This window comes from Argentina silus (assembly GCF_951799395.1).
Source record: "Argentina silus genome assembly, chromosome: 12".
NCBI classification, from domain to species: Eukaryota; Metazoa; Chordata; class Actinopteri; order Argentiniformes; family Argentinidae; genus Argentina; species Argentina silus.
The window spans coordinates 2528152-2600240 of NC_139666.1; the positions used below are offsets into that span (position 1 = coordinate 2528152).

The window sequence follows — 72089 nt, forward strand, 5'->3', positions numbered from 1 at the left end:
TAAATTTGACCAAACAGAAGTTGCGACTCATTCGTAATTAATCACAACAAACAATGTGATTAACTTGACAGCCCTAATTTTGGCTTCAGCAGTTGAAATCAGCATCACCCAAACATGTAAAAAAATAGGTTTGTGTCATTTCTTCGTAAATTCAGCCCTCTCTACTCTCACACACTGTTTCAGTTTCGATGGGTGTGATCAAATAGGGTTTAGGTTTCTTCACAGAGACCTGCTCAATGTAATAGTCCAATAAGATGCTTGCTCGGGTTATACTCTGGGTAGTACAACTCAATCAAATACAACAAATAATATAATTGGTTTACGTTTTACATCCCTCCCTTCGAGCCGGCACTAGCAGTGCACACAGTGGCAGTCCCCGCCCGGTACAGACGACGGCTCAGACTAGATGAAACTGGCCATTTAGAATGTTGTGATACATTCATATATCTTATAAGATTTGGAACCCTATGCGTGAATTGGACAAATATGTTTAGGGTTAGTTAGTTAGTTAGTTACAATGTGTGTATCACGAGAAACTTCATTTTATTATATGAAGAGAATTACATGACTGAGGCTTGTGACCCAATGCTGATATAAAAGGAATGTTATAAATGACCTCCATATGATTTAAACTGTAGGGCTGTGCTCTCTCATACTCAAGGCATTGAGATACCAACTACTGGATGCAATAACTGAACTTAACATATAAGCAAGCACCTTTATTAGTTTAACAGGTATATAGAGTCGCTATTGTACAGTTATCTTCCTAGTTTGTGGTCTTATACATTTACCAACAGTGGTTTAGAAAGCCTAATGAAAACAATGGCATACGTATACAATACAAATTAGCAAACATATAAAAATCAGTTTTTTACAACTTTTGTAGCAACCAATTCTTTCTATTGGTTTGCCATAGTGCAAACTGTGGTGTTTGTTGACATTAGCGTGATTTTAACATTCATACGTATCTATATAGATTTCTCTGTCTCAAACACATCTACGTGTGTAGACTGCATTCATTGTGCCTCCAGTTCAAGTCGTCCTGTCCAGTCATGTTGATTTACGATAGGAATAATTCAAGTGTGCAGGCAGTTCAGGCAGTTGAACGGTGGTAAAGCTATGATTAAGAGTTGAATAAGGATGCTTTGCAGTTGTGTGTATATGGGCCGTATGGCACTGCAGTGGAGGCCAGGTCAGAGTCCTCAGCTAGAGAGTTTTACGTTTTTCGCGCCCTTTTAAAAGTCCGTGAGGATTCCTGGTTTTACTCTGAAACATTGCTGATTGTGATTTTCACACTGACTGTTAAGCATAAGCTGTAAGAAAGAAAGAAAAATAAAGTAAGTGTGTGTGTGTCCGTGTATGTGGGGGTGGTTATTGCAAAACATGAATATGTCTGTGTCTGTGTATATGTGTATATTCTGTCTGTATGTTTGCATAAGTGATGGGAGCGCAAAGGTTTGTAGGAGAATGTCGTAATTGTGGCTCCGTCCACCAGCCAAGTCCAACATGAGTTGTCTTCCTACATCCTTCCGACCTTTAGGCCTCTGTGGCGAGAATGTGATTGGAGTAAAGAATAAAATAACAGACATGTCCGTTGACGAGCGCTGCTTTCTGTTGCCTCTATCCTGGCTCTATTGCACTGTGTTATGCAGAAAGCTCTGGTAATGGTGGATGGGTCTGTCATAAGTCCGGGGTTGGAGACTGGGCCACGCCCCCCCCTCCCCCCCCCTCCCAGGGCTCATGCTCACGAGCAGCCACATCGGTCCACCACCATGGAGGGGATTTTGCCATAGATGATTTGCTCCTTGCGGTTGAAGTAGAGCATGTTGATGGGGGACATCTTGGTGGGGGTGCAGCAGGGGCCTGCAGTGCCTCGAGGGTTGGCCTTGTTCACCAGGTGGGTGTGTGGGTACTTCTGCAGGTGCATGTACTCACACTCTCCAGAGCAGTAGTTGGCCTTGTAGCGTTTGGGGGCAATAATCCAGTCCCATCCAAAATCCTCAAAATCCACTGTGAGAGGATAACGACAGCACCGGGACTCTGGGGAGTTCTCGTCACAGTCCAGGCCTGAGTCCCTCCTGGAGCGCTTAGGGCCCTCTGAGATCTTCACCTCCATGAACGGGAGCTAGAAGTGTACCAATGCAGAATGTGTGAGTGCATGAAACAGTTAATGGTCAGTACAAAAAGATTGGAAAACAGAAATATGTGTTTAAACTCCAATCTAACATTCCTGACCCCGTACCAACTAATGTGGGTACCAAACGTGGTACTGTGGAGTTTTTAAGACATTAGATAATTTAATGCTTGATTAAGTACAGCCCTTAATGTATTCTAATTGCAGCAGAAACGGGTGCCAGCTGCAGCGTGTGATGATACTAACAGAGGGTGGAGGCAATTACTCTGATTTGCACAGTCACACAGAAGACGTTCTGGAATTTGGGGTTGTGTGAATAAGGTGAACTTTTATGTAATCACGTAATAGTCTGTGAAATGGTTGATGGACAGGGGGAAATGTGTAGCACAGGTGAACTGTAATCAAGATGTTTAACAGTACAAATCTTGATTGATGTTCTCTAAACAAAAACACATTATATCAAAACCACTGGGCGATTCTTCCAAATGACTACAATAAATTCATTATAGTCAGCCAACAATGTGTGTTTTGGAGCAAGGATTGTAAAATCAGTCTGGCCAGACCATTATAGTACGTTCTATTTAAAATTACACGGAATAATTTGCCACAGGTGGTGTTCTTAAAAGGGTCCCTTAAAAAGTCTGAAATAATGTCCAGAAGGTACCTCATTGGACAGAAAGAGGCACACACGTCTATGAGCATCATCTTATTTTGCCAAAATGTGTTAGCCTAAAACTAAGGGTTGTCTGGTTATAGATGAATTCCAAATATAAAGGTCCTTGTCTGAGACAACAGGATTAGGGACTGATTCTGATGCGATACACTGTAAAACTCAACTCACCAGTCCCTCTTCTCCCGCTTCTGCAGAGGTAACGGCCAGATCATTTCCTTTCGAGTCGAACGCGTTTATTTCGGTCCCCCAGTTGGTCTCCGGCTGCCGCAGCCACACCGTCAACACTTGTTTCACATCTATGCTTTGCCATGAGCTGACTCCTGCATTCACATCAATCTTTAGAGAGCGGATCCGTATGTGTCTGTTCCCGTCAGTGACGGGCATCAGGCGGGAGATCTGGAGGAACACGGTGGTGACGTCGTCCGCCGGCCGGAGGTGCACCCAGAGCTGCGCGCGGACCACGCGGCTCGCTTGGATCTTCGGACTGAAGGAGAAAAAGCAACACTTGGGTTTCCGTTCTACTTGGACGATGGATTCAGCTGGAGAGAAAAAGAGAGTTTTGATAGAAATCTGCCGGAAATGGATTCTTTGTAATGGCAATGTAGCCTAGAGTTCTTAATTCGTGAACCATATAAATCAGTAGCCTAATATAAACACAACTCAAGATTGACAGTTTGTGGCAAGCGTTTCAGAATATTTTTTTCAAGACTGTAGCAATTATTGAACAATGACAACATATTAAAACATATATCTATATAGGTAACAGGCTTACATAGTTGTACACAGTTTGGCATTGCTTTTAGATCCTCAAAATCTGTCGCAGAACCTATGCTTGGTCGTGCGTAATGACCCAACAACTGCTGCGTAAAATTCGACAGCTGTTTAATTTCAATTTGACACGACATGTTTTCGAGGTATATTGTTTATTTGATAAACCTAGAGTTTTAGGGGTGCACGGTATACGGGAACAGATTGAGGCGAGCTGTCCTATGCGTACCAACTTTGCTGGCGACCGATGCGCTACTGAAGCCTGCCTTTTCATCATTCAATTACGGATATTGAAGCGACACATATTGTGCTGAGTGTAAAACTGTAAAACTTACGTTCAGTGGCCATCGTCATGATAGTTTCTGTGATGGCATGTTCATCATCTTCTTCCATATTATTGTCCTTATTGTCATCTCCAAGCACATCGTACTGGTCAAGAAGTTGCTGCAACGGCGGTGCCTTGGGCAGGAGCTGCTTGACAACGTCTCGGCTGATGTTGGGTGCTTGCTTGAGTCGCAGTTTGCTAAGAATTTGGGACTTGATAGCGTGTAATCTCATATTTTTGATCTGCTGTCGGACCTCGCACGTCGAGCACTGTTCGCCGTCTTCCGTAACCGAGGGTTGATGGTGCGTCGTTTGATCACCAAGACCCACTGGACCGAAAGCAACCATACAACTCAGATAAATCAGAATCTGCGTCAGATGCATGATCTATAGTGCGAGGATTGCTAAAAAGGCTCCTTAAGTATGTCAAGATACAGTCTGCGGCGGACAACAGAATGACCTGTTTGAATTCAGGGTCCACACTGATAGCTGTCATACTTTAATTCCGCAGCCCTTTTTATACTGCAACTTCAGCCTCTCTGTTGTGTCGTCAAATTCTATGATTGGTTGGGCTGGCAACAATGAATTAAACGGACAGACGTGAACTGCATTTTTCTTTCAAACCTTAAAGAGGTATGGCGAGGATAGAAATATTTTGGAGACAACGACACTATCAATCAAAGACAAGACAGTTCTGCAAATGGCCAAATTATAATTTCGGGTAATTGCATAAATAAGGCCAAGTCCACTGTCTGCCACTGTAGAAATGCCAGCAAAAGAGGGAAACTTGATTTATAGGTTATTCCGTCCGTTTTCTTCCACACTACAGGAATTACATTAATCGGGGTTATGGCTTCGCTTCATCATGTTCATCTGATCATTCAACCCACACGTTCTCCCTGCCTCTTCCCTGCCTCTTCCCTTGCTAATCGGCGGTGTATTCATTTAGACGTTGGCAGGATGACTTGAATCACTTTTCATATTAAATGAATCAAGTGCCTTATTCTTTAATCAACATTCCATCAATATTAAACAACAGCTATGTTAAAAACAAGCAACAATTTCAATAATCCAAATGACGCCGTATACCGTTTACCGTACCTTGTTATGTCACAGGAACTATTCATTAAGTGTTTACTACCGTTAGCACTTTGTCGAGTGAAGAAAACTTTAGGGTGTCTTCGACTACTTAACACGACGAGGATGCCAAAGATCCACAGTTTGACAGTTGTGGAATGAAGATACCTTATACATAAGGAAAAGTTTCTGCACATGATATTAGTCTACTCATATAGCCAATCATAAAACACAATAGGCAATACACGAGATTATTTCTAATTTTCCAAATGCATAGGCTACGAAATTTCCTGAAAAGGAATGCAAACTACAATTGCATTAGAATACACGGATATACATATACATACAGTATATAGTACTGTGTTGTACAGTAGGGTTTTAGTCCAGATATTGTTTTGGTGCCATCTTGCGGTACATAAGTAATATTCTATACGCACAGGTGAAACGAAAGCTTTTTAGTCCAGACACATTTTTGTTTTATCTGCGACAAATCAATGATATTCGCAACATCTGTTATTTGTGCTTCCCTCCCTTCACACGCTCATAAACAGGTAACGAGATCAACATTTAACGAAGTCCAGTGCTCCCGATTCATGCCCCAAATAAAATAGCATAGTTCACACTGTATAGGTTTTACGCATCAATTAGATGGATGTTTTTTTTTAACACAACAGTTAGTCAGTTCTCATTGCTTTCACACAAAATGGCAAATGTTAAGTACCTTTCTACAAAACAGTTAACAGAACTACATAAGACACACAACTACATAAGACACGCAAATAAGAAACACAATTGAGTAGCCTAAGTGTTGACAAATAAAACACAATTATTTACAGCGTATAGCCATTTCTCCCATTATAGTGAATCTCTAGTCCATACATGTAAACTCACATTGCTCAACAGTTCAACTGACATCAGTAAAGCGATTTATATTCTCTGTAACAGAAGCAGAAACAAGGTAAATTCTTACTGTGATTTGTTCACCTTTGTTTTCAATTGAATGTTGTCCAACCTGCACAATGCATATTGATGGTTATATTTAGTGTCGAAATTAATGGTGGAATAATTTTTTCAGATGACAAACGATAGTGTTTTGATGCACTGATTTGCTTTTCAGACATGTATTCCAAGTTTTAAGAGTTGTAGTGCGTTTTGCAAAAGAAAGTGGGGTTTTAGCAAACATGTTTAGGGAAAGTGTTAACTGTTTTGAAAAGTTGAATGCTGTTTCAAGAAATGTGCTCAAGCAATCGAGAAAAACTGTGATATAAACTTTAGACTAATCCCTGTTTGAAAGGAAACAACAACAAGCATTTACATTTTGAAGACGGTATCTTGACCGAAACGTCAGTGATTATTAATACCGGTCATTTTTGCAAGTGTTGCAAGTGTTGCATGGAGTTGTCCTTTACAGTTTCATATTCATACTCCGTTTGCACCTGCAGTGACAATATCAGGTGTGCATCTGTTTTCTTTATTCAGAGGAAACAACTAAAAGAACTGAAGTAATATACAGGCAACAATTCAACGTTTTAGTCCAGACATTTGGTGCCATCGTGCGGTACAGTGTACGTCAATAATATTCGCAACATTACGCACAGGTTAAGTGACTTCCTGTACATACTCAAAAACAGACAGCTTCTAACATAATTAGAGAACAAGTAGGTGTTGGGTGCTCCCAAGAAACATAACCCCAATCAAATAGCATATAGTCCACATTATGTGTACAATGTCGTGCAAACGATTACAGCTCATGTTTATAGGCTAGTAACTTGACAAAACCCTCTCTGAAAAGAAACAAACTAAATTAACGCAAGTAATATGATACCACTTATGGGTTCGAACCTATAATGGGAGATACACTCACGTCATTTAGATAAAAAAAAAAAAAAAAAAATGCTACTTTTTCTTGATTGCTTGAACACATTTCTTCAAACAGTATTAGACTTTTCAAAACAGTTGCCACTTTGATCAAAACACCACAGTTCTTTTGCGAAATGCACTATAAGTCTCAGTAGGCCTATCCTTGGTCACCTCTCACTCCACCATTCATTTAATAATGACACACTAAATACTAGGCCTAACCGTAACCATCAATATGCATTGTAGGTTGGACAACTTTCATCTGAAAACAAAGGTGAAAAATACAGTATTAATTTCACTCAGCAGAAACACTTTGTACGATATAGTTTGGTAGTACTGCGCCTGTTACATTAAAAATGCCATGACTGTAGAACACAAAAGGTGCCAACAAAAACATTGACAGTAATATATTCTCTCCAGTCTGCCAGGAGACATATTACGTCACTGATGACCTTTTTCGTGATTTCAGACAGTTAGTTGAACTGGTGAGGGATGAGTTTTTATGTATGGAGTAGATTCACTATAATGGGAGCAATAGCTATATGCTTTAAGGAATAATTCAGTTTTGTTTGTCAACAAAATTCAATACTCAATAGATTTCGGGTATTATGTCACACGAGTCTCGTGTGAACTGTTACAGGTGCGTAACTGTTTTGCTGAAAATGTTACTGTTGTGCTCATGTATGTTATTGTTGTGGGCATGTGAACTTCAGTTTCATACAAATCGTGTAAGCAATCAAGAAAAACTGTAAATGTTATGTCACCCTGATTTGCGAGTAAATTCGAAATGTGCCAACGTGCTAAGTAAGCAAGTAATATGCTATCCTATTGCACTGATGTGAACGGCGATGAGTACTAAGCCTGCGTGACTTTCACAATATAGGCCAACCTATTCTATTTGAGTTTTATTTCCAGTTTCCTATGTCCTCTTTCTCTATCGCATATCTTACATTGTGTAATAAACTTTATGGCACAGGTGGCAACGTGCTCACCCGAAAAGCACACAGCTGCTGGTTCACACATTCAACTGTTATGACCAGAGCACACGTACACTTAAAAACTTGTAGCCTACATTTTGAAATATGTCAATCCTAACAACTCCAAAACAGTCTCTTTAGCCATGTATGTGGAAATTGACAGTAAGAGTATTGTTGAGTATTATATAGTTAATGTAGCGATAAATAATGTAGCGATTGAGGGTGTACAGCTGGAGCAGGTCTGTGTGATGACCGGTCAAGCACTCCTCATGTTCCAGAAAGACTCATACCTCTTCGCAGAGGTTCAACCCGTAACGCAAGCAGTAACGCAAACGGAGCCGTATTTCCAAATAGGGCCTAAGAGACTGCAAGACCACTACAGACTGTGGTAAGTGTGTGTGGGTCTGGGCTCTGTCAGTGCTACACTGCTGATGTCTGTAGGCCGACAGTCACAGTTTGTCAAGGGCCACACGGGGGTGATATTGTACTTCCAAGTAAAACGAGCCAGGGTGAATGCGCACAATTTACCTCCATAATCGTGTTTGCTGTCTATTGTCATTACTGTTTTACATGTCATTATTTTTGTACATGACTCGCACCGCTGCCAGAATACAGTGTAAAATAGGCAATCATTGCAGCGACTCATGTGGAATATTCTTTCTGAAGGAATGATGGCAAATGGCTTCTCAGCCCATGCATTCGTTGGGCACTTAAGGATCCAACTGCCTCTCTTCAAGAACTTGAATCGATTTGTGGATTTAGTGGAATGAGGCTAAAAGGATGTGTGGTACAGCCATGGCACACATTCGGATGCCCAGTTTGCTGCAGGAGCAACTTTGAGGTATTGTGACCGATGCCCTCGCTGCTATCCGAGCCAGCGATGAAAGACGGAATAACTGTCTGTCGAAACGTTTGGTGATAAGAGCGTTCACAAATCTGGTTCTTATGGATTAAAACCAGCGTTTGGGGGAAAGTATCGTTTAAGAGAAAACAACTATTTTCTCTCTGGATAATGTTGATATGGTAGCGTAGCCTATTAATGGAGGAAACGTTTGGTGATAAAAGGGTGCACAAACCGTGGATTTATGGATTAAAACCAACATTTGGGGAAAGTATCGTGTGTAACGAGTGTTTTCTCTCTGGATAATGTTGATATGGTAGCGTAGCCTATTCATGGAGGAGAAACTCAGTGTACCCGAGCAAAGCAGCTTTCTTGATGGTACGTATTAAACTTGAGCAAGTTCATGAAATGTATTATTTATGTTCATATTTAGTCGATCGTTTCTTCTCGCCTATAATCTTAGCTCTTTATGGTTTCTTCTCGCCTTTAATTTCAACGCAGACTATTCTATGTCGCTTATCATAACGTTTTTCATTGAGTTTTTCATATAAAATGTTTTGATAGTGAGACTATAATGTCCTTAATTTATCATTAGTCAAACGTCACCCTTCCCAATGTAATCAAATATGCGTGTGGGGATACACTGGCACCTTGACTAATTGCTTACAGATATTGTTTATTAATTTATGTTACAAATAACTTCCCATACGCACGTATATTAGGCCCTACACTTAATGATGGCATATTCATTCAGAATATTCAGAGTTACAGACACAATTCAAACACTGATAGCAGCCAAGGAAAAATGATCTTAAATGCAATGTAAGCATTTTACTGTAAAACATGATCCTCTTATGAGATGGAGGCATACACCACATTAATGACATCAGTCAACCTGGAGTAAGACAGTCTATTTATAAACATTCTGAGACACTGGCAGCAAGAATGACAAAAACAACACCCAGATCAAGGGTGACGCTTCACACTGATGAAGGAAAATAAGCACAAATCACTGCTGTCCTAGGACTAACTTCAAGGTCACTCTTGTAGCCTGCAATCTTGGCTTCCTATGCAGTGTGTGTTAGTAGATAGCTATACATGCAGAAACAGAGAGAAAGATACTGTGAAAATTGTTGCCTCTGCCATCTGGTATTTTTAAGGCTGGCTCTGAAGGAAAATAAATAACTGAAATCCTCTCTTTCTCCACAGCGCAAAGGAGGTATCAATGATGAGCTCAGGAGCGTGGCTGATCATCTGGACAATTTGAGCACCACTCGGTACAGACAAGCATCGGCCTCCTAGGCATCAGCCCCCCCCACCAGCTACTCTCTCCCACTGGCACTCTCTGAAATCCATGTTACATTATTTAGATATCATGGGATGCGTCAAATCCAAGAAAAGCAATCCGACCCACAATGCCAACTCAGTGGAGAAGGCGGACGGCAAGCCCAAGAAGCGTCAGGGTGAGAAGAACCTCCCGGTCCACCCAGAGACCAGGTCGGCAGAGGACCCGGCCCGGGTGGACCCGGCGCTGCTGGCGTACGCCCAGCGCCTGTCTGAGGAGATAGTGGCCCGGGCCGTGCAGCAGTGGATGGAGGTAGACAGCCGCTACAGTGACATCCCCTACATTGAGTGTGACGTGCCGTGAGAGCAGGTCGGGTGGGCCAACAGAAACACTCCCTGTGGTGCCTTTCCCCTTCCCTGCTCGTCTCGCCGCGGTGAGACAGCCGCCCAGCAGACTACCGGACGCACGGCAGACAGTTCTGTTTCAGGGTGATAACACAGCAAGCGTCTACCTGCTGGAAATGACGCACGTTGCCGTTCTATTGTCCATTGCCATTTTCCGCATATATTGATTGTCTGATTCAACTGGAGCATCTGTGTGTCTTAAGATCCAGTCTACACAACCAGTGACATTCCGACCTTGACTACTGAACAAACACGTTGGCCACTCTGATCTCATACTCACCTCCATCAGGATACGTCCGCCTACGGTTGTCCAAGCTGGTAGAATTGAATCCTGTATTTTACTGGTTCTGCCTTCCAGTGTCAGTCTACACTTTACATTGACACCGTCCTGGGGCCAAATTTCAGTTCCTATGTAGGAAGTTACTTAATAAACCCCTCATGTGGCAAAGGCTTTCACTTGAGATGTTTGCTGAAGTCAGCACATACACACACACCTCCCCTCTTCATTTTCCTTCTCCTCTCTACCCAAACAGAGGTTCCTGGGTCAGGGTTATTGGGTAATGGCGTCTCAAGGGGGCCTGTGGACGACTAACAGAGAGGGGTTCATTCTTCACACCACCCAGCTATCCATTAAGCAGGGTCGAAGAGCTACGTTCAACAGGGATCTCACGGTCACTTTGTGTAAACCATTCTTAGAGCATCATTTCAGTTTCAGCACCTACATGGGAATTGGAATATGAATAACATCCCTAAAGACATGCTTTGTCCTCATGCCTTGAGGCAATCAGGACACTAGGAAGGATTGACACACTTTTAACTGGACTTGGCTCTTGTACACAGAATGGATCCGCCAAAATATCTGCGCCCAAATACCATGGTTCCCTGTCATAGCATTAGGTTGGTTTCTCTTGTTTTAATGTGTTGTATTACACCCAAAAAACAAACTATTGCCATCTGACCAATGTAGTATACAGCACACAAATGCAACTCTCAAAACATGACTATTAAAAGTAGTTTGTAGTAGTAGCTATTTTAACAGTAGGCCATAGATGCACATTCACTATGGAGAGCTGAATTATATTGAATAGGGGACCACAATGAATGTGTATACTTAAGCACAATATGTTTTATGGGCTTGAACAACCTCTGTCATAAAAATTACGTTTTTATGACAGAGGGGAAGGCAATATCAGTTTGATCAGGTGAGGCGTATCAGTGTCTACTGTACCACAACTGATGTTCAGGGAGCATGAAAGGGATTGGAAACATTGTCAGTTTCGTGAAAATGTATCATGATAAGAATGTTATTGAAACAATTATTTCACAGGAAAAATAAAGAGGAACAACCATGAAATAAGGAGATTAGGAAAGTTCCAAACTCTCTCCAACTTGGTGGCAGACTGTCTCCCATTCAGCAGGAGCCATTAAACACAGATCAAAGGGGCTTTGTCACAAGTTACATTTACCTTCTCCCAACTGTAGTGCTACATGAGGCTTTGTAAAATATTGCAAACTGCGGATCAAAATTAAAGTTCTGTCACAGTGATCATAGCGATCACTTGTGACAACTATTTTGAAAACCCACTCAATTATGAGATGGATTACATACATTTTATTACGTGGTTTCACAATGTTTGCTTTTATGAGCTATGAGGAAACATTGAAGGCATGTGGGAAGGCAGAGTCACCCCAGTGCACAACTAAAGATTAGCTCTGATTCATCCATCCCTCTCTTTCACAACACATCAAACCATGGCAACAGTTAAAAGTCTGCCTATACTTTCTTATCCCTCTCCAATTTCCTACTGCATTCATCCATTTCCTAATCTTTGCGGCAGAGGTCAGAAAAGCTACAATTGTCAAACGATGACACTTTTTTTGCGATGTAAAATCCATCGAACATTTATGTTAATCCATGATTTACAACATTTCACAAAGCTTTATCTAGCACTGCAGTCAGGAGGGAGGACATGTCATATTGTGACGAAGACCCTTTGATCTGCGTTTTTCAGCTCTCACTGAAGGAGGGGCAAGATCAGAGGTTTTAAATGGACTTTGACCCTGCATCCAAATTCTCCACCCTTTTGTGACAGTGTCCATTCCCCAACATCTACTAAAAGCACAGGACTAGTGTAACAATGGGCTCTTACACCAATCCTATGCTATTAAGGGTGGTGATGGTGTGTATATGTTGTCCCAAAATTCATTACAGTTAAACACAAATAACATGACTTGCACTAATCTTGGTTGAGAAAGTAATTTCTCCGACCGTCCCAAATATTATGGAACAACCTAAAAAGCCAAGTAGTGACGAGTGTTTTCCCATGGTCTATTACTAGATCTAGAGGTCTAAATGATGATTAGGTGATAAAAGATTGGGTACAAGGAAGCAGCATGCCTACTGTATATCAACCTTCTATCCGATAGCCTGTCTTTCTTTATCCCACCAAAGAAGTGGTGTTAACAGTCAAGAACTTTGGAAGCTGTGGTCAGTTTGCATTTCATGTTTAGTATAAAAATTCTAGGATTCCATTCTAAATATGATGTCAGTAACATTGGCACAAAAAAGAAAAGGATATGGTATATCACCTTTTACAGTATGTATCATGAAAACAACTGCCTTCCAGTCAGCCCTTTATCTTTGTCATAGACTGAAGGGCATGGTGTTTTCCGTTGGAAGGTCCTCTTGATCATCAAGAAAATAACGAATAAAATGAATGAACATATATATTTCACCTGCAGCACTGTACAGCTCTGTAAATAAGTAAATGAATGATAAAACACTGTGACGCAAATAAATCTTAAATGTGTACTTCTACTGAAAAAGCTTACTTTTAATTGAGCCTGCAGACAACTTTTCAGCATTCAATCCAGATCAAAATGATCATATGTTGTATTAAATTCAGTTTAATTGCACATTTCTTGAGACCAACTACAGACAAGATCATGTTTATATTAATGAGTCCATGACATTTGTAATATTGCCATTCAGTTTGTTTAAAAAGAGGACAGTTAGGGTTGGGGTGGACAGACTGGAACAACACTGGATCCTTTAGATCTGAAACACTGGTCTTGGCTGTTACTGGGCATCATTGAAGTGTAGTAGTCTGCAGAACTACAACCTAGCCCTGCCTGAGGCTAGTCTGCAGAACTACAATCTAACCCTGCCTGAGGCTAGTCTGCAGAACTACAACCTAGCCCTGCCTGAGGCTAGTCTGCAGAACTACAATCTAACCCTGCCTGAGGCTAGTCTGCAGAACTACAACCTAGCCCTGCCTGAGGCTAGTCTGCAGAACTACAACCTAGCCCTGCCTGAGGCTAGTCTGCAGAACTACAACCTAGCCCTGCCTGAGGCTAGTCTGCAGAACTACAACCTAGCCCTGCCTGAGGCTAGTCTGCAGAACTACAACCTAGCCCTAACCCTATGAGGTCACTTTTACATTTGTAAACAACATTGAGGCAGTTCCAAAAGCTCCTTCTGCACCTGTCTAACGTCACATTAGATTAGCCGACAGACTTGCCTTATCTACTTACCTCAATAGATCAGTTAAACTAGCTTTGAAGAATCACATAACTGATGCAAAGAATTAGAAAGACACACGTGGAAAAGGCTGGCCCTTGCAGTGTACCATAGAGTTATTATTTTTTTCCCTTGGTGTTGTAGTTATTAGTAATATTAGGTAACAAGCAAACTGTTGCCTGGCTGGTGCCATTTTGAAAGGCGAATCATAACCATAAAAGCTTGTCTCTGACACCAAGAGAATGACTGAGCCTACATTCTTAAGGGGAGTGTTTATGGTGATTTTTGCTTACTGAGCAATCTTTGCCGTGGGTCATTTAGCCACTCTGGGCCCATTCCTCCGGGAGCTTGTAAGTGCTCTTCTAAATTGTGTGCACAGACTGGGTTTGAGTGCTGCAAATGGGCTATGATATAAGCAATGATCATTTGTGCTGGGTACATTTCAATCGAGAAGTCCATATTTAGTCAAACCCACACTACCAAAATGATTAGCTTATGCACTAATAATCCTCCATTTCACTTAACACTTCCCAAACAGAGGTTCACGGGTGCGCGTGACACCCATCTGATACCCGTGACTACCACAGCTGCCAACATCTCCATGCCACATCCTGAGATGCGATTAATACCTGGTCTAATGGTGGACTGAAACTGACCTTACAGTTATGAATGGCTTACTCATTTCCATAATGGAGATATCAGCAACATACACAGACAGACAATAACATATTATTGTTATTTGCATGATCAAAGCGATTACATGTGAATGCAGTTTTCTCTCAGTCTCTTTAAATCTTGTTTTCAATGAGCATCCTATGATATCTCCTCCCATGTGTGTATGTAGTATGTGGGTCTGCGTGGCCAGTGATGTTGATAACAATACCGAAAGTGGGTAGTCAATGCGTAATGATGGGGATAATGGACAACCATTGTGGAAAATCGACAAACAATTTTCTCTCCTGTGTGTGTGTCTGCTGTTTATGAAATGTACCTTGCAGTTGAATGAACGGCTTACCCATTTCAACTGTTAATGCGATATCAGCAACATACTGTAGACAGTCAGACAATAACTGTTATTTTCATGATCCTACAAAGCGATTACCTGTGAATAGAAGCCTGGCAGCATGCACCAAGCCTGTGAAGAACAGACACGTACCCTTCATCACACCCATATTTCGAAGAGTAGGCTTATTACATTTGTTTTACTCAAGCCATAGTTCGGCTCTGAGTATATTAGAACAGATTAGAGCCCATGCATGTCTGATTGATGAATTATTTATGTAAAATGTTTAAAACTATCATTTAAATATCATGCCAGTCCAGGACTGTATCTGAAATTGGTACCCTGAAATAGGGGGACTATGTATAAAAAGTGTTGTCATTTCTAAATTATGTACACAAACCAATATGTACTCAAATACCTTTAACCTCCTAAGTCACCTTTAACTAATGTCCGGTGTCCCACTTCAGCAATCTAAACCAGCACTAGAATTTGCCAAACATTGAAATGTTTAATGTGCAGCCCAACTTGTTTTCTAAAATGCTGAAAATGTCACTTTTTTTATCAGTCTGGTAAAAGCGTCCCTATCCAGCAGAAAGTCACAGTCCATTTTCATTCACCTTCACGACAAATTTGCGGTGCTAAGAATTTAATTTGTTCATGATCAAGGCACATAAAATAGATTTGATTTGTGTTGTCGTAAAGAACATCATTGTAGAAAGATACTGTATCCAAGTTTTTAATCCAATAATGCACTACGTGCATTATTTTTTCTCTCTGTCCCCACAATGCCAAAGCCCTGAGCCTCATTCAGTGGGATCTAACTACACAGGACATTCAGAATGGAAAAAGACAATAGGACAGACATGTTATCTCTGGCATGTCTAAACAAAATGTTTCTATCTGTAACATTTACAACTCTGCTGCTGCGAGTGTCAGAGTGGCTTGAACACTCTGACACTCACTGTCCAACACTCTAGAATAGGTTCCTTTCCTGGTCTCCTCTCCTTCATGGTCAGCGATAGGTCAAATCAGTGTCTTGTTTAAAGAGCTCCTACAGTAGCAATAACATCTAGCTGACCAGTGGCCATGAAGGAAAGGATACAGTAAAGGAGGCTTGTTTAGGCGATTGGGATGCTCTATTAGGCCTCTGGGGGGAAAGGCTGCTGAGGTCTGGAGCCATGTGTTCTTGGAGTGGTCCTCAGAGCTGAAGGTCCCTTTCCCCAAGGGAGGCAAAGCAGCTGTCCACACTCTCCTCAGAGACGTCCTCGAGCGTGGATGGGCTCCATTTGGGGCTCTGGTCTTTGTCTATCAACACTTGATATTGAAAGAAAAACAGAACAATCAATAACTATAATACTGCATTTCCACAGAAATTTGATTGGGATTTGGAGGAGTTTGTTCCAACTAATAGGTAATATAATTGTGCAGAACATGTGCATGTGTTTGTAAACCGTGGGGGTGGGTCCATGGCAAACATAACTGCCACCCAGGCGTTTGAATTCTGTGGTAACCGCCCATCATCGTCTTTGGTTTAAGGGACGGTTACAACAGAATTTATAGTACTCAGTCATTGTTACATTTACCAAGACCCACAATTGTGCCCATAAGCAGTAAAACTCAAAGGCATGTTAGAACTTTGTTTATGAGTCGAATATCTTACCAGCTCTCACACCCTCATAGAAGTCACAGCCTCGCTGTAAAGCAAGGACAAAAACCCGTCACACACATATCTGCTTTAAATCAATTAGACCAGGAGAAGGGCATCTGTTGAGAGGTGGTCCTATTCAAAACCGATTTAATGACTAAACAGCATTACCTTCCTATGAAAAATACTGTACATGAATAAGAAAAGTGTGATGGAGAAAGGAGGTATTTAGTGAAGAGGTTAGGGCTTTGGGCCTCTTGACACACACCATACAAGCCTGACTGAGTCTGTACTCCATCACCAGCACGTCCTGCAGACTCATAGTAGCTCCTTCCTGCAGCTGCTTGAAGGTGATCTTCAGTGATGTGGGAGACATCTGAGAAAGGGTCTGAGACATGGACAAATAAATAACCTGTAGCCAATACAATCTCTTGGCTCTGGTAGCTAAAACATGGTTCATGATAATGTTTTGAATGAAAGGATGAGCATTTTAGGATTAGCTAGTAATGCCTGTTTTTATCTAAAAAGTGACAACCTTGTGTTATCATCTGGAGAAATTGGATTAATGACTATAAAAACAGCAAAAACAATGGCAGTAGCAGGGCAAGAGTTTATAAACATCTGATATGCTGCTAACACTCAATATGCTGTGGTCATGTTCTCTTCTTGGTCCCCAGAGGACAGAGGTGATGACTAGCACTTCAGAAGAGGACTGTGCCGATGGCGAACCTTTCATCTGGGCGGACACCCAGAAATGGAGAGCAAGTTGCTAACTGTAGGAAGAGATTCTTTGTCCTCATCCTTCTATTTGAAGATGAGCAGGTACATTTTCATGTTTTACAGAACCAGTGTATTCGTATTCCTCCCAACCACACACACAGGATTCTGGTATGTTTACAGTCAGGCACAAAACCAAACAAAGCCCATGTCATTAGCACCACCATCTGTGCCAAATGATGAATAGACAGACAGTCTATATGTGATATATTTTCAATGTAGTGAATCGGTTAGTCAGATGATATCTGTTTCTTCACTTCATCTGTTCTTATGGCCACAGGGACAGTAATTATGCACAATGTATCCATAGCCTAAAATCCAGCACTTCAATTTATCTGTCTCTGACAGGCATTCACTTTACAGCTTTCAGTGCAAAAGCACTGCATGGCTTCCTACACTTCTGACAAGGTTCTTATCATTCAGGGTAAGTTTGGCAACAGTGTTGCCCAACAGAGGACTTTGCTCAGCCACTGTAAAATGCAGTAGTAAATTAATAAAATCAGGGTATGAAATTAACACCTGCCAAATGTGGCTACATTTTGACATTGGGGGGTAAATCTGTCAGTCTTAATAGTCGTGTTGGCGGGTAGCCAACAAGGGTGCGAGAATAATATCTTTAAATCAGTTGCACTGGTGCAAGCCGCAATTATGGTCACCATTGATTCAAAATATTTAGGACAACTCTCCTGCTGCTCATACAGTTCTGCCTGTCGCCTCCATCTGAATTTCACTGCTGCTAGGGGCAGTGGTGGCTGTTTTGAATGTATTTAAGTTTTGACCGCTGTAGTAGGACAGTGAGGTTTTACTTTCTCGTTGGTTTTGCTTAAACAGAGATAGTTTAGTTATAGCTCGCCTTTTAGGAGCTCTCTTTTGGTTATATTTGTTTGTTTGATTTGAACAGCACCCGCAGGCCCTTTTTCCTTTGTAGTTTTGCCTCTTGTATTGTTACCGTTTTACCTTAAAAGACTTTCTAAGTTCCTTGTGAATAAAATAATTTTAAATTGACCAAATCCATCAGGTTCTATGTTGCTTCCCTTTCCCCTAACGAGCTGGGTTGTAACACGTACTGATTACAGAATGAAGTTCATGCGAGACAGGAGTAGAAAAGTAGCCTACAATTGTTATGATTAAAACCATCATAATAGGGTGCAAACATCCACATTTTCATTCAATTTTCTCTTGTTGACACAATGTAATAATAATAATAATAATAATAATAATAATAATAATAATTATGCATTTATTTTGTATATAGCGCTTTTTGAGGAATCATTTGAAGGGGGAGAGCATGCTGGATAAATTCTCTCGCTTTTGTTTGTTAATCAGAAAAGATTTGAGCTTGTTGTAAGCAGAGCTCGGGCAAGCACACACAGACATTTAATTGCCCCATTTGTCCTTGATTACATTCCAGTTGATGGGAGAATAAATGACACAATGACACAAGGCCTCCAGCTTATTCACCCGAGTGCACCCGTCCAGACCCAATCAAGAGAGCGTTGCATATATTTGTCAGTATATCAATCCCAAATCATCCAAACCTGAACTACAATCTAGCAGGAGCCTATGCCAACGCGCATCACCACACAAAGTGATTGTATATAGGCTTTAGGAGTAGCCTAACCAGTGTGATATCTAGACTAGTGCAAGTGGGGGAAGGTGAGCGAATTTGTCAGCAAATGTGGGCTGATTTCATCTTCTGCTGTCCTATATATAGGTTGGTATTAGGGTTGGGAAGTATAACGGTAATACGGTAACACCGTAGGATTTGAAATCTGTTTCAAATACACCACAGTATGCAAATCTGCTCCATTATCTATCAAACTGCCAAATTAAGCGCTGTTTGTCAGTACACAATGTGTAACAGCGTGGTCGGAGAAAGTATTACAATATACTCCAGCTTCATTAAATAATGCTTATATTGTGTGTAATGATTTTGACTACCTCCGATTTGACAGCATTTTCCCCAAAACTAGTAATATATTCACTTGTACTCACTCACCTTTCGTTGCTGGGGATGGGGGTGTGGCTAGTGATGGGGGTGTGGCTAGTGAGAGCTTCATGTAATGGCCTAAGATAACTGTTGGTTCTGAACACACCTTGGCTTGCTTCTGAGTGAATGGCGAGCTGTCTGACCGGAGGTTCTGCAGGATCCCCTCCACACTGCTAGAGTTGAATAGCCTAAAGTCAGCATCAGGATAGAGACAAGACGTTTCAGCGTACAGTACACATATACTCAAATACACACATGTACACAATCAATGCACCACTTACACATGGAACTGCACCTCTTTATCAACAGATACATATTTTCTTGGAACAAGAGTTGTGTAGCTTTGCTTGCATATCAAAGGTTGATTTCAGGGCTTTTGTTTCACTCAATTTCAAATCAATTATTCATCGAGAAAACGTCAACACTTTCCTGTAAAAACAATAGCTGGCATTACGAAACACTGTTTTATAACAATGGCTGTGATAAGAACAACAAGTAAATGATAAAAGCTCAGTCGTGACTAGGCTCAATCTCAACGGGCCTCTTTCAACTTACTAGAACTGCCGCAACTTAACACGTTTATTACCCAGGCAGCGTATTGTTAAGTGTAAACTCAGTTGCAACATCAAATTGAATTGGTTTAAACTTTAATTGGATGCACCTGCTCAGCAGTGCTCACGTTTTAACCTCACCTGCTGCGTAGCATTAACTACTCCCTGTGGGAGGGCTGTCATGGTAACCATGAAACATAAACAAAAAATAAACAACCGTTATAACCGTTTTAATACGTCAATGATTCTGAACAACTTACACACGCTGTCTCCCTCAAAATGTGCTCCCATTCTAATCCTTCCAATCCTCTCTGACCTGGAATGTTAATTTCATGAGGAATCTTTTCTTAATTTGTAGTTATAATAATAGTAAAAAGTAATAATAAAAAGTATAATAGTAATTGTAAGATTCTTTATTCACTGTTTGTCCCTGTTCCCATTAGTCTGATAGTATAAGTAGCCGACTCATCATGGGTTACATACTACATTAGCCCAAAACAGACAAATCCACAGCTGTCCCTTTTGAATGATTTGACTGATAACCATTCCTGTCCTTGGTTCGACCATCAAGTTAAACTGAGAAGGAGTGTGTGGTGGTGGACGTACGACATTCAATGTTGTAGGAACGTTTTGCCACAGCGTCAGTGCGTGCAATGAGCTCGGCCGTGTGAACATTTGATTTTCAGATGAAGAGCCCAGCACGCTGTCATCAAGCCAATTCCTTGCTCTATCAAACATCTTTCTATCATATTTGGTGATACGATTAGATATTTGGGTGATATGAAATAAATGTATAGGCCTACCAACCAGTAACTGAATAACTATGAGAGATCATATGTCATTACTGACGTGTCTGTCAAAAAGCAGAGGTGCGTTTTCTACTAGGTCAACCATCAGCATGCTAATCAGTTAGGGTTTGTAATAAATTACATTGAGATACATTTTCTAACTAACTGTAGCTACCACACGTACTGACATGGAAAGAAACAGTAATGATCAAACAGTCCCAAATAACATGTTAATAGAGAGGCGGCATTTGCCATGATTTGTTAACATTATGAAACCATACAATTGGAAAACATGTTTTGTTCTAAAATAAGGTTTATCTAAGGACATCATCACCCCCCTCACAACATTTTAGTGAGCACCCCCTCATGAAATATACTTCCTACGTCCCTGGTAACAACTGTAGGCTACTTTTCTATCCAGTCTCAATCCCACTGAAACCCAAAATCCTTACTCCTGTCTCGCATGAAAATCCATAACTTCATTCTGTAATCAATACGTTGCATTATTAAACCGATTTGAGCTTATTCATGTCAGATTGCACTAAAACATTTCCCTCTGCTTCTCTGCACTGTGAGAGAAATGTGTGATGATGGTTTCAGATGTATTGCTTGGTCCTTGTTAAAATAACCTGATATTTAAACCATTTCCACTCTTCGCTGTAATTCATGAGCTGCTACAATAAACTTAATTTTGCCAATCTATCTGATAAGGCAAGCTGATAAGCTAAGATAATATACCACCTCTGCGATGCCGGCCCACTGTACCAAGTGTATACCAGTGCCCATCACTCTTGTGTCCTTATACCATTGTCTGGTTGAACCTGGCAAGAAAGGAGTTGAGGCAGAGAGAGAGGGCTAATCAGAGGGCTTACCTGTCAATCACATCTGTGTGCTGCTCAAGGACAAATGGCTTCTCTGCATCCAGAGTGCTCTGTCGACAGAGAACACATGGATACTAGTTAACACACAGACACACACACACACACACACAGACACACACAGACACACACACACACACACACACACACACAGACACACACACACACACACACACGTAACTATAACAACCAAAATAATTAGTAATGATGACTTGGCATGCAGTAGGGTTGGGCAATATTTTGTTTTTGCAATATACTTCATGCATTTTCTGCAATATATGGAAAAGATACAATTATCTCCCCAAAATGTGTTAGTTAATATAGTCACTTCTTTAAATGTAGGTATCATAAATTTGGTCTTTTGGAAAATCATATATATCCAAATGAAGGACTCATGTTTAGTATCTGGTCGACAATCCTTTGCATGCAATAACTGCCTGAAGTCTGCGACCCATTGACCCCACCAGACACTGGGTATATTCCCTGGTGGTGCTCTGCCAGGCCTGTACTGCAGCCATCTTCATGTTGTTTGTTTCCCTAAAATCTTATCATCAGGAAATTAAATGCATGTTTAATTGGATTTACTTCTGAAGATTGACCTTGGCCAGTCAAGAACTTTACAATTTTTGGCTCTGAAAAACTATGCTACACTTGCTATGGCAGTATGTTTGGGGTCATTTTCTTACTGTATGATGATGCGCCATCCAATTAATTTGGAGGCATTTGCTCGTATTTGAGCGGACAAGATGTTTCTGTACACTTCAGAATAAGTCTAAGGTTTTGGAAATGTTTCTGATGGATTTTTTTTTTTTTTTTATATTTCAGACTCATAATGGCTTACTTGACTTTCATTGATGTGTCTTTGGTCCTCATGTTGACAGACACCAATAGCAGACTCCACAGCTCTCTTATGCCTACACAAATTATGTCACGGAACACACCTGACTAACCAGAAACATTGGTCAAGCCAATTTTCCAATACTACTGGTTCCCTGAAATAGGGGAACTATGTATACAAATTGTTGTAATTTCAAATCCAAACTGTTGGAGTATAGACATAAAAGAAGACAAAATGGGTCCTCTTTTCAATACTTATGGAGGACAATGTATAATAAGAGGGTTCCTGTGGTTTCAGACCAGTCCTACTGAGAAGCTGAGAATTGACAGTGAAATCTAAACGACAAGATAAACCACAGTGTCTCTCACCTGTTTCTGATAGGAGTCCAGTACTCTGGTAATGTCGACAATGGAGGGACACCTCAGGTCCACTAGCTCCTTCTCAAGGGCTGCAATCTGTTAAGAGAAAGAGAGGAGATCAGTCTCAAACAAACAACAAGCCTCAAGACGGGCCAAATTAACTAGTAGTTCAACGTAAAGTGACTGATATTTAGCGTTGCGGGAGAAGTTTCTCAGAGTACTCCTGTTCTAATCGATATGGCTCAACAGTGCCGGTATTTCTCCCATATTCTTCCTCCTCAGCCGCTGCCACCTCATCACCATCACCATCATCATCTGACATGCTTATGTCCTCAATCTAACTAAAACAAAATATTCTTGACCATTCTTGTGGAAGGTCGTGGGATGTCTTTTACCTTCAACTTTGTCATAAACTGGCATTCTCTCAAGACTGTGGTCCTGCGTGAGCTCCGGCCCCTACTGTTACCTCATGCTAACAGTACGCAGCTATAAAGAGTTGCATTTTGTGCAAGCAAAGGCCTGGTAGTGCCTAGAGACACTGGCTACAGACTCAAGCAAAGGCCTGTTAGTGCCTAGAGACACTGGCTACAGACTCAATGACTCCATCTTCACAGCCGGAACCCTGACCTCAAGATTCTAGATTCTAGATTCTAGATTTGTCACGTGCATACAAGTATACAGTGAAATGCAAAAGTGACAGTGCCACAGAGTAGTGCAACATTAACTTTTAAAATACAATAAAATAAAATAAAATAGAAGTAATAAAAAATATAAACAGTATGAACAGTATAAACAGTATAAACAGTATAAACAGTATAAGCAGTATAAACAGCGGTGAAGCAATGTACGCAATGGAATGGCAATATACAATGGCAATGACAGGTTGACAGTACAGATAATTACAGTGGAGGATGGACCTCCCACATTGTTATGTCTACCCTTGGCCACGCTAATACCTTCTGTGACTCCACAAAGTGACTGGCCACTCCTGCTCTCTGTACGTCACGGCCTTTGAGACGGAAGCCTGTGAGGGCCAGGAACAGGCCCAGCTTGCCTTGGAGCCTGGGCAGGAAGTAGCCACCTCCGACATCAGGAAACAGTCCTGCCAAATGAAGACAGATTGAGAAAAGGGGTTGGGAATGGCGACTGGTCTAAAAGCAGAAAGAACAGACAGAAAAACAATTATTGCAAGACTGGTAAAGAAACAAAAAGTACTGTCCGGTAATGTTTGGTAATTAGGGGATTGTAAAATAAAGCTCCTCATCTTACACTAAGTAAAAAAAGAAAAGAAAAGCGCCATTGATTGCATTCTCAGTGATGTCCTGGAACAACTGTCCAATAATCTATTGGATTTCATGAAAACAGACAACCCTCCCATCACATGGGTTACTTCTAAGAGTTGCTGTCTGCAGAGCAACGGCTGGTAATCTACCAAAGAAAGGACTATTAGGATTAACAGCATCAACAGTAACAACATCAAAGCAGTTCATTGTTCAGATCACAGCCACATGGCCCTGTGAGGCTCAGTTGATAGAGCATGACACCAATATGGCAGAGCATAACTCTAAGAATTCACAAGAATGTACAATTCAATTCCCCATATATTAAAATATATACGGATGCACTCACTGAACAGTAACTTTGGATAAAGAGTCTGCTTCATGGCATACATTATATGATCACATTATAATTGGTATGTAATTAAGTGATTAAGTGTTACAATAATGTATGAATTGTCAGTATTCCTGTCGGAAAAATTATGCAATAGGACAGAAGTAAAGGGTTTCTGTGGTATCACATTGCACATGGAAGGGGAATGATGAATAGTCTGGTGGGATAGCAGGATCAGGGATTACGTCGCCTGACCTGATTCTAGGATGAAAATGTAATATTATAAATGCAGATTATCAGCACTGTTGAAGGCCGAAGTGAGGGGAGGGAGGGGGGGAATCTCTTAATCCCACAGTTGAGGGGGTTAATGGAGGAGGCTGTCATAGGGGGAGGGGCATCCAAGCACAATCCCAGATGGACAGCACATATTGTTGTGTGCAGAGGGTTCAATTGAATCCCGCTACCAGATAACAGGCTAAGTGTAAAAAACATGTGTTCCTATTTGCCCAAGTTTTTAAAATGTGTGTCAGTGCATTCCATGAGTCATCATGATACTGCAGGACATTTTCAGGTTACAGCACCGTTACGTGGTTCAGGAACTTATCATAACAAATTCAGAGAAGCAAGATTAAACATAGGTGTTGTTCTTTTTCAGTGTAGAACACAAGGCAAACATCATAATCAGATCATGTGCACTTGCATGCCCTGCTTCAAGTTCACACTTCAGCCATGCTAGAGATTATGGGTGTGTGTGGGGGAGGGGGGTACCAATTAGAGTACCACAAGTAAAAGGTAATTGATTCTTACCGCCCTATCTCAAAGCTCTCCTGCCTACACACAATTCGAGAGCCTCCCGTCTATGAAATAGCATAGACATATAGCAATGACATAGCACCATTTCTGCAGCATCCCTCGTTTTAAATGATATAGTAACTACTCTAGATCAGAAACATCATTGTGCCTCTATTATGTACACTTGGTCAATAGACTTGTGACTGGGTGTATGTCCCTTTTTTTGTAAGTCTCCCCAGGCCTCAGGGTAGCATTCCTGACCAGTTTTGTTCCTCTCCATTCGCTCAGTTTGTAGTGACAAGCTTATTCCCACAGTGTGTCATTGATTTCTATTCAAATGACCCTATGTTCTCGTATTGTGTTTCTACTAGGGAAGTATTTGATGATTTATGTTAAAAGGTCTACAGGGGTTGACATGCGTGATCCGTATGTCCTGCAGCTCTCTCTAGCTGAACCTTTGGCTCATATTATTAACATACTTCTCTCTGGTACCATTCCCAACGTGTGGAAGGCGTCAGTGTACTCCCTCTTCATAAGGAGGGTGATCGCAGTGAACTTGAATAATTACCGCCCTCTCTCAAGGCTTTCTTGTTGAGCAAAAATTATGGAGTCCCTGATCAATTCTCCTTTTTTGTCAATAAATTGCATTTTCAATGCACAGCATTCAGGTTTTAGGCCTGGACATAGGCACCGTCTCTGCCTCTTCCCTAGTTATAAATGACATTGTGATCTCTCTGGATAAGAAACCACATTGTCCACATTCGGCTTTTGATGCTGTCGATCATGCCCTCCTATTACAGAGGTTATCTGCCATTAGTTTGGATCAATTGGCCTGTAATTCGTTTAAAAATAACCTGCAGGACAGGACAGAACTGTATTTCAGTAGATGAAGTTCAGTCTAGTTCTCTCAATATTAATAAAAATGTTCCGGAAGGTTCGATTCTAGGTCCACTGCATAATATTGGTTTGCCGTTGAAAACGTATTTTAAAATCTGTCCTTAAAATCTTTATGCCGATGACACTGTTGTCTACTCCCATGTCCCCTCAGTCCAGCAGGCTATTCTTGACCTTCAACATGGTTTTGCTTCTACTGAAAAATCTATTTTTAAACTGGTGCCGAAGGAAGACAAAACCAAATGTATGTTTTTCTCTAGATCTCGTAATATTGATCACAATATTCATAATGTATATCCAGTTCATCCTTCAAGAAGGGCTTATCATTGGATTTCTATTAGTATGTAAAGCAGTTCTTTCAAAAAATTGACCTTACATCAATACGTGGCGACCTCGCGGTAATCAGACACGCTCTCAGAACTTGCTACTTTTTAATGTCCCACAGATTTCTACAGAATTGGGGAAAACAGCTTTTAGTTACTGTGCTCCTCGGTCTTGGATACCATAGGTATTTGGTGTGGGACTTGTTTAAGGAGGATTGCATTTGTGGTTAGTTGTGTCTTTTTAAATGAGGTATTCTTGTAAACTATTTGTATTGTGTGAATTGCACATTCTTGTGAACAGGGCCCTGCTGTAGGGACCAGTCTCAGTCAGAACTACCTGTATAAATAAAGCTTAATTAAAATAAAATAATCAATTCATCCTGGCCAGTGGCCAACAGCAACCATTCACCGCCCTGTACGTGATGAGCATGACGGAGATAACACTACCTACACTCCCACCATGTAGGCCAGGAATAAACAACAAATCAAACCAAACTTGATTTATATAGCACATTTCGTACACAGACGCAATACATGACGCTTCACAGACTTGGTTTTATACAAATAAACAAATAGAAACAAACAAATACAACAGAGAGACTAATGCATGGCGAAGGATAAAAGTGGGTAAAAACGCAAATGAAAGACTAAAAGAACTGAAAAGAACCAACTAAAATAATAAAAGCACCTTAAGTAAAAGCAAGGCTAAAAAGTGTGTTGTTGTTGTATGTTTTAAGATGTCTTTTAAAAATGTCCAGTTTCAGCCCCCCTCAGAAACACTAGCTAGCTACTATGATGTTAATGTTAAGCCAATAGCCCACAGTTCAGGAAGCTATCCTCCGTTCAGCCCATCAGTTCTCACATTGATCATAGAAGTAATACAACGTGAACTGATGGGATAATCCTACAATGAGGAACTGTCCTGGATTACAGACATCACACACAAACATCCAAATGTGCTTTGACACAGCCCCATCTGTGACTACTACTGTGACTACTACTATTTATATACATTGCCTTAACAACTGAACGGAGACTTGTGTTTGTCGTGAAATGAAAGGAAAATGTAGTCCTTTTTAATCCGACTTGTTTATTACGTCGAACAGCACAACATACTTAAATCGCGCTGTTAAACGTCAGAACGTTGATGAAGTAGCGAATCGCGACACTTTCAACGACACAAACGGCACTCGGTAGGCATGGCAACAACTCTATGACGTCACATGCGCGTCATGAACAGCTGTGTGATTCAGCCACCGTCTCATTCTCTGTACCAGGGTCAACCTGCGGGGGGCGACACCACTGGAAGAGGAGAAGAACACTACTGAAGTTAATTTGTACTGGTGAGGAAGCAGTCAGCAGACAAGAGCAGATTCAGGCTTTGGGGCAGAAATGGGTTGAGGGTTTTTCCTACTAAGAGAATCTTTCGGTGGCCCGTCTGCACGTTTCTGAAGGAACATGCCCAAAATTGGGTAAAAGAAATATACAAAACACTGTGACAGTGGTGATAACTTGTGGTGATGAGTTGCAGTGGACTTGAAAAGTTAGGTTGATACAGTTGGAGGTCTGCATATAAAGTTAGTGTCCATATTTGACTTTGTAAAGAATGACCATGCACAACATTGGGGCAAGACAGCAGTTTTCTTTTTAAAGCGCCAGACTTGATGAAGCAAGGTGAAAAGTAGCCTACAAAGCACACAAAGCCAAACAATTGAATAAGAAAAATGTACCAGTTGTATGTCATTTTGTAATTAACATATGTTAAATGCACTTTCAGTGATTCGTTTTTAATGTGGCACCATTAAATCACTGTTGTCAGTAGCAAGTTAGGGCTAAGCAGCAGGAGAACACACAGGCTCTGGATGAGAAGGGACAGGGACAGAGGTGGCAGAGAGACAGCAGAGGAACAGCAGTCTGAGGCAGATGAGGGACAGGGGTGAGCATGAGGTTCGGAATATTGAGTGATTTCTTGATAAACTGATAGATAATAAAATGAAAAATGTTGATTTTCCAACCAGCTGGGAAGCACAGGGCGAGAGGACTTGACCCAGAGTGGAAAAAAGTGCCGATTACTTTTTGACTTCTTATTCTGATACAGGAAGGCTGGGATAGATTATGATTCAGGTTATTATTCATTCTTTAAGCAGGGGTTTCAAACCAGCTTCCAAGGCGACTTTATCGTTGTGTTTTGAGTGTACACCAGCCAACTTCATGTCAATCAAATTGTCCTCGTTTCATGTCCAGCATTAATGTCAAGCCACCAGAATCGACCATTTAACAGCTGGCTTCTAAAAAAAAAGAAAATTGGGAGAAAAACACCCTAGCAACAGCGCCCCTGTGCCCCACCCCCAACTAAGCCAGGAAAAACACTGCCATAGTACATCCAGAAAGCTAGGGTGAGTAGAAAAAGGATTAATCCCTCAGTGACGCCTGCCACGATTCTGTCTCTGCAAAAAGCATTACAGATGAGTGGCCTGCTACTATATCTAGCACACACACACACACACACACACACACACACACACACACTTTAACAGGCTTTATTAATTTGACAGACATCTTTATGCAAAAGCCAGACGCAAACATACACAACAAGGGTTGTGTACAACACTCAGAATAATCTACTGTAAAGTTTAACTAATTCAATTAGCAAGTATCTGGGCATTGTTCTGAACTTCTCCATGTGTACAATAGCCAAAGGGGGTCGCCAAAACCGCCTTGTTTTGTGTAGCAGTTCTCACGCCTTGAGTGTGAGACAAGCTTTTGACCTGAAATGCACACACTCATGCCACTTACTTCTCACACCAAATATTTGCTATGTAATGCAGTAGCAGCAGAACATGCCTTTTCTGACTTATATATATATATATCAGCCATTTAGCTGACGCTTTTATCCAAAGTGACTTACATTGCAGTGAGTGCATACATTTCAGTATATATGGTCCCAGCAGGAATCAAACCCACAACCTAAGTGTTGTTAGCGCCATGCTCTACCGACTGAGCCACAGAGGACTTGATGCACATATCTAACTGGACAACTACACAGACAGTGTTGCAGCGTTGCAGCTCCGTCTGGTTTTCAGGGAGCTGCACCAGAACCATGACGAGATGCTCTGTGACAAACAAATCTGAAAACTAAGTAAACTATTTTACATTTTACATTTATATAACTGGCTCCTGATTGCAAGCTCCCTATTTGGCAAGCACCGAGTTAATATCAAATCTAAACTAAAACTGTTTGTAAATTGTTTATAATTGAATAATAAACTGGTTATAAGTGATTTATTAACTAAATATAAACCATTTATAAACCCTTTACAAACAAATGTAAAGTGTTACCGAATATTGATTTGAAAGGACATGTCCGTTCTACTCACTCTGAAAGAAACCACCAAATCATCTGGGTCACAATAATACAGAATGGGCTTTCATGAAAGCCTCCATTGTTCATTTCGATCAATGAACTTGGGGGAGAGGCATCCCACTTGAGCATTGGTAATTTGATAAAAGAGATGGGTAGGCCAGTGGCCAGTAGCACGTTAGTGGGCATACCCCACAGCTGACAACATGGCATAAAATAGTTGCATGCAGTTTAACGACCATTTGATTTGCTGTCGGCTGCATGGCGAGCATTCCTTCCATCCTCCTAGGTAGTGCCCACCAGGAGATCATCTGCATACCTTCTGTTCAAGCAGCATAACTTTGTAGCAGGTCCATCTGCTCTCCCAAAAAGCTGTTTTCACACATGTAGCAGATGTGAACCAGCGGGTGAGAGCTGGCCATTGAGCGGACTGTGGAGACATCACCTTCTCTGGGATGTTTATTTTTATTTGCTTATTTAACGAGGAAAAGCCCACTGAGACACAGTGTCTCCTTTGCAAGGGAAACCTCGCCAAGAAAGCAGCCGCAGTCAATATAATATTCCAAAATGTAAAAACATACAATACAAATCAGCACAACATCATGATCCGGCCTACAGAAAACCTTTACACTCCTCATGAATTTTTGCAGCATTTTTAAACTCATTTAGGGGCACTAGGACAAGCATACCTTGCAGACTATTCCATGCCTCCGGTGTACAATATGAAAAATCAGTCTTGCCTAACTCGGTAACGGCCATGGAGACTTAGTAGCAAAAGTAGCAACCATCTAGTAGACCATGTCTGGTAGACCATGTCTGGTAACTGTGTGTGGTGAAGGACAACAGGCAGGCTACAGAGGTACAGGGGGAGTTTATACCCAGAAGAGCTTTGTATACGAACACCTACCAATGTAGCTGTCTGCGTGTGTAAATGAGGTCCAGCCCACCATATGGGGCAAGGTGCAATGGTGGGTGAGTGACTTGGCATTCGTAACAAAGCTCAAGGATGCATAATAAACTGAGTCTAATCTCTGTAACACAGAAGAGGCTGCATGCATGTACAATAACTCACCATAATCATCTAAAAGCAAACGGTCACTCTATAAAAGCAAAATATCACTATTGCCCTGTCTGCTCTGACATGTGGGCTTATGACAATAGGGTATTGATGTGAACAAGGCAATTATGCGGGTAGACTTTGGCATTCTTTCCTAAATTAGTTCCTCAAACTCATTTTGTTTTACCTCTAAATTAAATCACTGAACCTATATTATACAATAAAAAATCTGTTATGAATTATTTGGTTTTTGTTAAGAATGTGATTAAATTTACAGCATCCCTGTACTCGTGGAAATTCTGTCGTAGTTTTATTGCACAGCCCTAGTGAAGGCTAGTCTTACCAATTCCCGTCTCTGGCATGGCGAACAGCGTCTTCTCAGTGGCCACCCGAAACTGCCCATGTACCGAGAGGCCAACGCCCTAATAGGGATAGAGAGAAAAAAACAATACGTTTGTAAAGTGGAAGAAGATTTATTTAAAAGAAATCAATTTTAAGCTGTGTCCGCAATTTATCACATTAGCCACATTACTGTACCAATACATATCGAAAATGTCTAATTCAAATCTCGTTATGCTCAACAAATTTGCTTTAGTTCTGGTTTTGTGTGGAAATTCCAATCAAATGTTTCCTTTGCTTGTCTCCAGACAGCTTGTTGGTAGGAAGGTTGGATATTTCCACTGGAATGGGTATGATGATGCCAGTGTACAGGAAGAGGAATAGGAAAGAGAGATGTAGTGTAAGGAAATCCAAGAGAGGGAAAGAGAGAGAGAGAGAGACGTGGACATGCATGATAGCGTAAGAAAGAGAGAGAGAGGGGGGGGGGGGGGGGGCAAGAGAAGAAAAGGAGAAGAGAAGGCCATGTACACTCCATCAATACCTGTGATGCCAAAGACAGAGAGGAAGGTATGTACCAGATGGGGAATGCAGACTGAGACAGCAGCCTTTTCTAAACTGTTAGGAACACCGGAGGAGAAGATCTAGCTTCTTACATATTCTCCTCCGATGCTTTCGGAGAATGAAGCGAGTGGAGGACGAAGGAGAGGACACGAGGAGTCATGTTCCTAACAACTGAGAAAAGGCTAATGTCTGGGGTCACAACCTTTGACCTTCTTAGTGTGTGGTGATTAAAAGTAAGAGCGCCCGTGCCTGTATTCACATGCGTGATTTTTGCAACTGAAATAACTTTGCCACTGTGAAAGCCACATCCCCCTCCTTCCCTGACTTTCCCTCAATTATAGTATTTTTTTTTATATTAACCGGCAACATACTATTAGTATAATAGAGACCGTAATGAAAAACATGTCAATGCATTTCATAATATTTATATAAATTAAATTAACTCACGCACCCTTAATTTACTAACTTATTTCATGTGACTGAGCATCCCAGCTGGGTTGGTCAGCCACACCTTGCTGAGAAGGGAGACTTTGGCGCCTTCTAGTGGAAACCTATGGCTATAGCTTCATCTTCTCAAGATTGTTACCCCTTTCCCTGCTTAAACACGTCCTTTACGCTTTCACACTGATCATCATTTAAACTATAAAATACATAATTTCTCTACACTTTAGACGTGCATGATAGTTAGCCTATTAAAACAGAAAACTGTTAAACATTTAAATATTAAACAAAAAATATTAAACATTTATTTGGCAAATATAGGCCTATAGACATAACCCACAACAATCATGACAACGCACAAACGAAATCTCAACTAGGGAAACATGCACCTATGGCCTAATAAAACTGTGCTATTCACATTGCCTAACCAAGAACTGCCTCTCCTGTTTGTTATTAAATTGTAGGCCAGATGAATCGATTGATTAATTCACAACTAGACAGCATAAGCAGCACCAACGGTGTCTTAAATTTTCCCAAAATCGCCTCTCGTTGGCAGAGCAAAACCATTGATAGACAATGCAGAAAAATGAAAGGAGACAACTGAACGTATAGGGCCTCGAACAATTTGCAAATAGGTGATCAAACTGGGCCATGGGGGCAGATCCTGTCTTTGACAGTGTTCAGAGGCTAGAGCCTCTGCAGTGGAGAAAACATCCAATCACTGAGGTTTGCATTTAGGTTGCACAGCACTAATATCCTAATGTTTCATGACAATGACAGAGGCCTAACAATTCTATGACGACCTTGAAGGGGAGGATAAGGGAGTGTGCATTAACCAGATATATATATATATATATATATATATAGGTGTAGGCCTATTATTATTTTTACAGTTTAATATGGGCGGCGTGCCTGAAACTCCCAGGGTGATTTTTCATCACAGTCCGTCACTGGATAACAAAAAGCTTGTCAACCTCAAAGAAGAGAGGGCGCATGTTGGCCTACAGTATATCATTAAGCGTCACAATAGGCTGTGTGAACGTTTGGTGTCAATGATACAACAGTTTAGAACATCATTAAAAAGAAAGACAAGCACTGGTGAGCTCGCAAACAGGCTGATAGGCAGAGGAAAACTTCTCCAGAGGATGACCGAAGAATGCTCACCATAATTAAGAAAAAACAACATACAGCTGTACAGATCAGGGACACTCTCCAGGAGGTAGGCCTGAATGTGTCAGAGACTGGCGTCCACAGTATACGTCACCAGACGAACTACAGGTGCAACATCACTGCAAGGTGCAAGTTATCATCAAAAAGGATGGTCAGGTTACAATTTGTTAAAAAAATAAAAAAATAAAAAGCGTGCAGAGGTCTGGAAAAAAAGGTATTGTGGACAGATAAGACTAATATTATCATGTACCAAAATGATTGCAAGAGGAAGGTTTGGAGAGAAAAAAGGATCAGCCCAAGATTTAGAGCATACCACCTCATCTGTGAAACAGTGCTACTAGAATTGGCTAACTTGTCTTAATTGATAATATAACTGCTGATGGCAGCAGCTGAATGTTTTCTGAAGTGTACAGAAACATCTTGTCTGCATTGCATGGCGCTTCACCATATGGTAAGACAATGACCCAAAGCATATTGCCATAGCAACTAGCCTTTTTCAGGGCCAAAAAAGTGGAAAGTTTTTGACTAGCCAAATCAATCTGATGTTAACATGCATTTCATTTCCTGATGAGAAGATTTCAGGGCAAAAATACCTCAAAACAAAAAACATCTGAAGATGGCTGCAGTACAGGCCTGGCAGAGCGTCACCAGAGAAGATACCCAACGTCTGGTGAGGTCAACAGGTTGCAGACTTCAGGCAGTTGAATGCAAAGGATTGTCGACCAAATACTAAACATGAACGCTTAATTTGGACATTTGATATATCTGTCCCATTACTTTTGCGTACCCTAAAATAGGGGGATTATACATTTATACATACTTTTTGTAGTGTAAAAGTGGTGTAAAGTAACCCAATGGTCCATCAGAGTTTTGACACTACTCAACTCAGAGGTTCAGCAATTTATACGTTTCTATTTCTACAACATTCATAATAGCACTCCAGCATTATCAGATGTAATGAGAAAAATAAGATGTAAAGAATAGGAAGAATTAAAATGTACTGTACATTTGAGGACAGTCCTATGTATGTTTCCATGTACTGGATATGTTCTTATATGGTGGTTAGTGGTACCAGCAGATTATACTCTACTTTTATGGGTATGTTTTAATCTTATGGAATGTTAAAACAAGCGCACCCTTTCTAGCTCCCTCATTCCAACCAGCAGTTCCCATTGCTATAAAAAGGCAAGAGATATACAGCTTCAGATTCATGCCTGATAAGGATTCTCCATCAACCTTTTTTTTTGCAGAGAATCTGCTTTCCACTCTCCTCTCCAGAGGCTGAAGTGCCATATCAAGGGATGGCAACAACTCATTTTCCATCCATTTGAAATGTCTAATGGCTCCTAAATATCTCTGTAAATCAGCAATAGTTTTGATATTGTTGATATATTGTTATTTGATATGAATGTCAGAACAGAGAACAAGAACAAGAACAGTCCTTTGTTGACCATTTACACAGAACACTCCACAAAACAAGTCTGACTCCTCAAATTTGATTTGCATAAAATATAGATCCATAAAATATCCATGGTAACACAAGGTCAAGGGGTCAAGTATGTTGTAGGCGTCTCGAACTGGAATCCTGTTTTTGTCCTTTTTCATGCCATCCTCTCCTCCGAATGGAACATGGCTCTGGTGTGACAGAGACAGGTCGGCGTAGGCCTACACAGTGCATCGTGCACGGGCCTACCACATTTGTGATTGTCTGAACTGAATATTCACAGTGACAGATTCAAAAGGCACAAGTTATTTTCTATAGGCTTTGCAAAGGGAGGTGTCTTCATACTGCTGTGTGTGCTACACTGTGTATATGGGACACTCTTTTCATGTAAAACAGCCTGAAACAAGGTCGCTTGGTGATGACTCAAAGGCTTAACATTGTTATGTTGCTATTTTTGCACTAGGGGGTACAAAGACTGAGGCACTCAGCATGATATTCACATATATCGGCCCTACTGTTTTGGGACTGGGATCTAAGTGCCATCTTGTTTGGATACAAGTGATGGTGAGCCTACTCTTCCCTGAGAGAGATTAATAGAGACAAGCTGCCGTGACAACATGACAGCGACCCACAATCTCCCTCTGCCTGCCTGCCTCTCACCTACCCCCCAACCCTCTCCCACCCGCCCCCAACCCTCTCCCACCCTCTCCCACCCGCCCCCAACCCTCTCCCATCCACCCCCCAACCCTCTCCCACCCACCCCCTAACCCTGTCACACCTCACCACATCTCAATACAAGTAAATCAAGTTTATAATGCCCCCTCAATCTCGCCATCTGGTGGCCAAAATAAAAACAACATCCCAACTTCCATCTGCAGAGGAGTCACAGATTATACACAGAATTTGAAATGATTTTACTGTTTGAGTGCTGACATACATTTGTTTTTGTTTTTTTTAACGACGTAAAGGCAAGAGAGTCATTCTAAGAATGGGCTTGAAGTCTAAAGTGTCAAAAATACTACTAATAATAATACCAACAAAAAACAAAAAACAACAATAATAATAACAACAATAATAATAATAAAAACAAATATATATATATATATATAGCTCAGGGCTACTCAGATCAATTCTTCGATCAATTTTGAACATTAACAAACATCTGCAAAAAAAAATGTTGTACTCATGTATACAAATACACGCTCACACCTTTAATATACAGGACAGAAAATAAATAAAATACTCACCCCTCCCATGGTAATTCCATCAATAAGGGCCACATAGGGTTTCGTGAATGTTCCTTAAAAGACAGAATACAATCTATATCAAAACAGGAGCTGTAGGAAAAGTAATCGAAAGTGCAGCTCTCTTTCTTTGAAGTTTCACCTGCCAGCCTGTACCGCACCAAACAAAGGTCTGGGCTTTCATGTTCAGTTTTTTTTTTTTAGAGGAGAACGTGAACATCAACCACACTGAGAAGCCCAGAGTCTGGACACCCTTTGACTAATCTAATGAGGGGGATAAGGATAGTGAAATGCTAACTTTGCCATAATGAATTGGCTTACAATGTGAGTCCTGGCTCAATAATTCATCATATGAAAGGGAAGCATCCTAACAGAGCTGATCACTGAAGCAGAGGCCAGCAACACCTTGGGCTCAACACAGACGGCGCTGCATAGCTATACTAGACCAGAGCCATATATCAAATATGTTTGTATTTATTGCACAACTTTTACTCATTTAGATTGTTGAAATTGTCCCCTCAAAACGATTAGGGTTTTTACATTTTTTAACATCCCTACCTACAATACATAAACAAACCAGATAAGTGCATGAGTATACAGTGCCTATAGAAAGTCTACACCCCCTTTCAAAATGTTCAACTTTTGTTGGCCCAGAGCCTGGAATCATAATACATTGGATCAGGATATTGCATGAAGGTGCATAGCCTGAGGACACAGCAATGTAATCAACAAATTACTGTATTATTATTATAATGTAGTATCTGGTATATAGTTATATGTCTATTTCTTTACAATGTCATTATTGCTTCACATCATTTTTTGCTTGTTTGCACTTGTTATTAAGCGGTGAACATGCGTCTTTGCAGGTTGAGACAGGAAACTTTTGGACTTCTCTTTACAAAAAATAAGCAATTATTGCGATCAATAACTGATAACGACACCTACATTGACCGCAAAAAGAATGATGATGAATGATCTTTGGAAGTTTTACGAGGCAACGAGGGGGGTGTCACCTGTTACCAAATATGGATGTTGTTCAATCTTGACTGTAGGGGGTGTTTAAGATTGTGATACATACCAATAGCATTGTTCAGGATGTATTCCTCACGAAAGAAGTCCTGAGCAAGGGGATCTCCCACCTTTCCCGCATCTGTAACAGCTGGGAGGAAATGACATCATTTGTAACAGCTAGGAGGAAGTGACATGTTCGGTAACAGCTAGGAGGAAATAGCATCATATAGCACTTGGCAAACAAAAAGATACTGACACACAAATGTGAAAGTAGATCATGACAAATTCACTATGAATCAAGCTGCTACGCACAAACTCTGACACTTCAAATAAGTTCTGCCATTGCTTACCTCTGATATCTCCACCAGCACAAAACGCCTTCCCACCTGCTCCCTTAATAATAACGATATCAATCTCCTCATCCTTCTCCCATTTCTACAACAAGACACAAGATAGATAGATACATAGATTCAACAGTCTTTACTGTGTGTGGGGGGTAAGGGGGGTGGGGGGGATGCCACCCATAAGCAAAGTATATCCATTTAATCCAAAGCTATCATCATTTCCATGTAAACCCTGATTAAACAGCAATTGAGCAGTGGAAAAAACATCACAGTATAATCACTTACTACTAAAAGGCTAAGCAAAACCTGATACTCTTGTTTTGCACCAATACAGGTTTTGTGACATTTGTGATTTTGAATGCAACGCTGACGATTCCGTTTTCGTTCTGTAAGATGGCTTGTTGTCATGGGGCCAAAACAGACTAATCTGCAGACTCCTCAACAGACCCTGAACTAAGGAGTACTGGCTTTGCGTCAGAAGGCGCAAAAACGGCCAACACCACCCCCACATTCTAAGGAAGGTGTGAGAGAAGGAACTTTCAGAGAAGGCACTCATCCACACATGAAACACAGACAAAATGCTCTGTGCACATGATTGACACTGATAATTTCTTAAAAATATTAGAAATGCCAACATTTTACCTGTAAATGCATTTTGAATAGTGTGTATAGTCCTTGCAATTTACTTATCTTTATCCTAAATGTGTTACTACCAGTCTTGCACCAATGGTTTAGATTGCAATCACTTATGGTTTGATATCATTCTCTCCTAAAATATGAAACAAAGACTTTGGCAATAATTGCAGACGTGCATATGCCCATGATAACATTTTAGGAATCACTGCAGCCAGTCCAAAAGGAGAGGTAACACTTCCTCTCACCCAATCACAATTGCGGGACCAGCACACATTTATTTACATTTACATTTATGGCATTTAGCAGATGCCTTTATCCAAAGAGACTTACAACAAATACATTTGTTTAAGTAAGTGAATCATCTATCCATCAGTCATCAGAAGACAAAGTAATCAATGCTCACACCAGGGGCCATTGGCAGTCGTAATGCCAGAAGGCATATATATATATTTAAATTATTTATTAACAGGAGCTTGTACAGGGGGGAAGTGGGGGTGAATAGGTCTCTAGGGTTGGGGTTAGGGTTAGTACAGGGAGGGTAGTGGGGGTGAAGAGGTCTTAGGTCATTTCAAACACACCCATTTTCTGCTGGCAGGAGAACGGCATAAAGAGCTTTGGCTCAACTTAAACAGCGGATTTTGAGGTCTTTGGACCTTTTTTTTTTTTTTTTTTTTTTTTTTTACTTTTGAAGAGGCTCTACCTATACTCTGTTCGAATGGTCCCCTCAAAGGACTGAGGAGGTTTAACACAGACTGTTATTGATTTACCGCAGGACTAGCATGGTTGCTTCATAGTTACCTGGCCTTGACCCCTGGCCTTACGTGGCCTTGACCCTTGACCCCTGCCCCAAGTAAGGGTCCATGTATTGACTCTCTCACCTTGAGCTGGGGGTACATGTGTCTGATCATGGGGAGATTGAGTGCGTTTAGGGCTTTGGGCCGGTTCAGTGAGATCACCCCGGCATTCCCCACTCTCTCCAGCAGAACCTCTGAGCCAGCCTGGCTTGACATCTGCCCCCAAACCAACATAAACACAAAAGACAATTGCCGACATGAGTGGAACCGGTAACATTTAGGCTCAATTAATAGCATGGGTAATGACATGTACTTTGGTATTAATTTGCTGCATCCATCAGATTTGATAGTTCAATTGTAGAACTCTGGGAAAAACGTCTGCACCCATATGCATGTGAAGGAGTGGTGCTTCAAATCCCCCTGTCTAATACAGCAGATTTGAGTCATAAAGCTTACCATGTGTCCTTGAATTCGTTGCAATCTGCAGAGGGACCTCAGTCTAAAGAGAACACAAACAAGCTTTGGTAGACAAATCTGAAACATGAGCATGTTCTTGAGACAATCTTAACCTCTTATGTAGGCTAACAGAGATGCTAGACCAAGCAGGTATATTCACGTACGTACAGATACCCTCACTATGGACCCCTGAACTCTTGCACCACACCACATTCCACATTAGTTAACTGTTCAGAACCTGATCAGCCAGGGGAGGATGGGTCCCCCTGGCGTCTGGTTCCTCTCAAGGTTTGTTCGTCCCAGGGAGTTTTTCCTTGCCACTGTGCCCTATATTTTTCCCTTGGCTTACTTTTTAGGGGTCTATGGTTTGGTGTTAGATCATATTGTTTGTATTGTATTGTATTTATTGTTTACTATTGTTTTTGTTGTGAAGCACTTTGCAACATTCCTCTATGTAAAAAGTGCTATACAAATAAATGTAATTGATTGATTCATTAAGAGCATACGCAATAGTCTGCTCTGCCGCTCGTCATTCAAGCCATCGTATAAAATGGAAATTGGGAAATAATGGACAATAATGGAAATAGCACCCCAAATGACGAGGGGTGCTATGGTAATGATTTACCATATGACCACATACTGTCATGTAACAGTTGTGACTGCGACCACTGCTAGTTCAGGCGAACCGCGTCGCGCTATAATAACACCTGATTACAATAACCTCATAGGATCCCAGTGCAGTGGACGGTCCGTAGATCACTGTGTCCAGCTGTTATATCATCATGGTAGACACCCTACGCAAACATCATATCATCATTTGATCACAAAACCACATTCAGGACCATGTCTGAACAGGGTCTCACTGCATAACTGCGTCCAAAATGCATGTTCTCACCAGTAACTTTGGAAAGGGACAAGTAACAGGTTTAAAACCTCTTTGGTGACAGTATCACTCACTTTATTTTTCAAAACGTACCTGTGAGTTGAATTCAAGAACATAGTGATGAGTGTCTGAGTGGTGTTGAGGGGCTTGACGAGCTGCTACTGTGACCTCTTATTCGTCTTCTTCTTCGTCAATGAGGGGGGAGTTAATGGCGGATGGCAACCGAAGTTAATGGTGTATTACCGCCATCTACCGGACTGGAGTGTGGACCAGAGACGATGGTACAACCAGGCGAGGTCTCATGTACAGTAGATACATAGCTACTGTAAGTACAGTTGCTAGCCTCATGTTAATACAGTAAACCAAAGTAGATAAAATATCTTCATATATTGGTACAAAACATACATATATATCTATATCTATCTACACACACACACACACACAGAGAGAGAGAGAGAGAGAGAGAGAGAGAGAGAGAGAGAGACACACATTATAGACATAGATTTTTGCTTCCCAGAAGCCGCAAGAAGGCCTACGTTGTTTGCTTGACAGAATGTATGTTTGTGCAGTGAGTATATGTGCCCAATTGGATTTACAAAATCAATGTATGTATATTTTAATGTCCCATATAAATGACGAAATATGCCATTATTTAATGGTCCATGAATTAAAATGTGCAGACTGTTTGTGATGATCATGGTTTAGGAACCACTAGAGGTCACTCTTACTCTAGGTTAACTTTGCAATTTAACAATAATGTGCATTACAATCAGAGGTTGTACACATTTATTAGACCCTCTTGTTGTGATAACTGTCAAGGCAAGATCAACTTTATTATTCGACAATACTCTGTGGAATAATACTAAAACTAACTCTGTGGCTCATTTGGTAGAGTATGGCGCTAACAATGCTGAGGTTGTAGGTTTGATTCCCGCTGGGACCATATATACTGAAATGTATGCACTGACTGCAATGTAAGTCGCTTTGGATAAAAGCGTCGGCTAAATGGCATTGATAGATAACATAAATTATTTAGCACAGTAAGAGAAAATATTTGTCTATCAATGTTTTCTATGTTATGATTTTGTGGTTAATAGTGCTTTCGACGGCTTGTTTGAAGAAGAAAAAAGAGAAGAGGCTGATTTAAGTCTGCCCTTGTCTATAGACTGCTAACAAGGTAAGGGAGCAAAAATGTGTAATTGTAATTTGGGTGAACTATTCCTTTAACTTCACTAAATCTGTTCTCCATAATTGCAGAAGGCTGTGTTCCAAAATGTGTTCTTGCACTCTATCTAGAGCATATCCGTACTTGGTATATGTTCTAGATTGAGTGCAAGAACGTATTTTGGAACACAGCCAAAGTGTGTCTCAACATCTGTCAAGCTTTCTTGTATAAATAAAAGGATCAGCACGACCCAGTAGACAGTTCAATTAACAAAACACTGTTTCCTCTTTCAGCTGAAACTCTGCCTCCATGCTCTCCACTGAATTCAAGGGGGGATCCAATCATGTCAGTATTGAATGTCAAGAGGCTGTGTGGTACAGTAGATTAGATCTTAAAGGAAAACAAGCTAACAGCAATTTAACAGGTGAGTGGATTTACCAGGGTTTACCCGGGGTGGTATTTTCCCATCCCTGGCTTTGAGAGAGGGAGCCAAGTCCAGGATGGAGATCATTGAGATTGCATGTGATGGCACAGACTGTACATTCCTTGTATATCCCTTAGTGCTGTGTGGGAGGTCATAAATATGGAAGGTTTGAAGTGTACATAAAGGCGTTACTGCGTCACTATCCTGGCTTTGGATTAGATGGTGGAGAGTGTGGTACAAGGGCAAAGAGACAGCTTCAAGAGAGGGGGAGGCACCTCTATGATCATGGAATTTTCCTAGTTGCTCTCGAGCGTTCTATTCTCATAATGGGTGGAGGGCGTTAAATTTGACCCAGACCTGGATTAAAAAGTATTATACTTTCAAATACTTTGAGTGTTTGCTTGAGCCTGCCTGATGAGCAGAGATTGCACTTTTGGGAGTCTTCCATTGGTTTCTTTGTGCCAGGCAAACTCAATCAAGCACAGCTAAGTATACTATTTAAACCCAGGTCTGTAAATGACATTCACTGAAAAGGTGAGAGGATAGTAGACACAGACACGGACAAAGACACAGACTCAGACACACACACAGGCTTTATATTATATAACATAAACATATCTTTAAAAGCTCCTAAAAGAAGGCAAATGATTCCATGTTTCCTGTCTAGTTGCAGAAGCCACACAGGTTATGAGCTGGCCTGTCATGAACTCCCTTTTACATCATGGCATCCGTCCACAACAGTATGAGCCCTAGGCATAGCAATCCCTCTAACCTATCCTGTAGCTATGCTGTATACTGTTGTTGTTTTACTGCTCACCAAGGGAGTTTCCCAATGAGCTACATTTGATTGATTGGTGTGTGAAGAATGCTCTGTCCTGTTTGATGACTAACTGGGAACACAATTTAACAACACAACATCAAGTGATTGACTGATTCTGGACAAAGGCAGGTTTCAATGTTATTCATACTGGATGGCAATCAATTCCTCCTCACTGTTAAGTGTGCCAAGAAAACATTCCCCACACCATTCCACCACCTCCACCATGAGAAGGTGTACAGGTGTTCCACCACCTCCACCATGAGAAGGTGTACAGGTGTTCCTAATGAAGTGCCAGGTGAGTGTAGATCACTGCCCCATACGGATACAACATATGTAGAATAGCTGTAGCTTCAGAGCTATCTGCTGAATTTCTAATCTTTTCAGCATGCTGGCCATGAATAATTTGAGAAGCATCAGTAACATTTTATATTAGCTCTATCTCCATACAGCATACATTACACATCTATAAACACGTAACAGCTTCATAAAGCATCACTAACACGTCACAGATTTATTCTTGTGGGCGTGCAACCTGTGACTTGCGTGTGTGGCTCATTAGCTAACTACTGCCTGGGAGCCGCGAGCATTTCTCAGTGCTGGAAACCGACCTAAGCAACGGAAGCCTTTGTAACATATATTCTGATGTTTTTTTCCTAATAAACATCCTGCCAAACATCACAGCCTTGTCTGAGTTTTTTTTTTTTTAAGAGTGGACATACACTTTCTGTATCTTTTCTTTGTTAAGACCAATTACATTTTTTTGGGGTGGGGGTGGGGGGGGTGGAGAAGACAGGAATCCTGCGGGACAATGTGTTACGAACTGGGGCAGTACCAATTGACAATGCTCAGACGCATTGTTCTGATAACTTCTGATGAAGGCCTTTTACAGGCACCACTGAGACCAAACTCAAGCAGCTAGACTCCAGTTTTGTTTTAATCTAATCTGACAACCCTCATTTACATTTACATTTATGGCATTTAGCAGACGCCTTCATCCAAAGCGATTTACAACAAACACATTTGTTTCAGTAAGTGAATCGTCTATCCATCAGTCATCATAAGTTAAAGTAATCAATGCTCAGACCAGGCGCCATAGGCAGTCACAATGCTAGAAGAAGGACAAATTATTATTATTATTATTATTTTTTATTAACAGGAGAGAAATTTGAACAGGGTGGAAGAGCGTCGCCGTGGTGGAAGAGCGGAGTGATCGGGCAGGGGTTTGAGGGCTGACCATTTCTTGCAAGTAGGGAGGGGCTGTTCCCTTAGCTGCCCGGGAGGCGAGCACCAGGGTCTGGAATCTGATGTGAGCTGCTACCGAGAGCCAGTGAAGGGTGCGGAGGAGGGAGTGACATGGGAACCCTCCTGTTCATAAAACAGATCTTGAAAAATTCATCTCTCACAAGGGAACTCTTTGACCTAGCGACTTGCCGTCACCATGACGTTGTAGTGGCGGGTCTTATGCACACACTGACATGCTGCTCTGATGGGCCAATCAGCGAGGGAGACACAGATCTCCAGTCAAGAAGGCAAATCCTAGGAACCGTTTCCCTGAGAGAAGCATTTGTTCCCACTGTGTAAAGACCCGCTAGACGGCTCTGTGAAAAGGCAAATCACAGCCCGAGCTACAGAAAATTGTATATAATACTTGGATATATGTTGTGATGGATTTTTTGTGTATTACATGTATTGGGTGATCAGCGTTATGCCTACAATTGAAAATGCCAAATCGCCTTCACTAATTTGTCAGCTGTTTGACCGCCGATGTTTATGCCATTTCGTAGTGTCTCCTCAATGCGCCAATGTCTACACATCCCCTGAATATTATAACAATTACTTCAGCCGTTTTCGTTTACCAGACACCTTTAAAAAAATGTGCATAAAAAATTAAGAGATTTCTCTAGTCAGACCTACAACAATTTCTACACAACCCGATTAAGATGCGACCTAGGGTCTCATCAGGTAATGTCTCAAGAGCGTTGCATCGCGACCGAGATAAGTTCGTAGGTAATCGTTTTTATTCAATTTATAAAATTGCATTCACCTGCCCTATCGCGCTATTCGGTCACGGCTTTTCACTGTCCTGGCGCCCCGCTGGTGGAACTGCTGTTAGGACTTCAAAGTCATTACCAACCTTCCGCTGTAGACTGAAGACCATCTCTTCACGCAACATCTTGACTGTCCCTCCTAAAAACCTCTTCATCCCCATTACCCCCTTGTACAGTTTCTCTACTGTAAATTAAAAGAAAAAGAAAAAAAGCATTGTGACTGCCAATGGCCCCCGGTCCTAGTATAGATTTGTTTTTCTTATGATGACTGATGTATAGATGATTCACTTACTTAGACAAATGTACTTGTTGTAATTCACGTTGGATAAAGGCGTCTGCCAAATGTCTAAAATGTAAATGTAAAATGTGAATCTTGACGCTCCTCTGCACGATCATGTAAATAATCCATAAAATGGCAATGGCATAATACGTCCTCCAATGCCAGTGATGTAACTAGGCCCAGCCAGTTAACTGCAAGCTTGCCCGCAAAAGTTCGCACTGGTATTGTTATCGAGAAGATCGCCATTGAACATCAAATGATTCATAGTTTATATAAGCATGTAAAACACGCTACTTTCTCAACAGAGACAGGCGAACACACAGACTAAATACACAGGGAAGGATGATGAGGGACAGGTGAAACCAATCAGGGTAGACGATCACACAGGCGGGAAACACACAAGGGCAGGAAGTGTCTGAAACAAGAGACGAGGTGAGGATAACAACATAAAACAGGAAACAATGAATGACTGACATGAAACCAAGACAAACATAAAGTAAGGAGCAGGGCGAGACGTTACAAAGTAATCTGATCAATCATTTTGGCATCAAAAAAGGCAGACATAAAGGCACAATCCGTACGTGTCCAGGGGCTTTTTTTTTTTTTTTTTCTTCTTCACTACATGCACTGATCTAGTCCTTTTAGATCTGTGCAGAGAATTCAACAACCCCCATGGGCATTTTATATCGTGTCACAGTCAAAAACGAACCAAACTGATTTTGCACAACGGTACACCTCAATTTACAGTGAACAAATGAACATGATACATAGCCCATATCAATAATGGGATACTGCAACGATACCTGACACTCCATGCACATGTGGTCAAAAACAGAACCAGAATGAAAAGATGAAAAAATAATGTTTATTTATTTCAAAAGAGATATTAGTAAACATAGTAAAATTGGACAGAGAGAACCTTTTCTTCTTACTGATGTTCAACTCGTCAAACTATTCTCGGTGTAACAGAATGTCTTTAAAACAAGTAGTTCTAATTTCTCCGATGCACAATCTGAACTCCATTATTCGTCTCTCTATGGTTGCCACAAGACAGTGAATCAACATCCTTTTACATACGTATATACAATGTTTGGATTTAGACATTGCTGCACCATACCATTTTCCATCATGACTGATATACAACGATGCAACCAAAAACCAATGTTAATACAATGTCGTTTTTTCTAAAATGCCCAAGGGGGAAGAACCTTTAGGGCAACCAGCAAAAGATTGGTTTGAGGTTAGGATATGGTCCCCTTTTAATCTAGTGCAATGATGCTCAAAATGTCATTGCCCTTGTGTTCTTGCTGTGAAAGCTGTCATAACATCTGTCCAAGAAGAGCCTTGGATTGTCATTAGAAGTGGAACTTTTAGAAACAACTCAGAACGCAGCACTGCTTCAATGGTTTCATTGGACTTTTCTTAGTTGTAGGTGTCTCAGCTGGTGCTCTTAGACCAGATGCTACAAGAGAGAAATAGGGAGAGAGAGTGCCTGCAAAGTTTTATAATCCAGAGATTTAAAACGTGGTATGTCCTGCCTGCATTACATCATCTTAATAATGCTTTCCAGAACTTTCTGAGCCCCCCTGAATAGCATTGCTGGGCTTAGTAGAGCTCAGGAATAGTTTGGGCTTGAAATAGGGGTGAACAGAGACACTGGAGAGCCCGGGCTCGGGTGTCAACTCACTTCCTATTTGTTATTTACGTACCAGGAACGGAGCTACTGACTTAACTGCAGGCCGGGAGGCCATAGAAATAATTGGATCTGCCAATGAATGGGCTTCGCTCCTCAACACCTTGGCAATGGACTTGGTGGGGAGGATGTCAGAGCTCTGAAATAAAGGTCGATGGATCCCAAAAATATAATTGCCGGAATAATGAGTTCCAAAACTGATGAAAGACCATGGTGAAATGTATGTTTTAAATCAAAATGCCATCTTGTAGCTTACAACAAATAGATGAAGTATAATAGGGAACAGTAATATTAATTCCCTCTCAAATGTTTGCTGAATGCCATGCAGTTTGTAGTATACGCCACATCATGAGTGTAATTTACAGTAATACATTTGGAATTAAATTGTTGTATACATGATTGCAACCGAGGGAGCTGATAATCAGCTGTGTCGAATCGTGTCAAATTGTTTAGATACCAGAAGTTCTGTGCTATGAATTTTCCACCTATTAGGAATCTCTAAATCAGCAAGAGGAATATGAAGGTATTTGTTGGAAGAACTACTTCATACAATTGTTTTGATTCAATCATGAAATGGTGATTGGTTTCATGTGAAATACTTTGATAAGAAATATGATAATATGAATAGCCTACTATGTAATGTGGTCTCTGTGGTCTTTTGTGTGAGTCAAGACCCTTGCAGCCGCATTCTGAACTAACTGTAGGTGTTTAATACTTTTCCGGGGGAGACCAGAGAGAAGGCTATTGCAGTAGTCTAGGCAACTGGTGATGAAAGCATGCATAAGCTTTTCTGTGTCCACTTGTCGGAGGAAGGGTCTGATCTTTGCAGTGTTTCTTAAATGGAAAAAAGGCAATTCTAGTGACATTTCTTATATGGGGCTCAAAACTATAATAACACATAAGTTCTTGGCCTCCCGACTACAGTATCGGCCCAGATGCTCTAGATTATTTGATGTTGTATCTCTTTGAGGTCTTGGTCCAACCACAATGACCTGTTTTTTCGTCCTTCAGTTGGAGAAAATTCTGGGACATCCATACTTTGATATCTATTAGACATTTCTCCAGTGTGCTGAGTGGACTTGTGTCACTTAGTTCTCTTGCTGGTCCCTTTCAGCCAGTGTTTGTGAACTTCGCGGTTTTCCAAAATGTTCATGCATATGTGAATGACGCTTCAACTGATCTCAGAATCGAACTGAGGTCAGAGGTCGGTTCACTGAGGTCAGAGGTCGGTTCACTGAGGTCTGAGGTTGATTCACTGAGGTCTGCCGTGCAGTTCAATGAGACCTGATCACTGCTAAAAATGGACCAGCGAGAAAACAAATGAAGTCCTCATACAAACAGACAGTAAAAGTTATTGTACTTTTATTTCACCTCTTGGTTCACTTCTTTTGAAAATGGGCGAACGACTCTGAGTTCACAAAAATCGGCTGAAAGGGACCAAGTGTGAACATCCCTTTACATGCTGGCTGCGTTGGAAGTGGGCCGACACTGTGTAGCAGACAGAGAGGATGAAAGATGTGGGAGCTTCAAAGGATGTCACTGTGATTTATGATCTAGCCCTCATGAACTCAGTGTCACAGCTGACTGACATACAGTATAAACACATGCTCACATGCATGGACGGAACACCAGTGTTGTCCTCATGTTTGTTTGCCCTATTGGAATCTGGTCCAATATTTATTTGGCCTGTGAAAGAAATGCAGAACAGCTGTTTGTCATGCTGGGCTGGGTTAAATGCTAACACAACAAGATCTCCAGTTTTAGGTTCAGAGCTACAAGTGGTTTCACTATCTTTTAATCTATCCTGCTGGACAAATAGACCAGTGGTATTTTTGCAAATCATATCATTGATCATTGCCCTATTGCTTGTGTGTACTAGGATTCCTAAATGTAAACCCAGATTTACCTCTAAGAGGAATGTTACAATGATGCATGATATGTATCTGTGTGATTTAGAAAATGTGTCCTACATACCTGACCCTGAATTAGCCCTTGCCGATTTTTCCGCTGCCTTTAACTCTGTTGCAGACAAACATGCTCCCATTAAAAAAAACTAAGCATGAAGGATAGACATAATCCATGGTGTACTAATGGACTGTCAGAGGCTATCCATACGGACTAAGGAATACTGCCTGGGCCAAAGCTAGACATACTGACCCTGCTGCGGACTGGTAGTCACTTAGACAATTGAGGAATAGATGCATTGTTATGAAATGTATCTCTCACTCGAAAAAATAAATCTGAATCAATGAGTTTATGATAATGATTTATGCCACTGACATGCCCAACTCTACAGTTTTGTTTTCAAAAGACACTGAGCCAGCCTTATAGGGGCAATCTGGGATTGGTACTGTACATCCATTTTTAAAAAAAAATTATTAATGACATACAGCCATTGATTCTTGAAGAATATAACTTACCTCATGAGCTTACTTCAACTGTCTTACCCCATCAGAATCCAAAATATAAACACTTTATAGCTTCAAACATAGTTGATTCAAACATTTTGATCTCATGGATGGTCAGTCATTGCCTCCATATCTCTGTCTATGAATTTGAGGGTTAAATTTCTCCAACCCTATTCATCAGCTGTGGCTGGGCGACCGCTTTGATGTTGTTTGAATCCGAGATTGCCCCTTTAAGTGAAACAAAACAGAGCCCTGAGAGAAGTGATAGGAGTCATGGGAAATGTCATGTGTGGCATCGGTGACCGAAGAGCTGAGTATGAAAGCAAAACAACTCACAGCTCTATGTTACAGATGTTGTGTGGTGGTGGTGCCCCTGAGGCTGACTTGGGAGGGTCAAACCCAGGCTTGTTTTCTTAGCCTGACTTTCTCATGGTGCAAGGGCATGGAAATCCTTCCTTTCTGGGGGTAACTCAAGTGTATCACTCTACCTTTCGGTCGTAGCTTCAGCTGTTCAAATAAAAGGAAGTGGGTTCCCCGCTGCGATGCTGTGTTTTTTGGTTGCCAAATGCAAGGGTTGAGTCTGGATTCAACATCTACATTGTATGTTGAATTGTAAGCATTAAATACTAGACCACGTCTCTACCATTTAAATTGTCTTATGATCAGATATTGAGAGTGAAACACATTTTTTTTTTTATTCAATTAGATTCAACTTTATTGTCATTGCAGTACTGAGACAATGAAATGTAGTTTGGCATCTAACCAGGTAATGCAAATAGTGGCATAGTGCAAAAGACATGAAATTGTAGACAGTGCATGGTATTACAGTATGAGGTATGACAGTATGGTATTACAGTATAAGGTATTACAGTATAAGGTATTACAGTATAAGGTATTACAGTGAGTATAAATAAATGAATATAATAAGTGAATATACATGACAGGAATATAAATATGATATGTACAGGTGAACAAGGGCAATAGGTCTTGAGGTATGTTCCATATGTAAGATGTATAATTAGAGACCATTATAATAAATATGTGCAAACAGGCAGTAGTGCAAAAGCTAAATTGAAGTCCTGAGTGTGCAGCCAGTAGAGGTGTGGGGGGAGGGAACCCTGATACTGGGAGTCAATGTTCCTCTTATTGGGGGATGGAGGGGGGCGGCTGGGAGGGGGGGCGGCTGGGCTACCGCCAAGATTCTGAGTTCAGCAGAGTAACAGCTGCAGGGAAGTAGACAGTTAATATGACAGTTACAATTAGCCTATGTCAAAGATACAATTGTTTTCAAAACATTCCAGAAAAGTTTTGTCAAATGTCAACTCTTTCATACAAGACGTTCGTCAAATTAATCAAAAGCTTTCCCCTTCAAACTACAGTCCGGGGGGCCAACTTCATACCAAAACCTGTTTGCAAGACCTTTACACATAGTACACAGCTCTTTCCCTTTGGGGCAGCGATGAGAATCAATTGCAGTTTGGTGGCTGAACGCAGACCTTTGACCCAAATGTCGGTTTCATTGAGAATAATGTTGTTAGCTATCCCAAAGATGGGCCAAATAATGTTGTTATGTGTCCCAATAGGTTTATCTGAGGCAGCAAGGTGGCCACCTGGAACACACAATAACAATATCTCTTTTTGGTCTGCTGTAACCTTGTTAAATAGAAGGCCACGGGGGATAGTGGTCAGTAATTGCCGTAATTGCCATCCACTGAGCAGGTGTATGTTCTTTTTGACCTGAAAAGGTTGTGCCTGTTACTTTTCATTTGTATCATGTCCTATGGTTCCTGAGGGGGAACAATTGACAAAACTAGGGCCTGGTGAAGGGCTTATTGTGTGCAATTGCATTTATTTCCACACATAACCTTTCTACTCCCAGGGTGATTGTTTTGTTCATTGAGATCTGATAAAAAAAAGATCATCTTGCCAAGAAGTACCAACACTTGTAAGTGGCTTTCACAACTAGGGGAGGAAATTACACTGCGTGCACAATTATTAGGCAAATTGTATTCCCCAGGATACATTTTATTGTTGAACAAATACAATACAATCAGTCAATCCAAAATGTTATTGAACCTCAAACCTGAATGTTTAACAAAGGAAAAGGGAACCTCAATCAATGCACACTATCATAATTCAGGTGATTTTTTTTCAACTGGAAATAAATGTTTTACTGGAGTGGGCCTTTAAGATGTCTTCTGAGCACAAACATAGGTGTGCTTTAAACATATCTTATATGAAGATAAACAACTAGTATCACAATAAATTGCTACATTTCAGCTAAATCACTGTGTCCTCATCACTGATTGATGATTGAAATTCATTTGCATAATAATAATGCCTTTTGCATTTTTTATTTTCTGTTTTCATGTCTGGGTCTATGGGGTATAGAATAGATAATGATTCATGAAATAATTAACTCTTGTAATTATAACCTTAATTTAAGGTCATTGGGTAGGGAACAATAAGATAGTTTCCTCATTCACTGCACACAATGCAAATGCACAGTTAATTTCATACATCACAAACGTTACACCTTGGCAAGGACATGCAACTGCAATTAGAGTAATTAGTTCTGAGGAAAGTAATTAGTTTTTACCAATGATAAAGGAACTCAGTTGGTAGGTGTTTAAAAGGTTCATACTGCCATCGCAACGGTATATTGTAATTCACTGCCCATCACCGGCATAGCGCAAATTGCTATCAGTATGTTAAGGATTGTGATCAGGATGATGAGGGTTCAGTAATTTATAGCCTTGATATCACATGGGTTAGGCTACTCCTATTGTACGAGTATTATTAGTATGAGTATTGTATGGTATCTATACAGATAGCAGGGTGATAAATTCCAGTTTCCATATGTTGAGCGAAATGCTGTACAAAGTTGAGCGTGCCCCTTGAGGATAGGGGAGTAAATGTGAGAAACAGGAGTGGGTCTTTTTTAGTACACTGCTTCTGGGTCTGAGGGAATCCTCTGGGTACCACGGGGCTTCAGTATATACATCAGTGATATATCACTGAGAACAACTGTAGATTAATGTGGGAAGAGTGTACTGTTCTCTGGGCTCTGGGACTCACCCGTACGCACGTACATTGTATTTACCGTGTCTTCAGTACATGTGAAAAAAGCCCAGGGGGGTGAATACTTACTGAAAGCACTGTACGTAGCATTACTCAAAGGGATATTAATGTTAGCTATCACGTGAACAAAATGTATGAGGTGTCGCAATTATTTTGGGTCAAGTAAAAAGCCTTTCTTACTTAGGACGATCAATATATGTAAGATGCTGCTTACTATTAAGGGGTGGAACTGAAAAATTATTGAATGACAGAACAAAATCAACAAATTAAGCAAGCGTGAAATCAAACTTCAAACTGTAGTTAGTCTCTTGAATTAATAAATGCTTTAAAGATACAGCAGTAAAATCATTGCCTATAATTATGTAATCATTTAAATCATGAAAAACCATAGAAGTAATTGCACACTTCATGTGAGCATGAACGCAGATTCAAAATGTTGGGAAGACAATAACACATCATTTCAGAATCAGAATGTTGGCAGAGGGCCTGTTAGTCCCCTGTTAGTCCTCTCTTAGTCCTCTGTTAGTCCTCTGTTAGTCCTCTGTTAGTCCTCTGTTAGTCCCCTGTTAGTCCTCTGTTAGTCCTCTGTTAGTCCCCTGTTAGTCCTCTGTTAGTCCTCTGTTAGTCCCCTGTTAGTCCTCTGTTAGTCCTGTTAGTCCTCTGTTAGTCCTCTGTTAGTCCCCTGTTAGTCCTCTGTTAGTCCTCTGTTAGTCCCCTGTTAGTCCTCTGTTAGTCCCCTGTTAGTCCTCTGTTAGTCCTCTGTTAGTCCCCTGTTAGTCCTCTGTTAGTCCCCTGTTAGTCCTCTGTTAGTCCTGTTAGTCCTCTGTTAGGCCTCTGTTAGTCCTCTGTTAGTCCCCTGTTAGTCCTCTGTTAGGCCTCTGTTAGTCCTCTGTTAGTCCCCTGTTAGTCCTCTGTTAGTCCTCTGTTAGTCCTCTGTTAGTCCTCTGCCAGGCAAATTTGGCCTTCTGCTCCAGTTTGTGCAATTCTAGATTCTTTATCAACAGTTTGCTTTCGACCTATCTGGCCAAACTGGGGGGAGAAATGCCATCTCCAGTATCCTGTCCATCTCTTGCTGCTCTACTAAAGGCAGCAGTGCTTCCACGGGGTCCGAAAGTGGCAAATACAATATTGTAAAATATTAAGATATAAGATATTAAACAAGAACACTAGATAGATACTTATTGTCCTCAGAGAGGAAAATTAGGTTCAAAGCCCACAGTTACAGATAGACAAAGAAATATAATGTCACAATACAGGCCCATATTACTCTATGTAATGATCAGAGGCTCTTGTTCTTGTCCAATACAGATCCTAATGTTTTATAGCTTTCATTGGCCATGTTGTATGCCTCTCTCTCACTGTGCCAGAATCCTGGCGTCCCACAGGAAAAGGGATAGCAAAGGTTCAACAAGCACATGTTGGAAGGTCAACAAATGGCTTGACAGCTTTGCTCAGAATAAGGACCTTTGTAGCCATGGTAACATGGCTCTTTTTAGACCACACTTAAATTTCCATTTTTATTAAACAGTGAGGAAGAATACCAAAGTTCCCATTCTTACCTCTGACGATAAGTGTTGTGAAGGGATCCCCATGCCTTGACAACTGTAAACTCAAATACAAATAGTCGTCCTCCATGATATTCATGCAACAGAGCCCCCCCTTCACACCCTCGCAACATTTTAGGCTGTAACCCCCTCAAATTTGTCGGATATCCAATACAGGCAAAATTGAAGATAGTAAAACTACTGTACACAAGCTAGACCAATCTTTTTAGCTTACCGAGGCTATGACAAAAAGAATGGTTTGCCTTATCAGATAGATTGGTAAAATCAAGTTTATTATAGCTGCTCATGAATTGCAGAGATGATGAGTGGAAATGGTTTAAATATCAGGTTATTTTAATGAGGACCAAGCAGTGGGACCAACTCCTACATACACAAAAATGCACCCCTGGTTTTGGACAGCCTCTGCTGTTATCCCCCCTCCCGTTCTCTCTCTCCCGCTCTCTCTCTCCCGTTCTCTCTCTCCCGCTCTCTCTCTCCCGCTCTCTCTCTCTCCCGCTCTCTCTCTCCCGTTCTCTCTCTCCCGCTCTCTCTCTCCCGTTCTCTCTCTCTCCCGCTCTCTCTCTCCCGTTCTCTCTCTCCCGCTCTCTCTCTCCCGTTCTCTCTCTCCCGTTCTCTCTCTCTCCCGCTCTCTCTCTCCCGTTCTCTCTCTCCCGCTCTCTCTCTCCCGCTCTCTCTCTCCCGTTCTCTCTCTCCCGCTCTCTCGCTTGATCGTGACTGTGAGGGAGTCCTCTCTCCCTCCCCCTCCCATTGTAACTATACCTCAACTGCTCTGCTTTGATTGTTAATCTGAAACGATCAAGCAAGCGATTGCGAAACGCTCTTATTATGATGAGTAACCTTCAAACAAGTATTTTACACACGTCACATGAGTCCAATACAATGCATGCACAAATCGGAAAAATGATTTGTCAGCAGTATTTGAAAACGTGAATAAGACCGTGACCGTTTTTTATTGACGCAAGTGTTTTGGGCTGAATACATTTGTCAGATATCCAATACAGGCAAAATTGAAGGTGAAGTTAAAGCTATACCAAAGCTAGACCAAACTGTTTTGGCCTACCGAGGCTATATGGCTCAAAACGCAGCGCACAGTGCATACGCATATGGTGCAACAACCATTCTCTATTCAAACCTCCTTCACAGCTCTCATCACCACCTTAAAGTTAAGCTACTGTACACAAGCTAGACCAAATGTTTTAGCCTACCGAGGCTATGATACTGTACAAAACAGCGCATTTGAAACAACTCATACAGCAAGCTACAGTACAGAACACACCTAATATGAGCTGATATGACAGAGTACACAAACACAGAGAAAGAAAGCAATATATTTGACACACCTGAGGTATCTCGTATCTGTCGACATTCATCTCACTGGTCGAAATGTCGCTAACAGCAGCAGGTGATGGATGATGAGCTAATTGTCGACATTCACCTCATTGGTCGACTCGAAATAAAGCTGGCAGCAGGTGATGGGTGATGAATCCTGCCTACCCCCACCCTCACCCCCACCCCCACCCTCACCCCTAGCCAGCTTGCACACCAGCTCAGATGTATAAACATTTCTTAGTATGGGAAACAGAAGGGCTGGCAGTAAAAATCATATTTTTCATACCCCCCCCCCCCCCACACACACACACACACACACATACTTTTATTACGGATCTGCATGATTCACGTGGGTCACGATTTTAGAACGGAAAATCCGGAAGAATCACCTTCCTGATGAAGGATATTGTCAAGAGAGAGATTAATACTTTCAACAAGAAAGTGTATAACACAAGGACTTCCTTCCTGTGTATTTCCATTTCTGTCCTTTGCCTCTTTTTCTTTTGACAGTGTCTGCGAATCAACAATGCTATTTGTTTAACCATCTTTAAAGTAAAAACAAAAAGCACTGCTTGAGTTGGTGACAGCCATTGTTTTGCTTGTCCTGAAAATGGTTGAATATTTCCTTGTGTCCCTCAGTTTCCTGAGCTTTCAAAAAGACACAGTGGCGTGTCCTCCCTCCCCCAGGCAGATGCGCTGAAGTATGGTGCCATCTCTCTCCAGCAGGGGAAGAAAAGGAAGGAGGAAACACTTCCACTTTCTCTCTCTATTGTTCTCATGGCTTGTTTTCTTTTCGGTTGATTGGGGATACATCTGGGAGTTCAAGATACTAGTTTGGCCAAGTTTAAAAAAAAAAAAAATGTTTTACTATAGACAAAACACACAATGGACTGTAAATTGTAGGAGTCAATCCTTTTAAAAGTTCATTAAATTGCTAGATGCAGTGAATCATTTTAGACTGTATGTGTGCAAGCTGTTGGGTCATACCCATCTGCTGTTGGTCAGCTTTAGTCTGGTTTGAACTATGTGACATCTCTAACAGACTGAGAAAGACACCTGAGGCACTAACAGCAAGGTTGAGTTGAAGAGCCAAACCGACGAGAAACCTGGCAAGAACAGGCGGGGGCGGGGGGGCGGGGGGCAGTGCATCTGTGCAGTCTCAAGTTGGACAATTGTAGTAATATTCTGACACCATGGCTTTTTAGGGATATGGCTGCTATTGTTTATAATATCCTCAATGGAAAGTCCTAACCACCACATAACACTGAAATGTCAAAACTGAACACAAAACACCAAAATAACTGACCCACAGGTCAGGAACACTCTTCAGGTGGTAGGCGTGAATGTGTCAGAGACTACTACAGTATATGCAGAATACGTCACTAGCCGAACTACAGAGGCTTCACTCCAAGGTGCATACAACTAGTTATCCTCAAAAAGGATGGTCAGGTTACAGTTGGCTAAAAAGTACATAAAAAGCCTGCAGAGGTCTGGAAAAAGGTCTTGTGCATAGAGAAGATGAATATTATCATGTACCAGAGTGATTGCAGATGGAAAGTTTGGAGAAAAAAAGGATCTGCCCAAGATTTACAGCATACCTCCTCATCTATGAAACATGGTGGAGGCGCTGTTATGGTTTGGGCATGTATAGCTGCCACTTGAACTGGCTTAACTTAATTGATGATGTAACTGCTGACAGAAGTCCAAGCAAATGGCTTCAAACCCATTGGAAGGTGCTTCATTATACAGTTAGACAAGAACCCACAACATACTGCCATAGCAACTAGGGAGTTTCTGCCATAGCAACTAGGGAGTTTTTCAGCGCCAAAAAGTGGAAAGGTCTTGACTGGCCAAGTCAATCTTCAGATTTAAATCCAAATTGAACATGCATTTAAGTTCCTGATAAGATTTTAGGCAAAAATACCTAAAAACAAACAACAACTGAAGATGGCTGCACTACAGGCCTGGCAGAGCATCACCAAAGAAGATACCCAGCGTTTAATTTGGACATTATATGAATCGGTCCCGTTACTTTTGGGTTCCCTGAAATAGGGGGACTATGCATAAAAGGGTTGTAATTTCTGAATGGTGAAACCAATATGTACACAAATACCATCAAATAAACACTGAGAATCTTTACTTTAAACTCACAGTAATTGTTTGATTTCAGATCCAAACTTTTGGAGTGTAGAGCCAAAAGAAGAACAAATGCTTCACTGTCCCATTACTTACGCAGGGCACTGTACTTCTACTGGTATGCCATCAAGACTGGCTTGAATGGCTTTGTCAGTGAGAGAAGTATTTTGAATCCTTCTCATTATCATACTAGTTATGCTTGTACTCTATATGCTGCCTGCCAAGAGCAATTTGAGCTATAATTTCCTGATGCATTCTCAGCTCAGACAGCTGCTGTCCTGTTGATTTATTTAGTTTTGCATTCTACAGGATTCTCCCAACGGAGACACTCAGCCAATCTGAGGCAACGTGGACTAATAACTGCAAAGTAGGATCCATCAACTCTATGCTTGTTGTGATCAACATATAGCAACATGTTTACCCATTCCATGATTACACTGTACCTTACTTTTGAATTGGATTGTCACAAATGATCACACAAGATCTCAGGACTGGCTAATTTTGGAGGTTCCCTTATGCTTCCACAGTTTCTGGGAGAACTGCTTTTAGCATTCATGCCCCAAGTGTTTGGTTATTTGGTTAGTTGAGTGTCCATGAATTCAATTGACATGATGACTAAGGGCTATTTTTTCCAACAGAAGGTAGGTTGCTAGCTAGAAGCATGGTGGCATCTCCCCTCTGTTTTATAGCATGTTTGAAATTTCATGCCACAAATCATCTCAAAGTATTTGGGATGATTTGCGCATGAAATTTCACACAAGCTATCTTAGGGTCCGTGATAGAGGACGCAGATTCGAGACTTGAGCTCGGAGTGTGACACACAGTGTAGCTAACCGAACGCTTTGTGAAAGGGTAAGGCTGCTTCTGAAGCAGCAGTTTTTACTCTGTCTGAAGGGTTGCGCTAGGAATGATCAATGCATCAATAACATTTTGTGTCTGAAAAGGATATTAGTTGCACTCCTTTTGTTTCACCTATCACAGATTGTGTGTTATGGTTGTATGTGGGAAATGTTTTTTTCCATTTGTTTTTCCTGAAATTTCACATCAATTTCAGTGTTTTCAATGGTAGTGGATGCACCTGTAATGTGTAATGTGGTTTATGAGGAAGTTGTGTGTGATGGAGTGAGGAAAGATTTATGACAAAGGACAGTTAAGACACAAGCTTCCTTCATAAGAAACAGCAGCTTCCTCTGGGAAATTTTCCAATACAGTGAGCCATGCCGGATCACACTTCCTCTTGGAACATTTATTTCTATTTTTGACATTTTTATATAATCAAAACAATGATATCATAACAGCCAGTTAAGCCAAAAGCTATTTTTGCTTTATAAGAGACAGTTGTATTTTGTAGCAACTGCAATTTAAATTGATGAATAGGTCCTTGAAACCATCAGCATATTTGTAACACTATTGACCTTATTCACGATACAAAACTTTGGCCGAAAGAGTTCAGCAACAAGAATTAGATAATGTCACAAAAGCAGCTGTATTACTTACTGTATAAGTGTTTTAGGATAGTCTTGTTGTAAACAATAAACATTATCGACCCCCTCCAGTCCAACATGTTATGATGAAAATATACATTAACAACACAGGGTTATGTCCTTGGTCCATTTTCTCACAGTGTCAGACCGCAGATGGTGTCAAGCCACAAACATCTGTGGGAAGCTAACTCTGAAGCCAAAGATGATGGAGACCATTTGGAGACCGTAGCCCCTGGACAGAGAAGTGAAGGGGCTTCTCTAGGCCAAGCGAAACCTACCGTTTGCTCTTGGGTCTCCCTGTTTTGTTTTTAAGTTACTTTAAAACATGGAAATCCTGTCCAATTAGCTTTATTTAATATGTGAAAATGTTTTATCCTGGGCTCAAATACTAACAATGGCAGTTACTATACATTGACAACATTTATTTATAGTCTTTATTCACACTGTTTCTGTACACTTCAGAAAACCCATACATAAAAAAAATGAATATACTGTCTTGATTAATAGTCAATAATGTTTTCCTGTAATTAATGCTATCGGAATTGGACTGGCACTAGTTCAGTCTCCCATCTCATTCGATTCAATAACATTCTAATTTTGTTTTTCTAATTCATTCTAATTCTAATTCAATCCCGCTGCTCTGCACAATTCTCCCACTCTGACAATATATTCCATCCTCCCCCAACTTCGTTTTATAGAAATGGCCTGGGCTGTCCCTAATAAGGTTTCCTGTGTCTGGCTTATTTCCCACAGACGTATAGATCCTGGGCTATCGCTGCACATCCACTGGACTGGACAGGAGACTAGAATCCCAGCCCTATTCCCTGTCTAGAAGCAAACGCCTCAGGCAGTCATTGTAATTCCCTTTAGCACAGGGGACGTCCATCCCATCCCACAGCTTTTTGGCGATTTTATAGCTTCCAGTGTTAAGCTGAACTTTCTGGCTCTCCCCAAGGCCTGAAGTGCATCCCAGTAGGTGAGGTGGCTTCCTCTGCTTAGATGGACATTCACCTTCTCCTGTCCACTCATTTCATAATCAGGGTAGATAAGGGAAAGGAGATGTTAATAAGGAGCTGAAGATTATTACACTCCTTGGCTGCCGTTCGATTCTTGGAGTGAAGCTGACTACCAAACTTCACCCGCAAATTTCAGTCGGGGGGAATCCACAAAAAGCCTGGATGAAGAAACGGCCCAATCGTGAAGTACACACTGACAGAGTGTCTGTCAACCCCTGTCCTGCCCTCTATTTCTGTCTCTCCAGTCTGCTCTTTTATCTTGATTACGATCATTAAAATATGCAACAGTGGGGGCATTTATAGTGTACATGTCTATCTATGTTAAAGGTACACTATGGAAGTTTAGTTGCACTGTATTGTAATTAATCATGTGCCTGTTAGTTAAAAATGATTCCTTTCTAAATGAATGCCTAATCAGAAATAACTGTGAATATTGAAATATTTCTGGACAACTATTTACTGTTAATATCATTTATTTATTTTATTTTATTATTTGTGTCATAAGTTACTATAGTTTTCAATTTATTTCTTGGGATGTGGATAGGCTGTTCTGTCTATATCTTTGTGGAAAACCAATAAAAAATGAAGTTACAAATAAAAAAAAAAGATTCCTTTCGCTGTGCTGGGGAGAGAGCTGCCTTGTTTTATCACCCAACTAGGGCACTGTTGTTGTAAAGGGTGTGTGGATGTGTGCACGTTTTCATATCCACTGTATCTGTCGTTAAAGGGATGGTTCAGCCTATTTTCATGTTTAGGTGAAATGTCATCTGACCGTGAGTTGTCCTCAAAGGCCAGTAGTGAAGGTTCTCTGGTAATGCGGCCTCTTAAGTTGGACAGGACAGGCTAACGGTTAGCAGCGCCCTCTCCAATAGACTAGATTCCAAGGTTCTGAACATTAGCATCATCTGAATTCAATCTCGTCATATTCGTCTGATTTTTTTTTTAATGTATCCTGCGTCCTTTCAACATCACTCAAACGAGACTCAAAGGTGTTTATCGTAATCTGCAGCATGCTGATGGAGGAGTGTGTCTCCCTTCGGAAAGATTCAATGAGATTGATGGACAGCCACTTCTACAGTAGATCATTTGCAATGAAATAAAAGTGGGAAAAAAGGGTTGTTAAGAAAGGCAGTTCAAAATGTAAATAAAGTGTCCCCTGTGTCCTCTGTGTCCCCTGTGTCCTCTGTGTCCCCTGTGTCCCCTGTGTCCCCTGTGTCCTCTGTGTCCTCTGTGTCCCCTGTGTCCCCTGTGTCCCCTGTGTCCTCTGTGTCCCCTGTGTCCTCTGTGTCCTCTGTGTCCCCTGTGTCCCCTGTGTCCTCTGTGTCCCCTGTGTCCCCTGTGTCCTCTGTGTCCCCTGTGTCCCCTGTGTCCCCTGTGTCCTCTGTGTCCCCTGTGTCCCCTGTGTCCTCTGTGTCCCCTGTGTCCTCTGTGTCCTCTGTGTCCCCTGTGTCCCCTGTGTCCCCTGGCGGTGGCGATTTGTCAACAGAGATCTTCCTCATATGTGACAGGATCTGCACATGATTACTCGCTACAAAAAACAACAACATTCCAAACAGAAATCTACAAGGCAGCAAGAGGTTAACCAGAACCCCACCAACACTAATGGGGATAGCGCTGTGTTCAAAACTGACACAGACAGATTAATCTCACCACGTGCAGGAAGTTTCCATGGGCCTTCCCTGCACACCACTGGGACTGCTATTTCCGGTTGATACCCCCCCCCCTCCCCCCTGTCCGTCCACCAGTTGTTGTGAGTCTATGGAGGGGGAGATAGATATTACACAGGTCACTCCTTAGTCCCTGTGCACTATAGGATAATGTCAATGTTTCTCTCACACTTGGGGCAGATGTTGCGCAAAGCCCCAGCAATCTCTGGGTGCCCTGTCAAGCACATGACCTCAAGATGGCTAGCCATTTCCTGCTGGAGATGTGGCGGCGTGGTGGGGGGGTGGGGGGGGGGTCGTCTCCAGAGTTACTCTCAGCCTCTCCTCATCCTTCCTGAACTATCCCTTGTAACTCCTTCAGGACGTGAAGCAATATTTTCTTCACTCACCACTCCCTTCATTGCACATGAACACTTTCACAACCAGTGTGTGGCCTTTTCACCTCTGTGTTGAAGTGTATTTCATTTTCCCTTCAATGCCTCCCATGTAGCCCTTTGTAGTCATCGGATCATGTTTCTTTAACTTCTACTGAAATCTTTCACCATATGGAATCGTAATGCTGTTCCATTATCCATTATCTCTCTTTGCAAAGTGAACATTTCTGCACATCTTACACTGTAAGCATTGTATACAAACACGTTTTTGTATGTATCATGCCCTTTTTGCCATGTTATGAACTGGTTGGTAGAATGAAGAAAGTAAAATGTGTTCTTGTGGCATTTCACATACATTTACATTTTGGTTTGACAGATGTCCTCAATGAAAGGAGTGCACAATGTTTTAAGCAGGCTTACAAGTGTTATCAGTTTTGAGTTTTGAGTTTTGTGTGAAGAGTTTTGGAAGTTTAGCACACACATTTGATATTCGCATCAAAGCGGTCAGAAAATACTGTAATGTGAAAGTAATGTGATTTGTAAATTGCAAAGTTGAACTGTTTAATTTCCATGCAGTTGGAACTGGGGGTAATATGACATATGCATATCGCGTATTAATGGGCCAGTTAACATCCTATAACTCTATCAAGATCATAAACGTAAAATGTGTAAAAGAACAAGACTGTGAATGTCAAGATCAGGATTGAGAGGCCAGAGTGTATCTGTGGGCCCCGCCACTGCTCTTATATGATGTTTGGCAGGCATTCCGCGGACAGACAGGAAATGGGGTGCTCTCACATCCCACCTTTTCCCAGAGCTTAGGCCCGAGCCGAGGCAGAACAATGACAGGAAATAGGGTTCCTAGAGGTGGGCCCTTCTTTAGAGGGAACACCTAACTGAAAGAGACTGCCACTCAAAACACTGAACATTGGACCAGATGGACGCTTCCTGAAATGGAAGATCTGTATACATTTCCCCTCATCTAATAAAGCCCTGAAATGTCACGAGGATATTAGTCATACCATGGCTTGTCTACTTGATGATGCCCAGTTCAAAGTTGTTATAACAAAAGTTGTTATAATGCATTTTCACTGAAGCCCTAAACACCCACTCACAAAACAAAACACCGTAAAAAAAAATCTCTTTATTTGTCAGTTTACAGAGGGTAACAGAAATAAAAAATTGTGCATACCCCCCCCAAGACACACACAGTCTACCCTCACATATACAAAGAGGTCAGAGTGCAAGCTGTAATGCAGTGCCCCTGGAGCAATGGGGTGTTAAGTGCCTTACTCAAGGCCTGATTTCACTGGTTAGCCCTGGGGTTTCAAACTGGCAACCTACCAGTATCTGGCAACCTACCAGTATCTGGCCCACCTCTCATATTTGAGGCCACCGCCGGGTCAGGTCAGGTTTGTTTTACTGTCAGCATATTGCACCAGGAAATAGATTGAAATGTGTACTGGAAAGATTACCCTGCCCTTATAGTAGATTTGTTGCTCTGAATAGGATTATTGTCTTTTGTTTCATCCTGAGTTTAGTCAAGCATCCATTCAACTGAGCCTGCCGTGAGCAGCGTTGATGTCATCGCATGCAGTAATGGGACGTTATTAAGAACGTATTGCTCCATGAATCCTTGCGGCACGATGACAACCACAACGTCACACTTCCTGCAGTGCCACACAATTGCAGGTCACCGTGGTAACCGTGGTCCGGTGTTTGAACCATCACGTGTGGCTCATCAAGGGCTCTCCCTATGACCAAGAACACAACGCGTCCCTGACATGGCTACATCATTGGGCTGGCTGGGACAGTCGTTGAGAAAAGCAGTAGATTCTGCTTTATGCTTCATCATTTGTCACAAATGTTGACCTATTTTTAATCTTCATATGTGGTCTGGGGAGAAAATGTCATCAACAAATCACTCAATAAGTTGAATTGAGCCCATCTTAATGCAAGGATAATAGTTGTGTAATTTTGGAATTAATATCTTTGTTTTTGTAGGGTCTCTTACTTCATATTCATCTTTGTAATGTATGAGCTGCTCATAACACATACTACTCTATAACCTCTACTCTATAACCTCTACTCTATAACCTCTAGTCTATAACACATACTACTCTATAACCTCTACTCTATAACCTCTACTCTATAACCTCTACTCTATAACACATACTACTCTATAACCTCTACTCTATAACCTCTACTCTATAACCTCTAGTCTATAACACATACTACTCTATAACCTCTACTCTATAACCTCTACTCTATAACCTCTACTCTATAACACATACTACTCTATAACCTCTACTCTATAACCTCTACTCTATAACCTCTACTCTATAACCTCTACTCTATAACCTCGGCCGACTTCATTGCGGTACATTATCTTGAGCAGGGTAAAAGTCTACATTATATCATGTAGCTGTCAATTTGTGAATCATGTAGCTGTCAATTTGTGAATTAATTTGTGAATTAAATCTATTTATATGTCTGGTGGGTTTAATTAACGATCAGTCCTTGCATCCATAGGGTCAGTCCTTGCATCCATAGGGTCAGTCCTTGCATCCATAGGGTCAGTCCTTGCATCCTTAGGGTCAGTCCTTGCATCCTTAGGGTCAGTCCTTGCATCCATAGGGTCAGTCCTTGCATCCATAGGGTCAGTCCTTGCATCCATAGGGTCAGTCCTTGCATCCATAGGGTCAGTCCTTGCATCCATAGCTCTGTTCAATTAACAACTATCCAGCCCTATCTCTCTGCAGACCGCTTTGTTATTGTTTGAATCTCAGATTGCCCCTTTAAAGTTCATATTCAGCTTTTAAAAATCAAGTTGTATGTATGGTGCACTTTTTTATGATAACCCCCAATGTATCCACCACACCATCTTAGTCCCTGTCTGGTGGGTTTAATTAACACATGAGGAGGAAAAGGTAAATTATGGAATAAGGTTATGACAAAAAAATATCCAGTGTTCTAAAAATACCCAAAATGTTTCAGTGCCTCACTTAATGTTCAACCCCTTGTCTAGATGTGTATGCATTAAAATTGCATGAGGGTTGAGTTGGAATGTCTGGACTATTTCTGAAAATGTAGAAACACTCAAAATCTACAAAGGGATCTATTTTCGCCACAAAGAAACAATTCACTAGGGTCTGGAAGACCATTTGTGTCATCCCGCTGAGTGGAGAAAAACCCACAAGCCATTGACCGTTGTAAATATACAGTGGGACCGGTGTATAATTGCCTCTGCATTGTGTTTTTTTGGCTGGGTTGCAACAAAACTCTCTCTCTCCCCGAACAATGGGTAGTCTGGTAGATATTCAGGGAACAGCTAGTCTGGTAGATATTCAGGGAACAGCTAGTCTGGTAGACGTTCAGGGAACAGCTAGTCTGGTAGATGTTCAGGGAACAGCTAGTCTGGTAGACGTTCAGGGAACAGCTAGTCTGGTAGACGTTCAGGGAACAGCTAGTCTGGTAGATGTTCAGGGAACAGCTAGTCTGGTAGACGTTCAGGGAACAGCTAGTCTGGTAGACGTTCAGGGAACAGCTAGTCTGGTAGACGTTCAGGGAACAGCTAGTCTGGTAGACGTTCAGGGAACAGCTAGTCTGGTAGATGTTCAGGGAACAGCTAGTCTGGTAGATGTTCAGGGAACAGCTAGTCTGGTAGATATTCACTTCTAAGTTCGCTTTGAAAACAGATACCGAGAAATGACCTGTTTCTCCACTCCCGTCTTCTGAATTAAAAACCACAAAGAGGAGGCTAGGCTACATCCACCTAAATCAATGACGTTGATGAACCCTATCATCTCAGATAATTTAGATTTATTTTTTTCAAAAAGCCTAACAATGTCATCTTATGACTCATCTAAAACTGGTTGCTAGGCAAATTTTGGCCTTGAACTTCCAGTACAGTTGCCAAGGAACGCATAGACAGTTGTTCGTTCTATTTTCAGTAAGGTTCTTATATAAACAAATAAAAGTGTTTTAACCAATGGGATGTTTTGGAGTTGAACAATTGATGCAATAGGTAGCATAATTATCAGGGGTGATTATTGGGAGGAACCCTTCGACTCCACCTACAGTATCTGTTAACTTTTTGCATGGTCATGTTCAATGCGGGATATCAATCTGACATGTACTTCGTCCTTGCTGTGTGTATATGAATGGGTATCATCCCGAGTAAGCAGGGGTCATCCAGAGTAAGCAGGAAACGGGGCTCGGTCGTGGACACATGAAGAAGTTGCATTGTGATGGTTCGGTTGTGTTGGGGGTTGATAAGCCTTGGGCTCCTTGCCATATTGTATATTTGTATGTCGTGGTTGTTTTACTCCAGACAGGGAGTTATACAAAGTGGAGCCATCCAATTACGCAAAGCTTAAATGTATTACCATTGTCATGAAATAAATGGTTAAACTGACCTGAGAGTCCTGACTGAACCAGTATGCATGCGCTGTTCTCAACATGAACATATTTTCTTTAAATGCCTGTCTCTGAGCAACAGCAAGGCACCATGGCGCTTAGATCAGCCATTGGGTTTGGGTTGTTAAAATAGAACTCAAAGTGGGCTTGAAAATGTGGGCAGCATGACCAGTCTTTCTTTTATCCAACCATTTGTTTCAAGCAAATTCCATCCCCACTTACATTGACTGCTGCTTGAAGTGGCGTCAGAGGCCAGGTTAGTTAGTCACTGTTGTGGTGACTCACTCTCCCACTATAATGCAGTACATTCCCCACTTGAATAAGAAGCACTCTAGTAGAACTCTAATAACATTACTTTCCAAAATTCATATAAAAAATGAGATCATCCATGATACAGATTATACATGATATATCACGCATGATATAACTATTCTGTGATTGTTTGTGCTTTGTGGATTTCTCTGTTGTTTATTTTTGTTTTGTTTTTGTTCAGTTGGTTTGGTTTAGTTTGTCTTGGTTGTTTTTTCTCATAACACACAAAACCTAATTGTTTACACATAATAATCTGCGGTGGTGGGTCTGGGTGTGGGAGCTGAACCACGCAGCAACCCAGACCCACCACTGTCGGAGACAACACACTTCACCATTTACATGTCTTGTATGTCTTTGTACGTTGTGTTTGTATGTTGTGTTTAAAAAAAAAAATATATATATTTTTTATATATATATATTAAATATATATATATATATATATATATATATATATATATACACAAAAATAAATAACTACTGTGTAGAAACCTGGTTATCATTACCCTTGCTAGTAAGGGTTGATGTTATCATTGTATGAGTGATTACTTTACTTTAGTTATATACAGTATAACAATTACATTAGCCATTATTCATTGACTGTTTCTAAACAACCCACCATACCATGCGCCACCAGCGGTCAATTATCACAATTTGATATAGTAGCTTGAAACAAATACATCTCAGAAGCGCAACAGTGTTTGCATTCAATGTCACATACAATATTTGAGGCAGATTTGTTTGAATTTCAAGAATGTCCCTAAAATAGGGTACAAACAGGACAGCCTGTCAACAAACCAACAACACAGACTGATGTCAGAGCTACTTTAAGTAGGCAGAAACCTTGAAATATCACATCGTTCTCACATCCAGGAAGATCCATCAAGGTCAAAACCTTTGAAGATTAGCTAAGAAACATCCCCCCACCCCAAGCTACGTTTGTCTTTATCCTCCTGAATTATCTACAGTATGTCATCATTAAAAATGTGCTACACAACGGCATGCAGTGCTGAGAGCCATGTTCCTGGTGGGGAAGATAAATTCAGCACACCCCCATCTGACCTTTGGAGGAGAGGGAATATTCTGTGGGAGAGTTAAAAAGTGAACTGAGTTGGACAGTTCATTGTTCAAGCGACAGTGTTATTATCCTCCAATGTAAAGACAGCTGCTCTCTCAATTTGTGCCATAATTCCCATTAATTAGATTTTAATCTCTTTAATTAGTTTAACTTCCGAGCTAAGGGCAAAGGAGAAAGAGAACATTTGTAAATAATCCCTCTTGTGTTTACGGAGGGTTCTAATGTAAAAACATGCAGGAGATTGACTATTAAACATATTTGTTTTTGTTGGAGCGTCACTGGGAAAATACCTTACTTGTGGAATAAATGTAAACTGGTTCATTGTTGGTTCATTAACACAGAACATAAAACCAGCCTTACTCACATAATATAATTCATTTGAATTGTTGATTTTCATGGTTAGGTCATGTTTAAACTACTTTTTAACACTAGAAGCCCCGAACCCTCATTACTGACCAAAGAGTGAGGTCCGGAAGTAGTTTTATTATTATAAGTGTCACGCGCGCCCATTGACCTCCGTTTGGGACGACTAGTGTTAAAAGTATTGCCATTATTACTTAAAAAGAAATAAATATTATTGAAATCCCTGGTTTCAGGATGCTATTTCAGGGTGTAAACAAATAAACGGCTATCAAGATCTTGCTTACATCATCACATTGGAAAACAATCATAGGCAGTTGAAGAAATGTATTATTTTCCTTTGCCATTTTCCCATGTCGTCTTCTTTGCACACAACATTGTTGACCTATATGGGACTCGATAAGGTGGGGCCACTAAAGTAGCCTAATGACCACAAGAAGAAAGCCGGTGATTTCTAGCCGGTGATTTTTCACAATAGCAGGAAGGCTGCCCACTGCTCACAGCCCTCCTCCTCGAGAGCGACCTGGGCAGATATTTCCTCCTTTGATAGTCATTCCTCAAGCATGAAGTGGCAATTGTTGATGGTCAACTGACACTTGGCTCCGCAAACAAGTATACTCCAGACTCATTCCCGCAAATTGTGTTATTTCACATTCCAAGGGGTTTGGATGATGACAGATTTCACTTAAAGGTGCAATCTGTAAATCAAACAACTACAAAGAGGGCTCCCAGACACTTGGGGGGGAGGGGTGTAACCACTCTCAATTTCATAGACAGAGCAATGGGACTAAAGTTTTAACCATGTTTTAAAGCTATACAGTGTTTGTTTACAATTGCATTGTTTACAAACAATGGAGTAAAACAAGCTTATATTTTGGGTTCTGATGGGGTACGACAGTTGATCTAAGCTCATGAGGCATTTATAAGTTATATTATTCAAGAATCAATGGCTATATATCATTAAGTTAAAAGTTGAAAATTGATGTACCAATTACAGATTGCCCCATTAAGCAAAACAAAACAGAACTTGGAAAATAAACAATGCTATATGACCAATCAGGGGATATTCTACTTTGCACTTGCTCTTGACAAGACCAATCATGATTACATTTCAGCTCCACCAACCTCTAAAAAGTAGTATGCCAACCCAGAAACAGACCACAGGCATTTAGTAGGGGTGTGACGGTTCACAAGTATAAATAGTATCATTCGGTACAGGCCCTTGATTGGTGTAAAGTGAGCAGCCGCAACCTGTGTTTGATTTCCCCACACCTCTACGCTAGTTCTCCTTTTTATCAATGAGCTTGACATTCTACTTGGCTCGTTTTACAGTGTTACGGTAACTTATTTATACGACGTGATTAATTGTACAGCACACCGAAAAGGATGCTGTCTTTGTGCCTGCCATTTCATGTGACAGACACAGCTTCCGATTGACTGAAAACTACTTTTACCAGCTTTGTTGGAACATCCGCTTCATTTCCTACTGTGACCTAGACTAATTAGTCATTTTTGTATCACAACAACAGAGAATTTGGCGGATAGATAAAGACTATATTGTGTCTGCTGCTATTGTCAGTGAAGCCGGACTCCTTGTTTGTGTCTTGGCACATGGGTCCTTTCCTCTCCTTTAAAAAGGTTTGGCTACATAACCTGAACATGAGCCAAACCATGAACCTGTTGTCTGTCTGGGTTAGTAGGAAGTGGAAATCACATTTTCTTCAAAAGAAATAGCAGTGCCCTCGACAAACTATTTGCACGTCTGGAATGTATACCTTTGGCCAGGGACCCTCGACGGTAAAGCAGGTGCCTGTGAGCACTGGAGACGACACAGGGAGAAGGACTCATGTTGACATTTGATTCACTGACAGACGCAAAAGGGGCTTATTCAGATATTCTGATAGATGCCAGACACAGAGGTGCAGACATACAAAAATCCTGACGCAAGAAATGGAACAAGACCCTTGGGTGTCAGGCTCCTCTGACCAACTCTTGATTTTGACTGCTGTGCCAGTAAGCAAGTGGGACCTCATTTCCCCTCTTTTCTTGGTGGGCACCAAGAAGAGGGCAGTTGTATGTTCTATGTGCCAACCACCCCTGCTTTTCTACATGGAGCATCAATAATACTTTCTCTGTGAAAATGGTCTAGTTAATAGCAACACTATCAACACTTGCTGTTTTGGTTTAGGATTATCTTCAACTGTCAATAAACTTAAATTCATATCTATCTCAAATTTACCGGTTTTCTATGGAAACCTGTGTTAAAACGTTACATTTAAATACATCTTACATTCAGTGTAAACATCAATGATCCTTTCCTGTCAGAGGACGAACAAAAAACTTCTCAGAATTGGAGATTATATTAATCCCCAGAGAGATAATCTCTTGGTGATGTCAATTGCACTTGACCCAATGATCTCTTCCGTATCGCCATGGACAGTTTTAGCTGGGAGCAATTCCAAGACCAACATATTCAATTCAAGGACATGCAGTATCTAGTACACTGGGTTTTATGGAGACTGGCCTGTTGCCCTCCACACACACACACACACACACACACACACACACACACACACACACACACACACACACACACACACACACACACACACACACACAGCTCTGATTACACACACTCATGAGCTATGTCCTGAGTTTATCCTTCTGTTCTTACTTTCCGTTAACAGGCTGCCATTATGACACACCTGTCTTTGCGCTGTAGGTGCGAAAGGCACACAGTCGTCAAGAGCCTCTCAGGCTGACGCACATTGGCACCGCACCGGAACCCTTCTACGTTGGATGTGGACAGGAGGCTGGCACGGTTACGGAGTTTGATGAAGAACTTTGTTAGGCATGAATTATGTTTGTCGGACTGCACACTGGCCTGGGACGCAGTGACAGAAGTATTTGGGCCGCCCTGATTCTTGAGCTTCCAGGTTATCCTCCGCAGATATTCCATTAGCATTCTCATTCCTTTTTTTAAGAGGACGAGCTCCACCGCCTGTTGTTTCGTATGCATGAGTGCCAAAGCAATTAGAAAGGAATGGCTGTTGATTACTCAGTAAACAGCAGAGCCAGGCCCACACCTCAGAGAATGCAAACACAAAGACCATGTTCTTGTTTGCGTTCTGTATTCGTGGGACTGGTTGGACCCCTCGAGATCAAGAAGGCATTCAGTCCTGATCTTGTCGTTACAACAGCGCGTCCTCTCTTATACTTGTGGATGAGTTGGTCCCTGGCTCAGGGAATTGGGCTGATGAGTGCAGACTCTGCTTAAGCCATCAATGCCCTTTCTGAGATCATTAACCACCATGGTGATACACGTACACTTAAGCACACATGCATGCACATTGACATGACATTATGTTGTTGCATTTTCCAGGGTTACCACAGTGTGATAACTTAATGACCCTGTTCTCAGGTATAACTGAGTCCACCCAATTATCAGCACCACCACTGAATCAAATACAAATAATTCAAACCTTGTTAATTCTCTAAAACTGCATGTCACTGACATATATGGTAGGCTTTCATAGGTCATAGGCATTCATAGGTCATTCTATAGTTGACCTGCTGTAGGGGTGCTATACTGTGAACAGTGACCAGCATGTTTATTCAGACAACATCCAGGGAAAGGCTTCTTTAGAATGACTAATTCTGCATTGCAACACCTTTTTGGATTGCTTATTGTAAGCCATTAGACCGCTGGGTATTTCTCAAGGCATGGAAAGACCGATCTGACCCCTTCTCACAGCTGGTACCCCTACACAGGGTCAGATCTGACCCCACAGCTGGTACCCTACACAGGGACAGATCTGACCCCCTCTCACAGCTGGTACCCCTACACAGGGACAGATCTGACCCCCTCTCACAGCTGGTACCCCTACACAGGGACAGATCTGACCCCCTCTCACAGCTGGTACCCCTACACAGGGTCAGATCTGTCCCCACAGCTGGTACCCTACACAGGAAAACTGATCAACGCTCTCAAATATCAACACCTGTCCCTATTGTGTTTCCGGGGATGCCCTTGGTGGAAAGCAACAAATGAGAGGGGGTCGGCTTTCCCAGAACACCGAGGTCAACCAGCTAGTAAGAGCATGAACTCCAGAGAGTGTCCCCCCAGATTCAGCCCCATCTTGGGCCATCAACGTCCCAGTAACCCTAACCCCAGGATATAAATAGTGTCAGATACAGTTGAGCTGGGGTTTGTTGTGGTGTTAATCCCACTGCTATTTTCTCTCTAGTGATACTCCAGAGGCTGACTGTGTAGATACCCAAACAAACACTAGTGTTTCCAAGACTCAACTTGGACGTTGCAGTGGAACAATTCAATAAGTGTCTGTGTTACTATGTCTAATGAAGATGATTTTAAAATCTGAC

General features: G+C 41.3%; 3 protein-coding genes across 3 annotated transcripts; 1 reads left to right on the plus strand and 2 right to left on the minus strand.

The window, feature by feature from the left end:
- Positions 1 to 1744: 1744 nt before the first annotated feature.
- On the minus strand, positions 1745 to 4283 carry mstnb (myostatin b; the record flags this gene model as incomplete). Its single annotated transcript, XM_083681686.1, has 3 exons — positions 1745 to 2125; positions 2976 to 3346; positions 3911 to 4283. 3 exons carry the CDS (start codon positions 4281 to 4283, stop codon positions 1745 to 1747), a joined length of 1125 nt encoding a protein of 374 aa, XP_083537812.1.
- A 5746-nt stretch (positions 4284 to 10029) lies between these two features.
- akap19 (A-kinase anchoring protein 19) lies at positions 10030 to 10302 on the plus strand (the record flags this gene model as incomplete). The annotated part of the gene is made up of 1 exon (XM_083682575.1): positions 10030 to 10302. One exon carries the CDS (start codon positions 10030 to 10032, stop codon positions 10300 to 10302), a length of 273 nt encoding a protein of 90 aa, XP_083538701.1.
- Positions 10303 to 15297: 4995 nt separating this feature from the next.
- Positions 15298 to 40243, minus strand: hibch (3-hydroxyisobutyryl-CoA hydrolase). Its single transcript, XM_083682314.1, has 14 exons — positions 40147 to 40243; positions 39171 to 39213; positions 38799 to 38930; positions 37291 to 37375; positions 37008 to 37088; positions 35933 to 35985; positions 31074 to 31152; positions 23649 to 23794; positions 22702 to 22788; positions 21490 to 21548; positions 19385 to 19466; positions 16780 to 16899; positions 16527 to 16560; positions 15298 to 16180 (listed from the first exon to the last, which is right to left on the minus strand). Exons 1-14 carry the CDS (start codon positions 40167 to 40169, stop codon positions 16065 to 16067), a joined length of 1140 nt encoding a protein of 379 aa, XP_083538440.1. The 5' UTR covers positions 40170 to 40243; the 3' UTR covers positions 15298 to 16064.
- Positions 40244 to 72089: the final 31846 nt, after the last annotated feature.

Bases quoted from the DNA above. Each gene is read 5' to 3' on its own strand.
- hibch (XM_083682314.1), bottom strand. From the start codon at position 40,169: ATGTTCTTGAATTCAACTCACAG. The intron at 39,214-40,146 runs GTACGTTTTGAA...TGTTCTCTTTAG, and splicing joins TTCTTGAATTCAACTCACAG to ACTGAGGTCCCTCTGCAGAT. The intron at 16,181-16,526 runs GTAAGATATTCG...TTCAATATCAAG, and splicing joins CTATGAGGGTGTGAGAGCTG to TGTTGATAGACAAAGACCAG.